This window comes from Aulonocara stuartgranti, assembly GCF_965226115.1.
Source record: "Aulonocara stuartgranti genome assembly, chromosome: 15".
Classification (NCBI taxonomy): Eukaryota; Metazoa; Chordata; class Actinopteri; order Cichliformes; family Cichlidae; genus Aulonocara; species Aulonocara stuartgranti.
In genome coordinates, this window is record NC_138951.1 from 5,889,695 (window position 1) to 5,961,783 (window position 72,089).

Sequence of the window (72,089 nt, forward strand, 5' to 3'; positions counted from 1 at the left end):
TCAGCGCATTGCTTCGCTTATTTGGATTTCTTTCACTTCAGCAGCCGGTGCACAAACGCAGAAATGTTTCTTTTGTGTTTTGTTCAGTTCTGTTGTGCTTTGTGTGCTGTTGCTGCATTTTTCTATTTGCTGGCATTTTCTTGAGTTGCAGTCTGTTCGATCTCTCAGGTCCACCATAGTCTGAGAACATTTTTCCACATATTTCACTGGGCTCATTAGTCTTTTTGCAGTTTCGGGTATCGTCCCCTGGTGGTGTTTAAAAAGAATGCAGGTTAGAGGAACCTCCATGTCGACTTCACTTTTCAGACCCAGAAGCTACATCCATCTTTTATTCCGTCTATGCTCTTGATCTAGCTTGCAGTGGCAATCTGCTTTTTACTCCCATGATTCTTAGCTGTCATTTTATTTTATCTTCTGATCACCTCAACCACCCAGTTGCTGCCTTTGACCAACTTTGAATAACTGTGCACAAATTCCTCCTCTAATCTCACACTTCCTTCTTGACTTCGTTTCCTCTTTGCTTGCTTTTGAATTGATAGATAAATCTTTACAGATGTATCTGGGTCTTTCCCGGGGGATTGAAAATCCATAAAATTAGCTCTCTCTCGCCTCTGTTCTTTCCCATGCTTACAGACAAACCGACGAGTGCAGCAGCAAGATAAAAGCCAGTGTTATGTGAAAACACGAAATCACTCACTTTCATTTCATTTGAAAGGATCTTCCTAAAAAACCACTCCCTTTAGTCAAGGAGAGGTGTAGAGTCATGGATAGAGCTCAGCAGCACAGCAGTAGTATGGTTTCAGGCTTTACTAAAAACAGAGATTTTTGTCTGTATGAGATGTTCTCAGGCAGCTCTGGGTTATTCACCTGCTCTGTAGCCTTACTATCCACATGCTTTACTGAGAAACTGACTGAATATGTGTTAATGCACATCCTCCTCATGCCAGCTCGACTCAAAGCGCCATAGCTTTCTGCAGGCATGTAAAAATAAATGTATTTCACAATAAGCTCCTCAGTCTTACGAGTGCACGGAGTCATACACATTCAACAGTTTTGACAATATTCATTTAACTGAAGCCAATTAAAACTCAGGTAACAAAATGAATGGCTCTCTGGCCCTCACTCTAAAGACATTTTTAACTATTTCTCATGAATAACTGACAAATTCAGTTATTCAGCGGGGACATAATTTTATTCTCTCTGCTGAGGTTTCTTTATTGAAAGAGATAAGTGAAAGCAAATATACCCACAAAGAATATCCAGTCTAAATATATTGGCAGGAAAAGGAAAGATAGATAAAGCTCAGTTCAGTTTGAAAATGCAAATACTTCTGTGGGTTTTTTGAGGGTGTGTGTGGGTGATGTGATGTAAACTGTATCCTTGGGGTCTGCTCTGGAAATAAAGCTGAAGTAGCCCCCAGCTTGACTAATACTGTCATCTGAGATGGGAACATTTAGAAAACATAACATCTGTGAGGCGTTTTTGTTTTTTTCTTAAACTGTTTTGGAGATCTCAGTAGAAAGAAAGGCAGCACACACTCCTCTAAGCTCTTTCCCCTGAATAATCTAGCATTACAAATTCACAAGGTATGCTCAAAACCAGCACCTGCTCTTCGTGCTATTTTTATAGACAGCGCCTGAGTCACATAAGCTAAATGAGCCTCTTTTTAGAGTTTGCAGTCTGTCCAAAGCCCTCCTTAATACCCCAAGCAATTTCATTAGAATCCAAAATTAGCATGTTGTTATTGTTTTTAAAACGAGACAACACAATAACAATCCAGCCCAAATCAATTATGTTAAACGTACTTCTTATTTTACAGCTGTAGGGAAATATCATATAGTGTGACCTAAGTGGGAGGAGACGAGGGGGTGCTTGCTCTTCAATTTTCATTTCCATCAGTCTCCTCTACCGATATGGAATTCTCATGGGTGTCTTGGAGCAAGTTATCTCCTCAAAAAGAAAAAGAAAAAGACAATTGTTGATGGGGTGGGGGTGCTGGAAATATCTGGGTTGCGATGCATTACATCCCTAAATCTATGTGCAGAACATTTCTGCAAAAAGTTTATTTTTCCGACCAGCTTCATTTTCATCTTTGTCTCCTTCTGTTGCAGGAAAATGGAAAAAATGAGAAATGGTAACTGCAGTGCACGGCAGCTGAGAAGGAAATCACACTTAAAACCATGAGGGACATGTAGTGTTGACACTGTAATTAATACCCAAATTGTTTCTGTAGTTTGGAAGCTGCTCCACGTCTTTTTTTTGGCTTAATCCACCGCTAAACATGATTACTGGAACAACTCCACTTGCTCACAGATTTTGTTATGCATAAGGGTTCATAAAGTGGGGTTTCCAAAGAACCGCACCATCCTTGAGTGAAACACAAAAATGCATCTGAGAAATCCACATGTAGACTGCAGTCCAGTGCTGTAGCTTCCAGTCAGAAACATGAGGTGAGCAAATACAGCCAGCCTGTTTCTCTCCTGCAGGAATCTTTGGCATTGCCAAGAAACGCTCATTGAAATGATGAAAAGTGACTCATCCACAGATGAGAGCAACCGAGGAAGTTGCTTTGCTTTTTCTTCTTTGTAAACTCTCAATAATTGACAGTCTGTGAAGATTTTATTAGTGACTTCATAACAACAGGCCCCCTTTCCTGCACCTTCACAAATGATTTAATTTAATTTAAATGTACACAAGAAATCCCTCGTGCACAAATCAGACACAAAATATTTTCCCACTCACTGTCTTGTTTTCTCAGGCAAAAGCACGGAGCATTGGCAAACACAACAGCCTTCTTTTGATCTATACTGCTTATTAATTCAATCTGCTTGTTTGTCTGCCTGTTCAGCATATCCTGGTGGAAAAAAAGTGAAGCAAGCTCTTTGTTTTGTTTTATATGAGCACTTTTCACCCTGGATGACTAGGCAAGCATCTCATCATTGGTTATTGTGCTGCAGCATGTTCACTGACAAAGACATCAGCATGTGACTCACTCCTCACTCTCCTACTGTAATGAGAGCTCTTCCCTAGCTGGTGCTGCAGTCGCTGCTGTTGCATGTATGCTGGCACGGCAGAGCCGCGTTTAACCCTCTCACAGAGGGGATTCGGCTATGCAAATTTAGTTTCTTCATTCTTAAGGAGGAAGGCGTACTTCAGTTTTTGTCAGCATAACTAAAAAAAAAAAGCACATTCATCAACCTGATTCAGCTGCAGCATAGTGACACCAACAATGCTTACAAACTGGAACATGCACAGAACCGGCTGGCTACAAGTAACAAATTAGCAGCTTTAAGAAATAAGTAATTCAAATAGCTGGGTGAAATGTTTGACATTTTAAATAAAACAAGCTGTTGAAGCCAGCTAAAATGATTGTAATTAATGTGCATGTTAGCTAATGTAATAGCTAACATATGGTGTATTGTACGGCTATTAAGGCCCCAGTTTGAATTCACCCCAGGTTTACTGGCTGTCATTCCCCTGCTGTTTCTCAGCTTCCTTATCTTCTGTCTACTGTCCTATTCAATAAAGAAAAAAAAATGAAATGATAGAGATTAAGCTACATACTAACCTTTATTATAGCGGTTAATAGACAACAGAATTAACTGTTAGCTAGTGTAAAAATTGAAAGGCAGTGGCTTGAAACTGTAAATACTAAAGGGGAATTAATCAGTTACTAAGAGTAGGAAAAAGTTGCAGCTGATGGTGACTTTGAAAGAAAATGCAAGTAAAATATCAAAAATGTAATGAATAACTGAAATAGCTGAGCTTAATTCAGGGAATAATCCTTTTACAAAAGTCATGTGATACAGCACAGGAAAAGCCGGCCAAAGATTGAGCTTGAGAATCTTGGTAAATACAGCCAAGCAATGATGCGATGCAGAGTTCTAATATTTTGATTTCACCATTTGCAAACATTTTCAAAACTATGTGTGATAAATGTAGTCTGCGGAGCAGTTTGTGATGCATAAATTGCAGATAATGCAGCACTTCCCAAAATCCTCACCCTGTAAACCTATTGACTATAATAGGAAAACTCATACTTGATGAGGCCACACTCAGCCGAAGGTATGATCTGGCCAGTCAGACTTTCAAATTTTCCTCCCTATTGATGCTGGTGACCTTTTCTTCTTTGTGACAATACCAAAGAAGAAAAGTGCAGACAATCGCTTTTTGCCTTTTTACTAAATCACCATAAATTAAAGAAGGGACACAGTTTGACAAGTTAAAAGTCATGGAGATAGATTAAAAAAATCTGCTTTTTTAAGCCAGCAGTATTAATATTTTAGGAAACAAACAAGTAAAGTGGTGTTTGCGGGCTGCACCACACCCGTTGTGCTCATCTGATACACTGTGGGGGTATGTACAACAACAACAACAGAAAAAAAAGTTGAGAGCCATTGATAATGTGCACCACAACCAACAATCACAACAGAATATAACATCATTGCTCTTCTTTGTCAAAGTGACTGCCGCAATAATAGGACACCGTGTGGGAAATGTTAGCTTGTTCTGTTGGCATTTTGTTCACTGTGTGAAATTTTGAGCTGGGTAGGCTACAGCTCTGCTGTTCAATAATCATAATGGTTGACAACACAAAGGGAAATGTACTTTCCTGCATGCAGCAAAGAGAATGGTGCAGTTATACAGATTTCAAAGCTGCTCCTCTGTCTCTTTCTGGCAAAACCACCTACACCCCATGACTCAGTCTGTGTTTGCTTTTGCTTTAAGAACAACTCAAGCATCTCAATTACTCAACCAGTTCCTTCAGATTGTGAAGGGCTTTTCAGATATGAATCCAACTATAGAACTTCACATTACAAAAATCAGAGAAATAATTTTTGTTTCCAAGAAAGGCCATCCTTCCTGATTTATTTGTCATTACATTTGAACATGTCTTTATTTGCAATATGTACATGTTGCCGTCACACAAGATAGGAAAGAAATCCCAAAGATAATGTAACAACATTGTTTTTCTTTAACGCGGCTTAAAGCACGACACGAAGAGATCACTATCAACCTGGCATTCAGCAAACTTCTTTGTTGCATGGATGTGTAGCTCATCACAATGAGGAAAAAAAAGAATAACAGCATTAAAACTTACGTATTGTTGTAACACTTTGCACAATACCATGTTGCCAAAGAAGCCAGCTAAAAACACATCATTTGAATGACACGCTACAAAACACAAAGTATCTTCATCGCTATCAGCAATAAAACTTTCTCCGTGAGATGAAAACAAACTTTCGCTATAGGTACAGTGATGGTGATGTGTGCATACACTGCAATCAGTAGCTTGTGAGTTAAGTTTGGGACAAGTGGTCAAAAAGGTGTCAAAGGTTATCAGACTAAACATATACAGATACATTATCCTGTCTTCAGAACCCCTTAAGAGTGCACTGTGGTCCATTTCTGACTTATTTTAGTCAGAAGATGATTGTTTACCCATAAAGGCAGTCAAAGACAACATTCAAAAGAAACTTTGGGGTTTTTGAATTAAACTGCAGCTCGGACCCCAAACTTCAAGCTTCCTCTTGTAGAGAATATGTAAAGATATTCACTCGTCATTAGCACATGAGAACAGAGTTACATTTTAGCCCAAAAATTTCACAGAACCAAGGATGTGTGTAAATGGATTGCTTACTTGCCTGGTTTGACAGCAAGCAGTGACATCAAAAGTGGCTTATTAGTGAAATTAATGTGGTTGTGCTATTTTAGGGCTATGCTCCAGAGAATATGCATTCCTTCAGAAAAAGCCATTAATGGGAGCTAATTGTGCACCATAACTGTCAGGTATGACTAATGCAGGACCTGTGCAGGGTAGCAAAGTGTATATCATCCCCTCTTGAGGCTTCACTGCTTGAAATAGTATCTGCCAGACTTGTGTAAAAACACAAGCTAAAATATCAGTAATTAATAAGCCCTTCTTGCAGACAATCTGTGAACTTGTCTGTTGAACGTCTTCACCTTCAAAGTGTGAAGGAACAAAGCGAAATCTCCCCTGTTTTATTAGCTGGAATAAGGGAAAGTGGGAAAAGGCATTGTGCAAAATATGAGCCTTTTGGTTTGTTTTTTAATTTAACTCAGTTGAATTTATGATTAAGGAAAGCTCTAAATCAAATAAATGATCAGAGCTAAAATCAGGACTACCACACTTGGAAAAGTCTACATATATATATACATATATTAGGAGTGCAACAATACTCGTATCGATATTGAACCGTTCGATACAGTGCTTTCGGTTTGAACAATACCAAATTTTTTATTTATTTTATCAACTTTTCTTCTGACGATGCTGTCTGTGTTAAGAGCTCAGTGGATCTGCGTTCGACTACTCCGCCTAGGCTGCACTGTCGAGTGCAGATCCACTGAGCGCAGCACAAGCTAGCAAGACAGAAGCTAAGCTCGTTGCAACATGGCAACTGCCTCAACGCTACCCGAAATTGAACCTCCCCCACCCTCATTCTCTGTATTGAACTCTCTTTTCCAAAGATGAGTGATTCCTCGATCAGATAGATTTATTTGTTTTATTATTTTGCTTTTGTTGTTTCAGCAACATTAAATTTAAAACTGTACTTTTGAGTTAAAATATATATTCATAATTTTAATAAATGACATATTAAAAAGGCATGAACATTTTTTTGTATCGAAAAAATATCGACCCGTGACACCAAAGTGTCGAACCGAACCGTGAATTTTGTGTATCGTTGCACCCCTAATATATATATATATATATATATATATATATATATATATATATACACAGTTAGAAGTCTGGAATCTATATACGTCACCAAATGTTGCATTTCCTTGCTTCAGATTCACTGCTAGGCCTTTACTGTGGTCACATTTAATTGCTTATTATTGGGTTTGTATTTAACGACATGCTCGGTTCAGACAGATACGCACGAATTACTTCACCATTGAAGGATATGTAACTGTTTTGCCTTGGGTTGCTTTTGCAGTATGCTTTCCATTTCCACTGTGAAGTTCAGTGTGATCAGTTTTACAGCTACAGCTGAATCTGAGCAGAGTGTAGTCGTGTCATTATCATCAATAAACACCAGTGACTCAGTTCCACTACCAAATGCCACATTTGACCATTTGAATCTACTCCAGATCTTTTATTTGCTTAATTTATAATACAACGGTGCAGAAAACCAGGCCTCACCTGGCTGTGTAACTGCTTGTTAGTCCATTGTCCAATTATAAGTATTTTTTGAGCCTCTTGAAATTAAATACTAATTAAATACTTCTGTTAAACCACTTGAATGAAATCGGAAAGTCTGCACATCTTGATCGTTTGATTTCCAACAAACCAGAATTTACACAATTAAGTCTTTGTCCAAAAACCAAGAACCTAACTGTATGTAAGTCCTGCTTTGAACTGACATTATGTACTTTATGTATATGGCATCCTTAAATGGCTCATGCTTCATTTCATATTTCATGCTGTGTTATCAGATGTGTCACTTGTAGAAACACTGGACACCATTTGCCCTGAATATCTGGCCATCTCACATCTGTGCTTTACTTCAAAGGCCATAAATGAAAATTAGTTTAAGCAGTATTAATGAAGACACTTTTTAAACAGTAGAGAACACAAAAGGACAAACATTAAAAAAACAAACAAAATAAAGCAAATTTGTATGTATGTAGGCAAACATATCTGCATGAGCAGATTTTAGGAGTACTAGGGATTTGACAGATGGCTAGCTTTACTGAGGAAAAATGCAGGCCTGTGGCTCCATTGAGATTTTTCTGATTCATGCCAGTGCATTTGTTTTAATGAGAAGGGAACCGTGTTCCCTATTATAATTATTATTATTTTGATTTTCAAGAGTTTGATCCTTTATTGATGAACGCTCTATATTTTTTTTCTTATGTCCCTCTGGAAATAAGTCCTTTGTCATGGTTTAAGAAAGTGTAAATATTCTCACATCTTTTTTTATTTTATTTAAATCTTGCGGTATGAGGCAGTCAGCCCAGAGACAAATGCATTTTTGAGCTGATGGGGGCAGATTATAGTATATTAAAGACAATCCTAGGTGGCAAACTGAGATGATACAGGGCAAGACTCCACAGGGCAGCTCCAATTTTAACAGCAGCTCAAACAACAACAGTATAGTATTGGTTTAGGTGAATAAGTTACACTGTGTTGATCTGAACCTTCCTAAACCTCTGCTTGTTAATAATTGGTTAAGTTCAATAGGTTACTGTATGAGCTTCTCTCTTCAAAGTTTCTTTAGGGCTTGTGGAACCTAAAAATCCGTCAGGAGAGGATGAAGAAAACATGGATTTAAGCCATTGCAATGCAAACTGGGCTCCAACATGGAATGCTTCCTTTACTCAAACCCTCTGTCTCAGCAGTCTCTCTCAATCCACAGGCCTCCCTCTTCTTGCCCTCTTGCTTGACCTCTCTCCAGTCACTGTGGCAAATCTTGGCTGACAGAGGGCCTGCAGGGAGAGAAGTCTGGAACAAAAGGAAGGTGGAGGGGGGAAAAATTGTACATCCTGGAAAAACTTTCCTCAAAGTCTGCAGGCGCAGTGACATTCCCCAGAGGACGGTGTTCTCTTCCTGGGCTCCCTGGAGGTGTTTGGAAAGAAGGTGTGACTGCTATATGTGCCCTGGTTTAGAAAGGTAGGCAATGAGCGCTACCACTACCCCTACATACACACCGGTGCCTATAGTGATGGAGAGGGCAGCTAAGAACAAAGCCCTTCGGGAGGCGATGTTGGCCAGCGGGAAGTCACCTTTGTTCACTGCCTTAGTGGTCTGTAAAAGAGAAAACAAAGAAGAAGAAGAAGAAAGTCAGAGGCTGATATCATTTGCAACGACTTCAAGAGAAATGGTGAGCCACTGAAAAATATGTTGTTTATCGTTTCTATTGCAATGTAAAACCTAAAGTCATGGAAATGGAGAGACCAACTGACTGACCTGTGCAAATAAATACATGAACTGAATAAAAAATGCATTGCAGGACTAAGAAATCGCAATCAGTGTGAAAATGTGAAGGACAGGAGGTTATGGTCACCTCAGCTGCTATCACTGAATGACAAAAATCGTATGGGGGAAACAAGATAGATAATTTATCATTGAACTAAAAAAATAATAATTATTTTCATATTTATATATCACACAGTTAATCCATGCTTTCAAGTCACAGAGTGTAAAGCTGGTTCTTTGTGTGCCCACACTGCTTTTTTCCCCCTCCAAAGAGTGACTCCCACTGACATGACCCATTTACAACAGGCACATATAGATCCTCTTCACGAGCCCCTGTTAGTGTAGCTAGAAAAAGCAGCCGTTAAACCGCAGTAAATACTAGTTTTTGTTTTCAATCAAATAAGAATCCTAAAATTGGTGTTATATTTTGTCCTCTGGCATACATTTATTTTTCAAGCAATCTGCTTTTATAACAAAAACCACTCTGAGAGCACAAACCTCTGCCAAGGCTTCTCGTTGTCTGGGCAGTATTTGGTTTCAAGGAAATGGGAAATGGCATTGAGATCTTTATGCATTCATTTTGCTTTCTTTGTTCTTTTTATTCATTCTTTAAGAAGCGTGTTGTACAATAAAAAGTAATTTCAGGCTTTTCTTTTTTCTCTGTTGAAACCCATTTTAATATACTTGACATGTTTTTCAGTACAATTATGTTTTACTTTACTTACTAAACTTAATTTTAAATGTTTAGTGATAAATGTCAAGCGAAAACGTTTCTATTGATTTTTTGTTTGATAGTTTTGTTTTCCAAGTAAAATCATACTTGTTCATGAGCATGTATTCAAATTGTTATGTATTTAAACACTTAGCCTTTTACTGTAATGTATATAACAACATCAAAATAAAATATTAATAATATTATAATAAATATAATATTTATTCACTGTTTTCCCATTCATTGTCAATACAAACAATGGCAGTGATAAACATATTTTTAAATACCTACAGCTTTACTATCACTTTGACTTTCAGATCAACCTATTAACATTAAAGGAAAGGTCAAAGGTCAAATGGGGAATGATATTTTATATCGTTATACTGTACTGTACTTTCAATACTAAGAATCATAGTTTATAGGTGAAGTTATAAGGCTTTTGTCAGTTTTTAAATCCATTAATCATTAAGCTGACCTTTAAGACCTTGTAGGATGAAAGCCAAGTTTTAATGAATTGTTAACATTACCCAACTCTACACACATACAAAGTTTTATCAGAAGTGATTCAAAACTCTTTGAGCTTTTCTGTGTTTACAGACATGAATGATGACACGCATGCAGGTACTGCAGCCTTTTTTTCTAAGTACATATGCCAACTGGAAAACCAATTGACAAAAAGAAAAATATATATATGTATGTATACATTTACAATATAATCACGTATATATGATTTGCCATTTGACTAAATTTGATTTGTATATTTAATCTGTCTGATTTGCGTTTCCAGGAAACTACTGACTTTGTGTTTTACAGTGCAAACACTGAAGCGATTATGTTGCATGATTCAGCGTAATGAATATAAGCTTGAGCATTAATATAGTGTATTTTTAGAATAGAATAGAATAGAATAGAATACTTTTATTTGTCAATTTCTTCAAATGTACTTGCCATACAAAGGAATTGAAATTACGTTTCACACTGTCCCATGCGTAGACATTGACAACAATAAGGTGCAGATGCACAACAAAAACAGCCCTAACAATAAAGTAATAAATAGTAATATAATAATATAAATAGTGCTAAAAGAAATACTAAAAATATATATATAGTTGCAGGTGTGTGCAATTGCAATGCAAGTCAGGAATGTTTTCAGTTCTTGGTTCAGAGAGTGTTTCTTTGTTGGAGAGTGTGCGTGGGTGAGGGGGAGTAGAGTCCAATCTGTCTTCCTATACTTCTGCCAATCTGGTGATTATGCTGGCTGGGAGTCGGGAGGGAAGAGAGTTCAGCAGTCTCACAGCCTGGTGGATGAAGCTGTTGGTGAGCCTGGTAGTGCGGGAGTGGAGACTTCTGTATCTCTTTCCAGAGGGCAGGAGGCTGAACAGACAGTGCGCGGGGTGGGTTGCATCGTTGACAATTGTGATGGCTTTGCGGGTGAGGCGAGTGGTGTAAAGAAGAAGTGTATTAGAAGAGTCTATGGTAAAAGAAGAAACTAAATGAACACTGTGAGATTAACAATGGGCAGTACTTACATTCTCAGAAATAACAATTATTTGATACGTAATAACTTCAGAAATAAACGGACTGAAACTTGGTTATGTTTTGAAGTGGTCCGTTTCCTGCCTCATTAGTCACTGTAGATGTATATTAAACATGTTGGTTGTATTTAAACACATCTAAATGTAATCATGTAGGCGAAAAATTCATCCTAATTTTGTGGTGATTGTAATGTGAAGTCTGGGCTCCAAAACACTGAGCTGAAAATGATTATAAAGCAGGGAGCTGCAGAGTTGTGCAGTGTTTGGATGTAGTATTTGGAATCTACATCAAAACATACATTTTTTTAGCATTTATCATCACACTATAATTATTGTAATATATGCATGCATGTATGTTTCCTATCTCCCACACATAGGGCGGGGGATTTGCTAGTTAATAATGGTAAATAGAGAATCTCCTCTCTAAAGCAGGAGCAGGTATAAAGACTTGTGGTTGCTGTGCTATGTAACCTTTAGCTATCTTCTTGTTCAAATGGATTTCCTCGCCAGAAGGGAAAGGAAGGGAAAATAGACTATTTTGATTTCTCTTTTTCATTTAGTTCACTGAGTGGAGGTTATCCCTGAAGCAGAAATTACAGAGCATAAACTGTTATATTGGCGTTTTTTGGCCTTTGTATTGGCTTTTTAAGTTTCTTGTTTCATTTTTCTTCCACTAAATTAAAATAAATTCAGTTTTTTTATTACAATGCCTTACTGTATTTACTACTTTTTTTTTTCTTCACAGCAGTCAAAGATTCAGCAGTCTCCAGTGTTCAACATGTTTATAAATTACAACCATAATTCAATGTGCCAACAACACAACACAGTCAGATGGGTGTGAACCTGTGCTAACAGAATTTTGAAATGCACTGTGTGGATGCATGAAATGGCCTTCATTATTCTTGTATCCAATTTAATAATGATGTGTGGCATGTGAGTATGATGAAGTTGGCCTTAGGGTCACACTAGCTCACTCTGCCACTTTCATTTTGGAGGTGAGCCACAGCACCAAGTACATGAGGTAACATTTCTTACTAAAATCTCAATACTTGAAATGTGCAATTCACTTGTATTTTTATTTTTTATTCCTATTTATTCTATTTATCCCCTTTGTATATTTTATTTATATTTGTCTCTGTATTTATATATGTGTGTGTGTGTGTGTGTATATATATATATATATAACAGTTCTGTAACTGTAACTTCGGTCGTTGCTGTGCTTTTTTTGGAAGTCGAATTTCCCAGAGGAACCCACCCGAGGGATTAATAAAGTTCTATCTTATCTTATCTTATCTTATCTTATCTTATCTTATCTTATCTTAAAAATCAAGGTTAACAAGGATTGCACTGCTACTCAGGTGCAGCTCTCTCAGTAGTCAGAGAGTTTGCATCTGGCAGAGGCAGGGAGTGGAACCCTAAACACAAAGTCTCCATTAAAAAAAAAAAAGAGCTATACTTGGTTTGACCTTTGACTTTGAAAGTCTTGCATATGAGTTGCTTTTGTAGAATTGCTTTGCTCAACATAAGGGAAAACTGAGAAGAATTCTGAAATCTTCTTCTCATTGAGAAGAGCGAGCTGGTTCAGGTATGTAGTCTAATAGCATCTTTCTTTATTTAAGTGTGGTCTTGTTGGATATCTGAGGGGAGAGAAGAAATACTGACTGGAGTAAGGATTACTTGAAGTTTACTTTTTTAACATAGTATAATCTGAGATAGTTCTCGAGGCTTTCTGAAGGCCTTTCAAAGTTGCTTTTCCTTGAAGATTGGCTGTTTGGTTTTTTCTTGTGCTAGTCATATAAATAGTAAAACAAAATCTGTCTTTGTAACATTAAGCCAGTATAATGTTTAAGTATTGCACTTAAAATTTAATATTTTATACAGTACTGTATAATGCTAATACTGTTTTTAGCCGCCTGTAACAAAAACACATAATTTATTCTAATTTCTTTAGTTGAATCTACAAAAAAAAAAGCCAAAGATGACATAACACAGTATTTTTGTAGCAATAAGGTGATTCCCAAATAGCTGTTAGCTGAAAACGTATCTTGGCATCGAGTGCAACATGTCCTTAAACAAAATGAGGACATTTTCCTTCAGGAAAATGAGGATAGTAGAGAAAATAGAGAGTGGAAGATGCAATAAAAAGTGGCAAGACTATTTCCTAAACTATATTTGAAGGTGATGCTGACATTTTTTACTATTTACAAAGAAGAAAATCCAGCAATGACGTTTGACAGGACCCGAGAGATGCATCTGGCTCTTCAGTTGATCCATCTACTTGCGTCATTAGAAATGGTCTTACTGGGAGACCATGTGAAACATACAGTGGAACAGTATCAGCCATAGATTGGCCTCCCCAGAGTTCGGACCGCAACATTTTTGAAGCAGTGTGGGAACATCTTGACAGAACAGAACAAAAGGCAGCACACATCTAAAAAGAGCTTTAAATGTCCTTCAAGAAGCCTGGAGAACTATTCATCAATCAGACTCAGAATACTTTATTAATCCCTAAGAAAATTATTTGGTCACAGTTGCTCCAAGACAATAAGAACAGTAACAGACTGAACTAAATTAAATAATACAATATATTACAAAGTGACAAATTTAAGAAATTGGCTCTAATACATGCAAACAGCTTAGTTCAGTCTTTCTTCAATAATGAAGGTGCTCATACCAATTATTGACATTCAAACTTATTAGAATTGTGCAAACTCTGTGTTTGCCTTAGAAACTGTATTATGTTTGCACGTTTTAATAAATCGCCGCACCTACTTCCTGTTCTACCAGCAAAATATAAGGAAATATCGGAAGGCTCAACTCTTTCGCACATTACAGTACAGTTTACAGAAATACAGTGATAACAAAGAATGAGTGCAGTGTGCGATAAATCTAATGTAAAATATATATTGAAATTTCTATTAGGAAGATTGTCTTGATGCTAGCTCTGTTTAGATTACTGCACATCCCTCTCTCCCGTTTCCCCACTTCAAACTCATCACTTTTTCCTGAGGTCATTTATTCTCTGCCAAACCAATCAGATTGTGCTTTCTCTCCCACTGCCAGGTGTTATTTTAGTGTGGAATTAATGCAATTCTCTTCAACCTTACTGGTGGGTTCTTCACATCCCTCCAGTTCTCATGTCATCACTCCTCATCCACCACCAGGGTCTAGACTCCATAAAATGACTAACCCGTTAAAATAATGACATCACAATGGGGTCTACTCACAAAAGGCTAATGGCATATTTCTTTTCCCTTTTGTGCATATTAAGTCGAATACATTATTTTAATTACTCTTTAAGTGTCTTGCTTTATCGCTCTCTCCTGACAAAAATATTGTATTATTCATAGTCTCTGCCAATTTGCACTACAGTCATGCAAACAGCGACAAAGCAGCTGTACCAGAATATGACCTCTAGTTACTCATGCCTTCCTCCATTTAGCTCGAAATTCTGGATCTCATTCTCTGCAGTTTCTCACCAGGGTAAAATAACTCCAGTGAAGCAGATATAAATGAATTTTGCATATTTAGTCCGGCTTTAGCCAATTATATTAGAACAGAACAACAGGCATTGTTTATGTAGTCATTTCAATATATTGTTAAGAACATAAATGCAGACAGGATTAATAATCAGTTGTTTTCTGCTTTTAAGGAAGCATTGTTAATTGCCATGAGCTCAGAGCTCAAGAGGATTTTTTGATGCTTACTGGACGGAAAACTTTGTGTTGGGGTTGTTTTTTAGGGTACGGAGACAATTACGAAGCATTTAAACAAAATCAGATGCCTAAAACTTTCTGTATGTTTCTGCGAGTGCCCACAGCAAGTGAAGAAGATGTTTCACTGCAGATTACTGAAAAACCAATCACTAGTTTGAATTCCTGACTTTTGTGGATGTAGCCCTGGCTCAGACACAACGCATCTGTCAGAACCTTCTGTAGTTTTGCAGAATGCACGCAGAGTGGCCATTAGGAAGGGTCTTGTATCACTTTGATTGTTTGAACTTAATAAAAAAAACAGCACAAGGTATTGCCACTTTGCTCTGTTTCTCTAAGGCTGAGCAGATTTTTGAAGACAAAGTTAATAGTCCAAGACAAAGACAGCTAGATTAGAGCCAACGAGAGAGGCTCTTTAGAAAAATGCCTCGAAAGGTCAGGAAGAAAATCCAGACGAAATATGTGCATTCGAGGCAGCCTTCAGCTTCCACATCAATACAGTAATCACTGGAACAGAAGCACCATTATGAGGGGTTTATGGGAAATTAGGCTTTAATTTGCTTTCAAAATGACACAAAGCACATTCTCCCTCTGACAATATATTAGCACAACCCCACAGAGGTCTTTGGGGACACTAAAATAGTTCTGACTTGTTTTGAGATTCAGACTGAAGAGGGGTTTTTTTCTACAGAGGCTATTCAAAGGGCACTCACTCGAGGGTCAGTTTCTCTGGTGCATTTGTCAAATATGATACGCAATGTTTGTCAGTTAAAATGAAATCAAGGCATTTTGTGACAAACTGAAATAATGCTGTAATGTGGACTGAGAGTGATGAAAATATCGCAGCTTAACTTTTAACACTGTCAATCATTGTATTTTTCCTTGAATACCCTTGAGAGCAAAATGGTTAGAAGCATTTAAGGCTTTATCTCCACCACCTTGACAAAATGATTGAAATGTGGTGTCATAGAAAAAAGATAACATCTGAGACTCGGCTGCATGGAGACTCGGCACCCTTAACAGGTTTTTCTTCCAAACAAACAACACTCGACGCCCCCTGCTCTGTGTCTGTGTCTCCGCCTCCCTCGCACAGACAGGCACAAATAGAGAAACAGTTTCACTATAACGAGCTCATTCATTTTCATTCTTTATTATGGCTCGTACGCCATACGATAACTTCAGGGGAGTCTTATTTGCAAGATCGTGAAATAGATTGTTGCTGCTCCTCAGCCCTGCACTTTCCAGTGCAGATGTCTCAGAGCTAAGTGACGAATTTATCAGCATCTCCAAAACAAAACACTCACCCAATTAGCGGCAATAATTGAAACTCAATTCCGCTTCCCAATCAAATGCTCAAAGCTAATTTCCCTCAGATATTTATGGTATTCCAGTTATTATCAGCTGATGCGTGCGTTTGTGGGGGGAGGTTAACACTGAATCTCAAAATTGTGCACCACAAGTTACCATAAAGACATTATGCACAATAAAAGCCGTTGTCTTTGGCGAACAGCGTTACAGCAGCATATGAATGCATGTCTGTTTTTGTGTTAAGGTGTTTGCTGACGCCTTCACTCACTCGTCTCCTTGGCAAAGCAGCGGCGCTGTATTTGACTAGGCCTGACCTTCCAGTGGAACAAAAACACTATTGATCTGCCATCCACAGAGTCTATTACAGTCGCTAACGTGTTTGTTTTTAAATGTCCTTAGAGTAAGTGGTGAAGCTGATGTGCTATCATTTCTAAAATATAAATAAATAAATTTCTTTGCCCTTGTCACATCTACAGTGTTCTACAAAGACAGAAAGCTCTGCCAAAGCAATGAAATGAGCAGGGTGTGTATATGTGAAAGGAACCTGCGACAGAGGTAAATCCCTATCTTAGAAAACTGATTTCCATCCCAGTTTGCATGTTAGGTGTGTTTTAACAGTCAGGTACAGGAGTGGATAATTCATTTTCCCAGAGGGCCACATGAGAACCTGGGACTGTTGTGGAAGGTACAGCCTTCTACAACAGTCCCAGTTTCTCAAGCGGCCCCTTGAGACAATTAATTGCCCAGCCTCGGTCAGGTAGCTTGTTGTAGGTAGGCAATATTTATAAGCATGGCTTAGGGTTGCTTAAGCATTCTCTCTCAGTAGATCTATTGAAGCTTTCTGATTGAAGTAAAGGGTAAATCAATATAGTTTTCATATACGGAATTTTCTTGATGCACTGATTGGAAATTTCAAAAACGTAACTGATTTTGCTATGTGGTCCACAGCTCTTCCAAAACAGTGCCCTCAACCCAGCAGCGAGCGAAACGCATGCTTTGTTGTATCTGAAAGCTCCATTTGTCTGATTTTTACCCCCAAACATCATTGTGACAGACAGATTACCTTAGGCAACAATGCAACATCTGTTTATTGTTTTCTCTCATCAGTTCTGGACAGCACATTCTCATCCCAGGGCATCACTTACTGCTGTTCCGGCAAATGACGCAGGCAGAGATGCACACAGGGTGCGTGCCATGGAAATATTAGATTTGGAAAAATAGCTGTCTTATTTTTGAGATCTACAAAGTACTCATTTGGAGTGGCAGTGGAATAATCAGCCAGAAGAACATGGCTTTGAATTTAGGGACTTTGTTTTGCTCTTTGCTTCGCTTGCACTGCTATTTGGTTAGGTTTGGAAATTGAAACAGGGTTCGCTTGAATGCTCGCAGGATTGGGATGTTGGTATCACTAAGGATAGGATTCTAAGATTAACAAAGTCAGAATGATACTATTGATTGTGTGATGATTGCACAGTTTAGGAGGACCAGTTGCTAATCTTGCTATTTGAACCCATGTCTAAAACAAAAACACAGAAAATCAAAATTATCCTTTAATTATAATAATAATAATAATAATAATAATAATAATAATAATAATAATAATAATGGATACTTTATTGATCCCCATGGGGAAATTACTTGTTTTTCTCTGCATTTGACCCATTCACTCAGTGAAGCAGTGGGCAGCCCACTAAGCAGGCGCCCGGGGAACAGTGTGTAGGGACGGTACCTTGCTCAGGGGTACCTCAGGGTAGCCGTTAAGTGGATTCGAACCGCCGACCTTCCGATCATGGGGCGACCACTTTACCTACTGAGCTATCCCTGCCTAGATAACATCCAATCCAAAAAGGAAATCTGACTCAGCTACAACTAGTTATGGTTTGTGTTGGCTTCTTTTAATGAGTCATATATTCCTCAGCCATTATATTTTTATGAAGTAAAAGCTGATAAAGATTCTGATTTTACCTACATGTTGAGTTGATATTGCCATTATTGGCCACCAGTGCAGTGCAAATGCACCGGTAAGCATACTCAGACATGTGCTCTGCTAGCTCCTATAGAATCACCACTTTCAGGTTGGTCCTTCTGAATAACGGCATGAAACGAAGACCAGTGAAGTGGGTTATTGAACTATAAAATTAAGCGATCCCAAACTTCCTCCATATCTTTGAAATCCTGACAGCTCTTCAGGAAAGCACCTTCTAAAGGGGGGAGATTGGCAGAAAAATCATCCATCCCTAAACACAGCCATCACTTCCCCATAATTACCCAGGAAGAATCAAATTAGCTCCTGACAAGATAATTCACTGACGGGCTTAGACTACTTGCGCCCAAGATAAGGCAGCTAAATGCTTGAGCTTTTGATAAGAATTTGTGGTCAGACGCAGGGCAATTTAATGAAAAGCTTGTCTGTCTCTAGCACGTTTGTGTGTTTGTATGTGCAGTGCGTGTGTTTACATGCATTTTCGGACATACTGTGTGTTTACGCTTGTGCTGTTAGCCTTTTAATGTGTTGTCTTTATTATGCTGATGATTCACAGGACAGACTTGATTAGCGGCAAGACAAGAGGCACTCCCTGTGCTCTTTGGTTGACATAACATCATCAGAGTCATTTCAAAGAGAACTGAAAAGAGGGAGGAAGTCTGGCTGGAATCTATTAGATACCTATTATGTTGTGATTGCAGACGTTACTGAAAAGAAAATATTGGTAAAGCTTCTCGCTTCAGATTACGTTGTTTAGGGTCATTTTTAGTATTTTTTTATGCTGGACTGCAATAAAACATTCGTTTTTAGTGCATCAGTCAAAAGAATGCCAGTGTGTCTGCAAAATAATTACGGCTCATCTTTCCCAAGGGCTCACCATCTTTAATACATCAGCCCGCCTTTAATTGGGTTCATCTTCAGTCCTCTTGAAAAGTCTACACGTTCAGAGATCCTCTCTCATCTTATTATTTTGAATACAACCTTTCTTGGCATTTACAGATAGAACCTTGAAAGTGATTTATAGACTCTTCCTAAAGGAGGCTCTCAGCCTGTTTACAGAGCATCAAGCAGCCATTTCAGATTGGCCTTGAGTTATTGATGCATAGCTCAGTAAAAATTGGCCTTGCAGTAAGCGAGTCAGCTGTCAGTCCTTTTTTAAGAGTGAAGGCTCTTAATCTTTTGGTAATGAGTCATACATAAAGACGGATAGATGTGTGTGTTTACATGTTTGTGTGTTCCCATCTCTACGAATTTATAGAAGCATGTGTATGGGTGATTGGGGGGGAGGGGGTGGGGGCATGCTAGACCTTGACAACCAGATGCTGCATCATTCATGTGTGACAGACCACAACTTTGAAAGAGTATGCATTGCATGCCTGTGTTAATATGTGCATGTGTGGCCTCACCCCTTGTGAGAAGTAAAATGCTGCAATCCCCAAAGGCCAGAAACAGCAGAGCATGGAGAATATGGCCAGGCCGAGATGATCTCGTGGAGGGACAACTATGAAGTTGTCTTCACTCTCGCTGTCGGTAGAACAGTCTGTCTGCACAGAAAACAGCAGTTAATGTTAAAACATATAGCCATTTAAAATTTCATGATGTATATGGGCAGACTGTGTAGTTTCAGTGGCGATGTAGCAGTAAACAGGTGGTTTGAGAAAACACTGGAATTGATTCCTTTTGATTTTTGATGCAGACAGCTGCATCAAAATGCAGACAAAGACTGATGCCACTCTTATGCTTTGCAAAATTTAAGGCTATTGACAACAATCAGTTAGTATACAGCCTGGAGAATTGTAGAGACTAACAGCTAATCTACCCCTGCACAAAAGGCCACAAGCACTTCATTAACTGAAAAGCTATATTTTTGTCACAACTCATAGCCAATGACAAGATGGGTTGTTATGCCAATTGTGACTTTGTTTACAATAGTAAAAACAAAAGTAAAAATAATAAACATGAAGTATGTGGGGTCAGAGGTATCAGTTGTGGCATGGATGATTGAGATAAGCATTTTTCTGTTGTTGAAAGTGGAGTGGATCTTTTTGTTACTTAATTTTCTTAGGTCATTTTTTTCAACCCACAAGACAAAACTTTTTGTTGCTAAAAGTTTTTGCTGCATCTGAAATTTTTGAGTTAAGATCTCAAAATTTTGAAATGCAAAGAAAAAATTTAAAAAGCTAAAAACAAAAAAACCCACTACAAATGGAGAAAATAACCTGAAATTTCAAGCTACCAAGTTGGAATTTGTGTTGACTTGTGAATGAGAAAAAAATGTTTGTTTGCTTTTTTAGTGCCAGAATAAAGCTTCCATGGTAAGTAGGCAAACTTTGATTCTATTTGACAGAACTCTGTTTTATGTGCTAACCAGTTTTTGGTTGAAGACTAAAGTTAAAACCTGACCAACTTAGGTTAGATATTAGCCATTCGTCTTTTGGTATCGGCATATATAATAGCCCAAAAATGAACATTTAAAAAGATAGCAACCAGCTGATCCAAACCAAAATAAATAACCAAACAAAACAGATATTAGCAATATCTGTTTATATTAGGTTTGTGAGAAAGAAAAAAATAATCAGCCATTATATTGAAATATCTCAGTTTTAGATATTGGTATCACTCTTAAAACAGATTCAATATCCTCTAATCCTCAGTGAAAGCACAAGCATTATTAACCGTTGAACAGTTTCTAACTACTGAGATAGAAATTTCTCATTGCAAACTCATAGCAATACAGGTAATACAAGTAATATCACCAAGACACCTCATCCTGTATATTTTTGGGCGCCTAAGTCCAACCATGTGGAACTTCTGTAAATTTTCTGTCACTGGATGATGAAATTTGCCAACAAACATGCAGATAAAAACAGGATTTACTTTAAAATACATATGAGTAAGACTTCATTTATATGGTACAGCAGTCTTTGTACAGGTAGAGTTGGTTTTCAAGTTGAGTGGGTGGGAAAAGAATCTCCACTTATTGAGAAAGAAAAAGGCATTTGTGTAATGGGAAACAAAACATACCAGCGTATGCAGGATCATTTGCTTCCACATAATGTCACAGCTCACATTTATAGACTTTTGGTGATGGCCCATTAGTTTCTCATTAGTTCTGAGATATGCAGATTCCTACATTTTGGCATCTAAACAACAGATGGCATGAAAAAAATAGCTACGGTTGAAAGTACACCCCATTTCAGATGTGAAATAGTTATGAATCAAACACACCTCCTCCCTAAAGCTTTATGAAACTATTTCACGCTCCATGCAACATTTCTCACAAGAAACTGCAGCAAAAGAGAATAGATGCTCATACATCTGCATACAGTTTAGGATGATGCAAATTCAGAGTCCTGATCCAGAGCTGAAAAGATCAGTATGTGTTACAATTCACAAGTCGGTACAGGACGTTCTGACTACGTCATTCTCTAGCATGCACGTATACAAACACGTTCCTCTTGCGGCTTTGTTGTTGGATTCTTCGACGAAGCCGAGACCAAGTACAGAGATTTATTTTCCAGGGATGAAAAGAAGTCTCAGATTGAGGCCACAGTTTCTATATGAGACATTAAGCTGCATCCTTCCCACATTATCCTGTTTGAAGGATGATCCAGCATGAGGGTGGAACATGGAAAATAAATGAAAAATACAATCAAGGCTAACAAATTGTGGGTGACTATTGTGTCAAATAAATAGACGTCAATTTTGCTCAACATTTCAATAAGAGAGATGATGTCTGCACAGATGTTGGATGTCAGGCAAAAGGTCAGGGAAGGAAGGCAGAGTACGTGAGAATCGTTATGATATATGATCTGACCAGATAATAATAATTATTATTTTTTAAGATAGCTATAGTGACAATTTTATTCTTTTTTATACAAGTTCTGGTTAAGGCAGGGGTGTCAAACTCCAGTCCCGGAGGGCCAGTGTCCTGAAACTTTGCTGCAGCACACCTGAATAAAATTAGTAGGTCATTAAGAAGACTACAGAACTTGACTGTATGCTGAGGTGGCAGTTCAGCCATTTGATTCATGTTACAGAAGCTCATGAGTGAATGAACATGGTGCAATAAAAGTACTTTTAGAAGTTACCACCTTTCCTATCGCTCACACGTTGATTCCAGATATTGTATCAAGAACCAATCCTAGACCATGGCTGGCTTGATAGAAGAGTGTACAGTTTTTACTTAAAAATGCATTTCTGATGTTTATTTTTGTGTTTCATATCGGTGAACAAGAGTGCAGAACAGTGACATTAGCATTATATTGAAAGTTACGCTTCTGTAAACATGTTAGAGTATTGGAAATACATTTGGTTTGAGGGCAAAACAGTTTTTAATTAATTTCAATAACACACCCTCCTTGTAACAATGTTGCCTGATTGATGATGAGTATTAGCGGGTGGGTGGCTGAGATGTATGGGGGCCCTGCCCACCGATGGAGGGGGAAATACTGGTTTAATCGTCTCCAAAAATAGACCCTTTGAATGCAACCGTATTAGAGAAAGTAATTGAGCCGCAGAAGAACATTTATAATTTCTCTGTGCACTCAGACAATGCCACGCTGTGTGAAAAGCTTTGCCTACAAAGCCGTTAAAAGCTGCAAAAACGGGCCCCTGTCTAGGTGGTCAATATATTTTCATGCTCTTTATAATGACATGTGGACACCAGAAGGTTGCAACACATGAACATAATGCAGCTTAAAGAGTGCATAATGTCAGTCTGCTGTTGTGGCCTTAAGCAAGCACTATGGTGCAATCTCTGCAGAGCCAGCCCTGCTGTGTGCTGTGCCTTAGAGCTCCCTGACAATATCTGCACAGCCTTCTGGCTGTTTGGAGAATCAAAACACACATCATCCAGGGATTCTATTGGCTTAGATTACTGTGGGGAGAAAAGTTCAGGAAGCAGGGGAGGCAGGCAGGTGAAGATTTAGGTTGTCTGAAATCAGTGCAGACCTGCAGATAAGTCTGTGTTTAAGGAAGGAAGGTCATTAATCACAAACCTTCAACGTAAAACAGGCCACTAACCCGTCTGGAAGACTGTCTCAGTTGTCAGTGAAATTACTTTATCTTTTACAGCATTTTTCTCAAAATTAATGATGGGTATGAAATCAAATCAAGAGCTGAATGACGTTACGGGTCGCAAACTTCTTTACCGGGTTTACAGAAAAACCCATCAACAAAAACTGTTGGATACTGTTTGTGACCACAATATTTAAACTTAGCCCTGCTTCCTGGCCCAACAAAAGCTTATTATTGTTATTAGAATATAATGGTTATTAGAACTGGAAAGTGAATGATGACAAAGGACCGCGTTACCTAGAACAACACAGTGAATCACAGAATAGAATAGCCCTTTATTGTTATTGTACATGTACAATGAAATCATGGTTGATCCACTTCAACTGTGTAGGAATAAAATGTAAATAGCAAGGCAGTAGCAATAAATAAAAAACTGGAGAAATATATAGAAATAGAAACATTTCATTATTTATCATCATTTATTTCACAAAGCTTGAGGGGATAGGTTAATTGGAAAATCCAAATTGCCATTGTGTGAATGGTGTGAATGTGCGAGTGAATGTGAGTGCGAATGGTTGTCTGTCCCTGTGTGTTGGCCCTGCGACAGACTGGCGACCTGTCCAGGGTGTACCCCGCCTCTCGCCCTATGACAGCTGGAATAGGCTCCAGCGCCCCCCGCGACCCTGAAAAGGATAAGCGGAAGCGAATGGATGGATGGATGGATATTTCACAATGATTGCTTCTAAAAACACACCCTGCAAACCGTGCTGCTTTAACCTCTGCTCTGTGTCTCTGTTAAGCTCAGCTAAGTTAAATAGATACCCAGACCACAAGAGTTCCAGATAAATACACCACCACACATTTTTAGTTTGTAATAGGAGATGCTTAAGTAAGAAAACCTTTATATTATTTATTACAGACATATTTATCTGGAAGATGCTGTAGATTATACCTTCAGTTTAAACAGCTTTGTAGTTTTTTGCCAAACTTTAAATGAGCAAATGCGCATGTGGGTTTGTTATGAAATGTTTATCTCTCCAGTAGCAGAAAGGACTAATGACTTGTGTATGCAGATGATGCTATCTGTGCTCAGATATCTCCTACGAGGTGTAAATCCTGTCAACATGCGGTAACTGGCTGACAGTTAATGAACAGCTAACTGATGATTTCACCATTCTGCTGTGACAGCTTAAACAAAAGCTTGTGTAATTTGCACTACAGGAAATGTGCCCCCCAACCTGTAGAATTTAATTAAATGTTTTATTTATTGATTTATTTTCATCAGATCTGATGTCATCTAAATGTCACAATTCCTGATGACAACAGCAAGATCATTTTTAATCTTTGCAAAAATCATAGGGAGGATTTTCACAAATTTGGGTACCGAAGCATTTTATTTTATTACACATTACATGTATTATTTCATAAAATAACCCATTGTGTGTGTGTCTACCCGATAGTTTAGTATGCACTTCTGCCATTATTTTGTGAACAAAATTAAATACATCATTTTCCACTAATATCCAAAACAGTGCAATAAAAGAAAATGAAAGTTATATCTTCAACTACTTTAAAAGCAAAAGCCAGCAGTTTAAATAACAGAAATTAATTGTGTGAGGCTACGCAAAGGTAAAGTACTACAGGATGGTCTCTAGAAAGAAACTACTTAACAGCCACAGGGCACTGAATTATTTACCTGCTTAAAAAAATAGATTACATTCAGAATATTTATATTTCGGGTGGTGAATATGAATTCAGGTGAAATGAAAAGAAATCGTGCAAGAAAACAAAGAACGTTAAAGCAACAAGCAGAAGTCTGTAGCCACTAGCGATTCAGTACTAATCGACACAAAAAAGCACTATTGTATTATATTAACAACCGTAATGACCTTTTTCCATTAGTACCTACTCCGGTCACCTCGGCACAGCTCGAAATGGTTTTTAGGGATTTCCATTAGGTCATAGTACCTGGTACCAGGTTTTTTTTTTTAATACCTACTCGACCGGGGTTTCAAGCTATCTGAGGCGATCCAAAAATGTGACATCAGCAGACTGCATGCCACGGATTGGCTAGTCAGTGGCATCACTCAATGATTTATGAAAGCATCTTCTTCACAGAAATCAAAACAACCATTTATGAAACTATGAGGGGAGTGGCTGCACAGAAACAATACTCTGGTCTTGGAGTTTGACAAAAGAGCCACAGACTGAGTAGCAGGTATCACATAGAAATGATATTATGGGGTATTGCCATAACAACCACATGCACATTTGGTGGTACTCTGTTGTGTCTTCACCTCTAGCTGACACTCAACTTTACAGTCAGGTAGGCACACAGCCCCTCACCTCGCTAGCAGCTGAACACAAACAGCAACAATAGAACAATGAACTTCAAGGTCAGTTAAGCACTCATTTCAGCAGCATTGGCATATTAAATATTTAATGTAACTATTAACCTGGCCAGTGTACCCATTACCATTAACCATTTAACTATCAGAAATTCCCAGATGGATAACAAACCCAGCCTCAGCGCATCATAAGCTAGCATACAGCTAATGCTGGTATCAAGATAAATGCAATGCGTTAGGAAGGGCATCAGACATAAAATCTGTGCCAGTTCAACCATGCAGGTCCATCCACAGAGTTAATTTAACAGGATAACACCAAAAACAGTTATGTTTCTCTTAACGTCCCAGCAACTAGACAGAAAGAATGCTAGCCTACATTACCAACTACTTATCAAATCAAATATCTGGCATACAAACACCATACAGTTTCGCAACTGTATTTTTCTTTATTTTTCACCACATCAGACAACCTAAAAAAATAGTGTTGTCATTGGGGTTATTGTTTGCACTGTTCTAATCACAATCATTTTTTCACTCCTATGCTTCTGAAAATGGCATAAAGTATCAAATTTAATTTAATGTAATGTCTAAATTTGCATTTTCTTCTAACTAACAGAGCAACACTGCTCTGGTTATTTAAAAAAAAAAAAGCCTCATCACATTCGATATATGACCTCAGTAAAATTTTTCCTAATAACCATATTTTCTCAGATGTTAGTTTATAGTCTATCAATACAGCACAATGTTTATTCTGTAACTTGTGGTTCCATTTAGAGTGAAAAAAAGTATGATTTAGGGTGCAGATACAATTTGCTACCATGAGTGCTCACCATCCCTTGTTCTCACAGTCAGATCCCCATTTAGCTAGTAAAAAAAGATGCCCTAGATGTGTGGTTTTAGGGGTTTCAGAGGAATAACAGAAGAAACACCAAGTAAAAAATAATATAATCTTTACCATATGATTAGTAAGATTTACACAGTACCTGAGTGCACAAACTCTGGGTCGACGACACTCCTGTATGTGAGAGGCATATTCAGTATTAAGAGCTTTTCATGATGTCGTTCTCCCAAACATGTATTGCAGTTATAAGGGGATGTACTTGCAGTGTTGGATTAATGAACAAAATATTTGTTATTTTTCCTTTTCGTTGCCCCGTTGCTTCTTGTTGACAGGTGTGCAATTTAGGATCGTGTAATGAGGCTGCAAGAGGGAAACACTACACATCATGCTTAGCATTCACATCAGGTTGTGTAAACAGGTTGAAATGCATAAGCAAAACTGTGCTGTTGAGCACAGAAATTGGTGATTAAATCTGACAAAAATAACAAATTCTTGTTTTGTGGGACCCCAGTACAAGTTGGATTTTATCTTTTTTGAAACACTTTTTAAAGGTGCAGTTGTAGGGTTTCATGAATCATGAATCTGACTGGTCAATCCAAGGACTTTTGCTGTGTGTTGCTCCCCATATAGTACTACCATTCATTCCCATCACTTCTCCACTATGAAAAAAAAAAGGCATACATAGCATAAAGAAAAATGAAAAAACTCTATGACAAGGTAAAATGATCAAAATAAAAAACAAACAAATTAAAAAAAACATACAGAATCATGGATCATGAACTTTGTATAAATCATATAAGTTGCAATACTAATGCAACTTATATGGTTTATACAAAGTTGCAACTAATAATATTTCAGCAAACAGGAGCACACTGTGTTCCTACATTATGCAAATGAAAGAAACTCCTGAAAAAACTCAAAGGATAGGGCTGTCTTAACTAATCTAAGTAGCTTCAGAATATAGAACATCCAAAACACATTCCTGCAAGTTGGGATGAGAGCACCGTCACCCCAACTGAGACGGTAGCTGCATTAACAGTAAAAAAGCTTGCATCTATAATTTAGCAGGTAATTGATTCGCTGGTGCCTTTAGCTGTGTAATACGTGATTTGGCATGACTGTATTACATATTCACATCCATTGAAAAGGTGTCAAGTCAGACCTGCCACAGTAATGGAGAGGGACAGATGGGATATAAATCAGAACACCCTCTTGGTATTATAACTAGCCACAAATTCTACATATTGCTCATTTTGTGAGGAAGAAAAACCCCTAAATCTAACAGACTAATCATTACATGTCTGCCCATAAAAATAAATAAATAAATAAATAAATAAATGAAAGAAAGAAAGAAAGAAAGAAAGAAAGAAAGAAAGAAAGAAAGAAAGAAAGAAAGAAAGAGGGAAAAAACTGCTCAGGGATTGCAACATGTAATCACTCCCGAAGGGCTGATATTACTCGAAACTCATTGCAAAAGCATCTTTCTCATTATTCACGTTGCTATTCAGGCAAGGATTAAAGTTACAACAGTGACGTCTGGCAGAGAGAAAATCTGTGCTACTTCGTTTCTCTTTCAGGAATCTTATTCAGAACCAAAAATAAGGAGAGTCTTTTACTCCTTATTCTGTAATTAACAGTGAAAGCCACATATCATATTATCCTCATTTAGGATGACCAATTATGCCTGCTGCTGCTTACTGACTCCCACTCCTGTTCTGGGTAGAGACTGTGCAAACATGCACTTGAATCACTATGATGACCATCATTAATGCTTTTTCCTCTGCCTATTCTTAGAACCCAAATTGGTGTGCTCCTTTGTCTAAACAGTGGCTATGGGTAAATAAAAAAGAAAAATGATCTTTAAGATTAAATAAACAACTAAAAAGGCTGTTTGTGTCTCTACAACAACCTCATTTGACGTATTTATGATTAGGTTCGAGGCAGACTCAGGGTTTTGGTAAAACACTGTCATATTAGGAGATAATTCAGGTGGAGGAGGCACAAACAAACCTGTAGTCACACAGTTCATTAAAGTTGGTTTCTAAGTTGTATTAGCTCAAAGTGCAGTGGAAATGTTTTCCATAATCATCAGGTAGGAAAATACTAATAGAAAAACAAAGGTTTATGTAACTAAAAGATCTATAAAAAATAATTCCTTATATAAAATTCTGCAACTTTAAAAATATGTCATTATTCACACTCCCTCAAGGCCAAGTTTGCTTAATTTTATAATTCCTGTGGAACTAACCCTGTGGCTTTCCAAGTGATCATTTGTATAATATATAGGGCCATGTATTAATGCATGCTGAGTGGAAGAGAGCAAGGCCATGCCAAACAATTAATGAAATGCAGTGACTCAAACTGATATCCCATTTTAATACCACACGATCCCAGGAAGCAAAGATTGTCAGAATGCAAACAGAGTTTGGTTGGCATGTTTTGTTTGTGTGTGACTTAGTATTGCATTAGACAGAACATCACTGCCATACTTTTCCGTTTAATAATCACCCAAGGACTTATGATGTTGCTATTAATACTCCTCCAACAAAATGTGTCCATGTGGTTGGAGGAGGACTTTAGTGTCCTATTAAATAGAATGGAAAAATCCGCTGCCTTTGCAGTGGTGCCTTTCATACCTATCTGGACTCTTTACAACTTCAAATATACTAATCATGCATGTTATCACACACAAAGTGGCAATCTGTCAGAACTCTTTTGCAATTTTAAGGAGAAATTCTGAGCTACTATTTCAAAAGTAGTTTTGGCACGAGATTTGATTCATTCTTTAAATGATGTAAAAAGGCAGCCAAGAGCAGAGCGACTTAATAAATACACATAAATGAGCATTCCTAAATCTTTTTATAAATTAACATTGAAGAAAAACTTAATATGGAATTAGTGTAAATTACTGACATTCCAAATGAATATAACATCAAAGGAGAAAAAAAACAATCTTTAATGAAGGATAAGGTTTCTGCTTATCATGACCACATTTTTGAGTTATTCTCGGCCAATGGAAGCAGTGACTCACAGACTCTGGAAAGTTACAATGTTCAATCAAGTTTTTGGAACCAGAAGATTTCGATAGATCAGAAAGATTTTCCAAGCTGAGAAATAAATATCTTTAGTTTGAAAAGAGAACACTTTCATTTTGCTGAATTGGGAATGACTCAAGAGATTGGTCTGTCATTTTCTGCCACAAAGAAATGTCTGAAAGATTTCACTAGAATACATGAAACATTGTCATAATGGTTAGACCTTTCAGAGGAAGAACAATGTGCGTGCAGTGAACTGAAGAATGACTACATTTTGGATTTAATTAAGCCATAGGCACTAATATTCCCACAGATTTAGACAGAATTGATAACCTTTTGAATCAAACTGGTCTGATTTAAAATTCAGAAAGGCAACAGAGGTCAATTATTGTATTTCTTTCTCTGGATTTCTCTTCAAGGCTTAGGGTTTTAAAATTACAATATCTCAATTGGAAAAGCTGAAGAAAGACAGGATTTAATGATTTAATGAAATGTTGCCACTGAATATGATATGCACTGATGAATGCAAATTCTGTACGCTGAAGAACATGCAACAGATGGTGCAGCCATTTTCAAACTCAAGTTTTGGTAGTATTCATTGCTGTCATTTATTCTCCTCTTCCATTAACACTGTGCTGGTGAAGTCCTCCCATTCTAGGAAAGCCCACCAGGCGTTTTTCTTTTCCTGTTATATTTCTGAGTATGTAGCTTCTCAAAGCACATTCCATGCTTTAAGGGAGTCATAAATATAGCACTTATAATGGAACTGTTCATATCATTAACACCATGTAAGTATGTTTACCAGCGAGGGTCAGAGGTTTTTCTCAAATTAACAATATGTGATATAACTACAAACAACATACACTAGCATAATGCTGCTGCTGTGACAGAGACGCATTTACTCAAATGATTTAAAGAACACCCATATTCCAGTATGTCAACGCCAGTAACACGTTAAGCCTGTTCATCCCTGATTCTATATATGTATAGTACACACATAATCGTTACACTAGTATCAGGGTTTTAGCGTGAAATTTAGGACCTTGGGGGGAGGGGTATTAACAGGACAGTTGAACATTGACATTGCAGCTCTCTGTACTTCTGTGCAGAGCTGCTGATGCTTTGTGGACAGTGAAAGAGAGACGATGGGATATGGGAGGATGACAGCTGAAGAAACAAAACGGTAATAAGACAACATATTTTAATTCTTCTCTTTTAATTTTAAACTTCTTTAGTTTTAACTCAGCCAACAGTATAAACTGACTTGTACAAAGCTAAATTAGTGTTTGCAGCTTAAGTATAAGAACAGTTTTAATGTATAAGTTAAAAACTGCCCCAATTATTTGGCCTATAAGTAGTCAGTTGGACACTTACAGACCTCTGGGGCCCAGTCAAAAATGAAATTAAACCACAGCCATAATACCTACTAAATCACCCTACTACAATGTTTAGCAATCATGTTATGATTAAGTGTCATTTCATTATACTGAAGTATTTGCCATCTAAAAACCCAGATACTGATGTGTGAAATGGTAAGTAATGGGAACGGGTTATGATCAAGGCAAATCAGTTTCTGCTGGTTCATTAACTCCACCCGTCTTCTCAATTTGATACCACCACCACTATCACGGGATGAGTGATTTCAGGTAGTACCGTGGCCTTGGTGTATTTTGTCCTGCCACATCATGCTTCCTGCAAGCACTTATTTGATTGATGCACTCTCTTCAAGACCTATCCACCAGGTCTCTACCTGCCCCTGTGTAGAGCTTACCTGAAAAAACATCTTTCACCACCAAATTCAAAGGTTGCACCTCCCACTCAAATGTATTTATTTATTTTTTGCAGAGGATTCTCTCTCAACCCTGACTTGCAGTGAAAAAAATGCTCTAAATGCATTTTCTTCCCTCTTTTTTTTGGTTTCAGTTAGAAAAACATCAGTTACACTGTCCCCCTACTCAGACTCTGCACACCAAAACCGTCACCTTTAACTTGATTATATTGTCACACAACTAAATAATAAAGCAGAGCAGTAACTTGCCAACTGTTGTAATATGAGCACTGGCATCTTGACGGCCTGTATCAGTCACCGTGACATGATAATGACATCGTCTAACAGCATAAATTAAAAAAGAATAAACAAATAGATAAATAGTTTACCTCTCGTGTGACATACTTTATTGGCATTCAAGATTAGTGACTACAGCTGGGATCTGAGCAGGCATGCCTTTTGCATAATTTTGGAAAAATCAGTGCCTAAAACACAGGAGCTCTTTCAAATCAAGCTGACTGTATGTTCCCACCTCACAAAAGTGAGACCAGGAGCAAGGCAGAGAAAGAGGGCTTCATTTGGTAGCCCTCCTGTGGTTGATGCTGAAAAGAGAAGGCAGGTGAGGTTGCCTCAGTTGTCTGGAACAGACACCTCGAACACGTAAAGTGTTTTCTGAAGGCAAAACTCTCACCTTTCATGTTCTACATGGAGGTCACAATGCAGAACTGTGACCTTGCAGCTGGGACCGATTCAATAATTCTGGTGCATGCCATTATGCTGCTTCTATTCAGCAAATGTTCTGCTTACAAACTGCTCTGCTTTTTAATATTGCACTCAAAATAAAATAAAACTAATAAAGGGGAAAAACTAATAAAGTACTCTAATGGGAGATGTAAGACTTAAAAGGGGCTTTTGGACAGAGGATGCGTTTTGTAAAAAGGAATGTAAGTGTTAGTAAACAAAAGTTAATCATTTGATGTTTTAGTGTTTTGAATAAATTATTGGGGTTTTTTTTACACTTGAGATGTTACTGAGCTCTAAAAGTGTTTAAAAAAGACAAATGGTACTTTGAATCATACTGAGATTTCAGTTTCTCCAGTAATATCATTAAGAGCTGCTTTACTTCTAATTGCTATTCTACTTTACTGATTCTCCTCAGAGGCTATCTGCAATTTACTCATGCACTTTGATCATTGGAGAGTTTGTGCTTTATATAATAACTCTTTTCAGGCCCACCCTTTTAAAAATAAAATACTTCTTTCCACTGCAGTAGTTCTCTCTTTTTATCTATCTTTTTTGTAATTTAAACACACACACATATACACACATAATCAGCAAAATAAAGGAAAAGTAACATGAGCATACTGTACTGGCTAAGCTGTTCATTCATTAAGTAAAAAAAAAAAAAAAAGGGGGGGGGGGGGGGGGGGGGGGGTAAACCTGATTAAAACCTGAAACCTGATTAAAAGATTTTCTCAGTAATGTGATCTTGAAATGTCCAAGAAAGGAATCCAACCAACTTGAGTGGAGCCACCCTATGCATATTATAATTTATGAAAATATATATGTGTTTGCATAGCCCTGAGAGATTTCATGATATATAGTATATTGGGAATTAAAAATTAAAGGAAGATATGTCGGGGCGACCGTGACTCAGGGGGTTGCATCTGTAATCGGAAGGTCGCCGGTTCAATCCCCGGGCTCTCTGTCCTGGTCGTTGTGTCCTTGGGCACTGGTGATGGCCAGAGGGGCCGATGGCGCGATATGGCAGCCTCGCTTCTGTCAGTCTGCCCCAGGGCAGCTGTGGCTACAACCGTAGCTTGCCTCCACCAGTGTGTGAATGTGAGAGTGAATGAATAGTGGCATTGTAAAGCGCTTTGGGTGCCTTGAAAAGCGCTATATAAATCCAATCCATTATTATGTCCTGGAGAAAATTCTGACACAGATGAAGGCCCTAGCATGAGTAGTGGTCAGAAGAAAGCAAAAAATGTATACTACGGACAAACCGAGCCAATCCCGCTATACCTGGGGCACGGGGAAAAATGATCAATATGCTTTTTGTGACATTTTTGTTTGGTGGTGCGCCGCATGATTTTTCTGATGTGAAATATATGCCGTGGCTCCAAAGGTTTGGGAAAACACTAATTTAGACTTTTAATTATTCATCAACTCAAAGCTCACTTAATTCTGCTTTTAATGAGCGATGAACTTCTTCCGATTTAAACCCTAATATTATTTATTTGTATTTTATTCATTTTAATGCACTATATTCTGTGGAATTTGTTACAATATGAGAGGTATAAAAAACTATTTCATTACCCTTCTGTGTTTCATAATCAAGATTCAAATACTGCTGGAGTAATGTGATACATTTGTGGTAGAAGCCTTATAAGTAACCACATCTGTGTAGCTGTAGTGTATAAAGACAGCCGTTCTGCTGTTGTAGACGCTCAGCAATGACATACAATTAGTTAAACTGTACTTCTTCTCATTGACAGGTTTAATGAGAGGTGAAGCAGGCACAAGTATTAATTGAATGTTTTAGGGCGTTTCTATATCCAGTGGATAACTGATGGAGTGGAAATGAAGCTCTGGCATGTGCACTCAGTTCGACAAGGACTGAGAAGTCAGGCAGGAGACAGATTTACTACAGCACACATTTGAATTTGGCTATGACTTGGAGTTTTTCTCTGGAACAATCTGAGTAGGCATGGCACGCACTGTCCCTGGGACCATAAGAGACTTATACAGTTAAATGTATATATTATGAACAAAGAAACTTTTGTTATTGCAAGAAAAGACTAAGGAATTCGGGAACTTACAGATCTGAAGTGGGACAATATAAGAACAATTTGGTGAGCACAGCTCAGGCAGTATGAATGCCACCTCAGGTATAAAGTGTGTTAATTGGGTGAGACAGCTTCGAGCCTTAAATGGTTGGATAGAAAGGAGCTTGTGACTAACATCTTGTGACTGAACTACCATTTAACCCTTGTATGGTGTTCGGGTCTGTGAGACCCGTGTTCAGTTTTTTTCAAAAGAAAAATTAAACAATTAATTATTTTTTCACGTGTAAATGTGTTGTGTCTTTCCACTCACTCCACTTGATTATAACTGATTTATTTATAACATTTTATATAAAAGAAAAACGAGAAGCACATTAATTCATAAATGTGATCTAACAAAGGTAAAGGGAAAAAATTAACCATGTTTGCTGTTCATATGTCTTGTAATTGGGATGAAGTAAACATCTGTTGAGTAATTTAACATAAAATTGTTTGATAGTGTTAATTTGGAAAGCCAAAACTCTAGCGGGTCCACCAGACCCATGAACACTGGCTGAGTAACAAAAATACGAACACCACACAAGGGTTAAGGTAGGCAATATATCAGATCTAACATGACTACACACTGACAGAGGGAATATGAGAGTTAAGTTATCTGTAGTGGAAAGTGCACTGTTTGAATTCATGCAAGCATCCATCAGCAGCAATATTCACTTAAGTGTACAAAAGCTGAACTGAAGATATTTAAACAACCTGAGGTTCAGTTCGTCATGACTTGTGTGACTTCACAACACAAGTCATCCTTAACCACTCAACACTCACATAGAAGAGAGAACTAAATTGAGGGAGTGTGGGATGGAGGGCTATATACATTTTGGAAAAGACCAAATTTAATACAGATATATAGTTGTTATGAAAAATCCCATTCTACGCCAAATCCAGTTCAGGTGATTGTGGTAATGGACCATGAAATTGTTTGCAACCATCAAAAACAGCAATATCCACGCTGAAAAAAGAATGCTCCCTGTCTGCATTACTGTGCGTCACAACAACACGAGGTCAGGAACACAAAGTGAATTAACCAAAGCTGCCAAACTGCTACCAATGTAGGGGCAATGTGGTAAGCAGAGAACAAGCAGAATAAAACTACAGTACTAATGCCACCTGCCATTTTAAATTCCATTGTAATTGGTGCCAGGCGTTTAATACTATAAGCAGCGCCAGACGTTTAAAACATGTGATGGCACCAGGCTTTTAATAAGGGCGATGCGGGCAAGGACAGCTGGCTGTGTAGTGTAATGGGTAAGGCAAATACCTTTCATGACAATCTGGGGTTTACTATAGGGAACGTAAGAGAACCCTATAAATGAGTTTTTCACTCAATTAAGGGATAAATCTATTTAGCATGAGTGATGTATCGATTCACAATGCAGATACGGATTATATGATTAAAAAATTATATATCAAAATTTAGACTTTTAAATGTATTTTGTGATTCTACATACTATAAACACTGTGTATTAAGAAAAGGATATAGCCAAGGTAACATCACATCATCACATTTCTTGAAATTGCACATCATGAGTGAGTTATGGTTCCAAGGTAGAACCTTAGCAGACAGTGAACATACACACGGTAGTCTGCTGTCTATTTTAAAAATGGAAACAGTTTACAAAATAAATATCATACACAATTGAAAATGACCATTAACTCACATGGTTACTTTTTTGTAGTCTGTTACAATAGGAATCAAAAAGCTGGTTTATTACACTTTCACATCAGCTTCAATTTTGAGATCAGGAACTTTGAGTTTCTTTATATATTTTTTAAACCCATTATGATTATTAGATGACAGTGAACAAGTAAGTTTCTAATTGTTAAGAATAACCCATAGCTGGACTGCCAAATTGGATCATTTTACATTGGTTAATAAAAAAAGTCCAACAAGAGCAAATCTCAACTCATTTGATTGAAATGGGAAGTGAAGGAAATGACTAGCAGTCCAGATAAAGTTCATACTAATTTAAATGATGCCAAAAAGGTGAGAAGATCTATGAGGATATCAGCTGCTATACTAGTTCTTTTGGGATTGGGTGGATCAGGTTAACAGCCTTTTCAAAATGGCATCCAATTAAGAGAAATGAAGAGAAACGGCAGGTGGTGATATTAAAATGGCAGCAGAGAGAATGACACAAATTATGACCCCAACAGCTTTCTGTGTAAATGAAGACTGCCTGATTTATAAAGCATGTTTTTGGATGGGCCCAACTGGCCAGGAATGGGGTTTGTGACTAATGCTAACACTGTGCCTGCCTGAAACGCTGCAAAGGTCTGTTTATAAGTGATTCTAAGCGAATGGGCTTTATATATTTGATCTAAAGAATTTGCATTCATATTTCTGTCTTTATATAAAACCGGCACATACAGTAGTATTAAGGTCCAGCGCACCAGTAAAAAGGCTTTTGTCCAAATCTTAACCAAGCTGACAAAAATACCATAACTCTAATCACCAGAATCATGCTTCAAGCAGACATAGATCACATTATGTAGTCGGAAGCACTGCACTTCAATGTTTGCTGTTCTATAAGCCTGCAAATTTTTTTGTTGCTGAGTTTGGTTGATTAGCTTTCTAGTTATTAGTTTTAGTAATTCAGAAACTTTATAGATAATATGCTTTTTACACTGGTGGTATCATTCCTGGTTACAGGAATAATGATGATTATGGATTAGACATCGCAAAAGAAGTAGTTTTGGTTAAGCAATACCAATGGTTCTAAAAGAAAGAAAGAAACCATAGAGAAAAACTCTTTTCTCATTGCTCTATTCAGCTGAGTCAGGCAAAAACCATTACACCTTACTGATCCCTTTATTAAATCAATACAACTCACTAAGGAGGAGCTGCAAATAAAGAGAAGCAGACTAGATAAAAGGATTAAAAACTTCAAAAAGTCAATGTGGAGTAAACAAAAAAAAAAGGAAAAGGAAAACTTCTTCTTCTTTGTAATTACATTGTGAAAGGAAACGAGGCTGGATTTTGGATCAGTTGAGCATTGGTCATGTAAGACCTAGTGCCTAAAACAAAGGATGGTAATATATGGCAGCGCTTGCAGAGTGTCACACAAATTGGCACCCATGTTATGCTTTAAACAAATAAAATTGTGTTACATTAGGCAAACTGTATTTTTCATATTTCACAATATGCCTTAAAAGTCCACATGTGCTACACAAAATAATCTAGTACCTCTTCACATTTAGGATTTAGGATTTTCAGTTTCAGGTGGGTCATTAAAGGCACCCTGTTGAGTTTCTGCTACGATCTCTAAAGAACAAACTTTTATATGGGATTTATATGGGCTGTTATATGGGAGTCAAAATCATAGACTGTATAAAAGGTGGGTATAGGTGCTGTGATATTACCCATCGGTTTTGGAGCCTCAATATGGGAGTTTCTGCCATCATCATCTTGGTTGGAAACAATGAAAAGAAATTACATGACGAGGAGGCCCTAGTCTGACTGAAAACTGCATGCTCACGAGCTAACAACTTGATACTGGCAAGTTGTTAGCCAATAAGCATACAATTTCCTACCACAGATAGTCGTTCATTTTGAAACACACTAAGACCGAGACTTGCAAAATAGGCTCAATTTGTTTTAATTCAGTGTGACCCAAATTTGACTAAGCCAATAAAGTAAGTAAGAAATTTAGAGAGAGGGTGTTTATATAAAGGTCAAGTCAAAAAGCGGTTTTCCTATATACGTTCCATAGACCCATTCCCATTTTAAGGCCTTTAGACAGAATTAAGTTATAAGGCACTTTGATATTGGATCTATTTTTACAACCTATAAGCTAAATCCATGTGTTTTTTATTGTCCATAGCCACAGTCCTGCTGTGACTTTCAGGTTACTGTTTGGAATAAAAGTACATAAAAACTATAGCAGAGTGCTAGCAAAGGCAGTGAAGAATACAAAAACTAGTAACTTGCATTCTGTGCAAGTTACTGATGTGTATTTTTTTTTGCATGAGAGAACAAATCAATATGCTATTGATTGGTAGCTGTTTGCTAGTTACATTGCAAATACATCCTGTATGGCAGTGTTTCGAATGGTAGACACAGACGAGTTTTTGCATGTCAGTGTAGGGGCTTTCTAGTCTTCCTTCTGCACATTGTGTCAGACTGTGGGCCTGGTGGTAGAGACACCACACACTTTGTGGTGTCAATGATCTCCTGTTGGGAGGCTACATAATGAGTCCCACTGTGTATTTGCCTCTTTTACATCTCAAATCTGGCTGTGGGGCCTGATGATGCTTTTTTAAGCACTTGTTCATTTTTAAACAGGAAGTGTGTGGAAAAATATGAACTATATGGTAATGTGTTCGCTTAACCTTTGAGTGGGTTAAAAGGAACCTCTAGAAGTCTATGAATAGAGACTTTGTGTGAATTCAGTAAGAATTGTAACTCATGTATTCGCTCTTATTTTGTGTGCAAATCTACAACTACAATGGAATAAACCTTCACATCAGAAAATCTGGATTTTATTTGCTCTTGACATTTGCACATCAAATTTTTTCCTCAGCTCATCTTGCCAGGATGAGCTCAGTTAATCATTTACATTCCTCCCTTCCCCAGCTTCTATTTCTATGAGCTATATATACCCATTTCATGCAGCATTTCTGCAGCTGCATGTTTATCACTGCAGTCCAGGTTCATTCTAGTGGACTCAGGTGTGTGGCAGCCAGTCCATTAAGCGTTGCAGGACACTGGTCGACTCTTAACACCCTATTCCACCAGTCCAATCCCCTAAATCCTTTGGAGTGCTTTGTGCTATTGGTCATGTCGGTTGAGAGTGAAAATACTGTGGCTAAAGCTGTGGTACCTAATATTCCTGTGTGAGGCAGACATGGGTGATTTATTATTATCTAACGATGAATTTTACAAGAGTTGGGAATTGAGGCCAAGGTCAGTGGATCAAATGGATTTGTGTTTAGCAAAAATGGCAGACTGATCCAGGAGCTAAGCTCAATCCTTTGGTGTGATGATATAAATGCAGATCTACCACAGGAATACAAGCAAGCTTGCTGTCAATTAACAGAAACACATGCACACCCACATTAGCTGCCTGCTTTGGGTTTTTCCTACGAAACTGCACATGCGTCTATGAATGACTGAACTGAAATTTATATGTATATTAAAATATTATATATATGGTACTATTCGGTACAATTCACTTACAAATCCCTCAACATTCTGGTCCTTCGGTACCTATCTGACCTGCTGCACCCATACAAACAGTCTCTAATGCAATGGGCCTGCTTTTGTCCCACGCACCACCCTCCACACCTCTGGGGACAGAGCCTTCAGTGTGGCAGGCCCCACCCTCTGGAACTCTCTGTAATCTGAACTTTGAAACACCCCACACTGAACTCTTAAGGAACCTCTCAAAAATAATCTCTTCAACAAAGCTTTCACCCTCCAGCCTTTTTGTTTACTTATATACTTTTGTAAAGCATGTAAAGCACCCTTGGGTTTCTTGAAAGGCGCTAAACAAGTTCATTTTTTTATTACTTTTGGATTCTTCTATTTTAATTTTAGTTCTACGTGCTTTTTGTTAAGAACAGAGCAAATTTTAAAAAGTATCTAAAATAATGCAAGCTTTCTATCATGCATTGTCTTTCCATGCTGAATGCATTTTTTGCCCTTACCTCATATTCCACATACTCCTCCTCCTCCACCTCATAGGAAACCGTTTGGATCTTGATGTGTTCGCCGTCCTCCAGCAGCTTCGTCTGGGGTTCTTCCGTGCTGGGCGTGTCTGCCCCTGTTGTGTTGGACACCTCCTTTGCCTTTTTCTCAGTGAAGGTGGTCTCACAGCACTCATTTCTGTATTCCTTAGCCTTAATGCTGCCACTGTCCTCCTTGTATAGGATGAAATTGGGTCTGTAGAAGGCTTCTACTGCCAGATGTAGCGAGGTGGCATCCAAAAACTGCTGGGATTTCACCTTCCCGTTGGTATTGTAACTTCCGCTCACTGCATTGCCATTACTCACTTTTCCTCCTCCTCCACCTTCACCTCCTCCACCTCCTCCTCCTCCAGCAAAGTAGTTTATAATGTTTTCCTGATAATGATTGTTGGGGAATTCTCCTCCGTAACCATTGATCATGTGTTTACTGTTTTTGTCCAGCAAAGGATTTTGGAGTTCACTGAGATTCTCCATAATCAGCAGGGGTAAAAAAGTGGAAGGAGCTTCTCGGTGACAGCAGGGAGATGAAAGAGTGATGTGAAAGAGGCTCCTCGGTGACTGGTTTATGTCAGTGAAGGAGTTAATGGCATTAAGCACTCTGAGACCTAGAGGAAAAAGAAACAGCAATAGAGACGGGGAGCGTTTTTAGAGTCAGTGGAAAACTTGGAAGGAGAATTTTATTTGTCATGTACCAGCAGGTAGCAGTTACTCAAATCTCGCTCGCATCAGATCAAAGTTTAGCTGTCGTTTCCTCAGCAGAAACAAATTTTACAACATTCTGCTTGTCGAGAGGTGCACCCTGCAGACGACTCAATTAAGTTTAATTTGCTTCCTTGCTCTAGACACATAAAGTAACATGAACACACACACACACACTGGAGTATTAACAGCAGTACATCATAGAAATTTCCATCTACTAAAAATATCAACCTCCACCATCAGTGTCCATGTGTTCTCTGTCCACCTAATTTGATTTTTATCACTACATTGTTTATAGAGATCATTGGGGTGTCATTACTGTCACAGTCTGATCCTGATAAGCTGAGGCCTCCTACCCATATAAAGCTCAGAAGGCTCCCATGTATGTATAAATTTATGACTCATTATACTAAAATCAGTTACACATCGGCTATGAAATGTACGATAAATAAAATCGGTTGACGATGGACATAACACAGCGGGTAGAGCATTAAAAATGACTTGCTAGTATTCTGTAACTGTATTGTGATGATTCATAATAGTGGTTCACACATTCATCTTACACTCGAACACACGAATTACTGCTTCTGGGGGTCACAACCCCCCCTGAAAAAATATGGTATAAAATCTGTGCCAAATCAAACATGTGGATACATTCACTGTAGAGACCCTTTGAGAAATAAGGGAACATGCAGAATGTTCCCAAAGACTTAAATGGCCTCATTAGTTAGGGAGCAAATAATGATCCCGTGTTAACAGGAGTTACCTGGTGTTTGAGTAGACTCCAAGTTGGATACATGTAAATGCAGATTTTAAAATAATTCTTATTTTGATTGTGTATAAACCTGCAGTTTAGAAGTGGGTTTTGAATTTAACATTCTTAAATATTATACTTTAATAAACAGTTTCTCATAAGTTTATATCCAGACATAAATTACATTTGTAATTGGCTTCCATATATCTATATTTTAGGAGCGGGAACTATGTATATAAATATAGTTGTTATATCTGTTTAAAAATCTGGGATTCTGCCATGAATGTATACTGCAGATGTGCAGCCTTAAATAGCTACAGGCTTGTAATACTGAAGCCAACATTGATTATTAGCATTATAAACATGTAGGTATAATATTGATGCCAATCATGCAGTGCAAAGCTAAGAAAAGTGTGAGCTTCAGAGGATGGACCAAATACTTAACACCAGACTTATAGGCTTCAGTCAGTCCTAAAAAGCAATCCAAACCAAATTACAAACTTCCCCCCTTCCCAGCTATTTCCATACTGCAAAAATAGTCCAGAGTTTTCTGCCTCCCAGTCGGCACCCTGAACTCTTGTCTGATTAATCTGCGTTTAAAATAGAAATGCCAAGAGCAGATTATTTCTGGGGGGTCCTGACCCCAATCATGTATATCTGGCTTGCTGGCGTATTTCTAAATGCTTGAAGGTAATGTATTTCCAATTGAAGACAACAAGATTACACAAAATGCAAACTGGCATTATGGTGATGGGATAAGGATAATAGTCTGTCAGTTCATAGGTTAATAATGTCACGGAAGATTCGTGTACTTTCTTTGTAGATTGATTGTGGTTGTAAAGCACTGGTGATCATATTAGAATAACGTTTAATTCTTCATACTGTGTAGGCTTTTGTGTTCTGTGCCATACATTTATTCCTCCCTTAGAGGAAGATGAGAGATGATCAGGAGAAGTTGTGAAAATATTTAGGCTTTGTTTTTGTTTTTTCTGACAAATAATTCATCTCAAAACAGGCAGTTGTTTTTGGAATAAACTCTAGAACAAAAGAACAAAAGCCCCTATAAAAGTCCAACATACTCAGGTTCCTGGAGGGGAAACTGATTTAGAATCACCTAAAGACTCTTTCTATTAACATTTCTTCTCTTTATTCCTCCATCCATGCTTTGTATGTAACAGCTCCCTCATTATACTCTGTATACTCTTTAATTTGCTGCGTATTCATCACTTCCTTCTCAGATTCCCCGACTCCCCTTCCCTTATTTACTTTATATGTTGCAGTTTTCTTTCTTTCGCTTCCTCAAATTACCTCGATGTAGGATTTTTGTTAGCTATCCTTTTTATGTTTTCTGCGCCATGAATAAAACACAAGCCCCATGCTCCCAGATTTCCTGAAGCTCTGTAAGCACTGGACAGCCAGCAAAGTTTTCATGGTTCCTCCCTGTTGGACCTCCTGCGTCTGAATATGCTGACATTGTTGTTCCATGCCAGTGCTCCTTTTGGTCCGCGCATAGCCCTGGGGATCACATACTTCTTCAGTTCGTCAGATAGTGTGAGTACCTTGTAAAAAAAGATGAGCCGGCCCTGGGATTGCCAAATACTTTAGATGCTGATGTTGTGTGTGTTACGTGCTGTTGTTTAAGCAGCAGGATGCTCTCTGACCCATGTGTGCTTAAGTGTCAAAAATCCACAGCTAGCAGCCCTGACAGCTACAAGCATTGCTGAAAATCAGCTGTAATCTCCCTGGTGGGGTTAATGAATAATCCATGCAGATTTTGTGGACACAAAGTTAATTTATATTTTAGTATTTCTACTGCTTTATATTAATTGGTTCCAACAGGGAGTGAGTGATAAACGTTACATAACACACCCCATGTCCAAGTGTTTTCAAAATGTCAAAGGACATCAAAGGATCAAGACTTAAAGGGGCCACAAATAGCATTTTAACATCAATAAATCACGACTGCATTAATACTAAAGTACAGCTGCGATTACCATAATCATGTGGGACAGCCACCAAGCCTGAGAGCTTCAATGGGATAGTAGTGAGTAGGCTCTGTTGAAGGCAAAGTTGAATGAAACCTCAGCTGAGTGAAATTGTATGTACCCTTCAACCAGTGACTGGTTGGGTATACAACTTATGGTGGTGGTGGGAGGTAGTTATTGGGGTTATGTCATCGCTACATTTACTAAATCTGCCAGATGAATTGGAGTGCACTCTACCTCATAGAACACATTACCCCAACAGAACACTTCACTTTCAGACTGCTGGCTTATTTGTGGTTTCTAGGATATTTAAAAGTAGAGTATGAGGCAGAGCCTTCAGCTTTCAGGCTCCTCTTCTGTCGAACAGGCTCCCAGTTTGGGATTCAGGAGACAAACACCCTCTTTACTTTTAGGGTTAGGCTTCCCACGATGCACTGTGTATTTCTTCTTCATTCCCCTTTCATTACTCACTATGTGTTTATACACCACTCTGCATTTAATCATTATGTGGGAGTGGGAGGCAAGTTAGGGAGGTTGCCCCTTCCTTCCTATATGTCCTGGAGGAAGCAGCTTGAGGTGACTGTTGTTGTGATTTGACGCTCTATAAATGAAATAGAATTGAACAGAGTCCATTAAAAGCTAGAGTAACATAAAAAAGTCAATTGAATTTGCTGTTAATTCATTTGGAACCAACTAACTAAAATTTTAGCAAATGTAAATTTAATCAGACCAGCAATCACAGCGGCAGACGGGATCATTTTTCCCCGTTAAAAGTAACATTACCAAAAATCAGTTTGGACAGACAAAAATCTGTCGTATTTACCAAAAACAATTAGCAGCTAACTTCAAAACTACAGCTATTCTTTTGTTAAAAACACAAAGTTTGCGTCACTAAGTGAATTTGCTCCGATAACGGCTAAATGGGATTTTCATCTTCCAAAAAGGTACACAAGATTTTGTGACAGATGGTGGAGTCTAATACACAAATTAACATTTTGCTTTCTTTTGTGTCCAAACACACCAGTGCATCAGCTAATGCAAAAATAAATGCTAAATAATTCACTCTGACGTGGGCTGAGGAACGAGATACGATGGGCTGTGATGCACACAGCCCAAAAAAACATTTCCTCTAAACTTCCCAGCTTTTGCTTCTGTAAAAACTCCCACTCTGCACAAAGCTACGAGCTGACAGCGGATTACTTTTCGTGTCATTACTTAGGGATGCTCTGAGTAATCTTTTTGGTGCTGTCATCCTTGCAAATACATTGCTGCCACAATGCTGGTGCAGAGCAAGGGTTATTTGGCTGCAAACAGGAATTAAAGTGTGAATACAGTATTTTTGTCACGGCTGGCGGAGGGAGCCGTGTGGTGTGGAGGAAAAGGAGGACCCAAGATGCAGCAAACTGATGATACGAGTGATGTTTTATTTACAAAGGTGGTGGTGACAAAAAACAGGCAACGAGGTATGAGTACTTTACAAACGGAAACCTAAACTGGGAGAAACTAAATAGCAAACCTGAGACCGTACAAAGGGGGTGCGGGGCAGAGGGACGCAGAGACAGGACACCATGGAACGCAGATGAATGCAGAGATACGCAGAAATACACGGATGAGTGCAGACGAGCCGACGAGGAGCACAGGCAGACACCAACTATAAATACACACACCAGGTAATGAGGAAATGGCACACAGGAGGGGACACAGCTGGAACTTAATGGGCATAACGAGACACAGACCTACAAAGTAAAACAGGAAATCTAGAACCCGAACCGGACACAAGGGGGGAGGACACAGAATAACTAGAACAGAGGGAAATAGTCACAAAACACAAAACGCTGGGTCAACGACCCAGGACCATGACAGTACCCCCCCTCCAAGGGCTGGCTCCAGACAGCCCAAAACAAAAACAGACGACCAACCCAGGGCGGGCGGCGGGGGCCCAGGACGGAGGGACCAACACCGAACAAAACAAGCTCCAGCGGACCGAGGGAATTGTCCAAAACAAAAACACACATGCTGGAGTACCAGGACAAAACACAGTTCAGGAGGCCGGCCCAGAGGCTCACAGCTCAGAAGTCCAGGACAGTTTATCTTCTGAGGCCGGCCACGTCGGCGACACAGCTCCGAAAGCCGACCGAGTGGAAGGCAGCGGTGGCGGAGCGGAGGCAGTTCAGGGGGCCGACCGTGCACACGGCAGCGGCGGCGACGAGGAAACCGTTCAGGCGGCCGACCGTGCGGACAGCAACGGCGGTGACGAGGAAACAGTTCAGGCGGCCGACCGTGCGGACAGCAACGGCGGCGTCTAGGAGGTCGTCCATAGTGACGATGACGCTCCACCAGCGGCCTGGCAGATGACCGCCGATGTCGAGGCGGCAGTTTGGGACCCGAAGGTGGCGTGGCCGTCGCAGCACCAGACGAGACCGAAGCAGAGGCTGGACCAGACGAGGCAGCTGATGAGGATGCTGAAGCAGAGGCCGGACCAGGCGATGCTGACGAGGATGCTGGAGCCGGGCCAGGCGATGCTGAAGACACGAAGGCTGGAGCCGGACCAGACGAGACTGAAGCAGAAGCAGAGGCTGGACCAGACGAGACTGAAGCAGAAGCAGAGGCTGAAGCCGGGCCAGGCGTGGGTGAAGCAGTGGCTGGACCAGGCGACGGCGTGGGTGAAGACACAGAGGCCGCAGCTGGCGAGGATGGAGACACAGAGGCTGCAGCTGGTGGCGATGATGGGTCTTGGGGCTGGACGGGCTCCTTGGGCCCCCCAGCTGACGAGACAGGAGGCTGGCTAGGTTCTCCTGAACCTCCAGCTGATGAGTCTTGAGGCTGGACGGGCTCCTCGGGCCCCCCAGCAGGCGAGACAGGAGGCTGGACGGGCTCCTCGGGCCCCCCAGCAGGCGAGACAGGAGGCTGGACGGGCTCCTCGGGCCCCCCAGCGAAAACAGTCTCTGGACCAGTGGGCACCGGGGCCCCTGGAACACACAGAACAGAGCCAGTAGGCGCACGGGCCTCTGGCAGGAACAGATCAGAACCAGCAGGCGCACGGGCCTCTGGCAAACACAAAGCAGACTGCAGCTGCACAGAGCATCGACTCAGCTCAGGCAGCGACAGCCGGATGCAGTCCTCAGCTGGCTTCTTAACCTCCAGGGGTCCAGAGTCAGCCGGGGGCTGGGACCCAGCCTCTGGGGAGGCCCTGGAGTGCGTCACAGTCTCTGGGCTGGCCAGCTGTTGCGGACTGACTACTGCGTTATGTGGTGTGTCTCTCTGCTTGACATGAACAGGTGAAAAACAGTGCTTTTCCGGTTGGATGGACTGGACTTGTAGTACAGGCGGAGCTGGTGAAGATGGTGGCTGAGCTGGTAATAACGCTGATGAGTCTCTTGCCAACTGAGCTATTGACTGAGCCACGGATTGTAACAAGGTGTCTAATAGGTCTGGCTGTGACTCCCCCGCGCCCCATTCGGCCAATCAGATCACTGCTCCATCCTGCTCCTGCCCGCCTACAGGCAGAAGCTGAAACAGGAAGCTCCAACCCGGAGGGCGGTGCACTGTTGGATGGACCAATCGGAGTCTGCGCTGCGGGACTGTTTTGATCACGCGGACTGGGAAATGTTTCACGTGGCCGCCAGAGACATTGATGAATACACAGACTCAGTCTGTGGATTTATCAGGAAATGCGTGGAAGATGTCGTCCCATCCAGAACAGTCAAATCCTTCCCAAATCAAAAACCCTGGATTAACGGAGATGTTCGCGCGGCACGGAACACCGCCTTTGCCTCCGCGAACACATCGGACTACAAACACGCACATTACCAACTCCGGAAGACGATCAAAGCAGCCAAACGTGAGTACAGGGACAGGGTGGAACAACAGTTTGACAACCCTCGGAGTATGTGGCAGGGACTAAACACGATCACAGACTTTAGAGGGAAAATCAGCACACCGCAGACCACGGCCTCTCTGTGTGAGGATCTAAACGTATTCTACGCTAGATTCGACACAGCGAACACCATGAGACCGGACAGTGTGCGCACCGCGGATGACGTCAGTGCGCACACTGTGTCTGAGGAGGATGTGCGGAAGTGCTTCAGGAAGGTGAACGCACGCAAAGCTACTGGTCCGGACGGGATTCCCGGCCGCGTCCTCAGGTCATGCACGGCTCAGCTGGCTGGAGTGTTCACGCACATCTTCAACCTTTCCCTCTCTCTGTCTGTAGTCCCAGCCTGCTTCAAAATGGCCACCATCGTCCCTGTACCCAAATCCTCCACCATCTCCTCATTGAACGACTGGCGACCTGTAGCCCTGACCCCCATCGTAAGCAAATGCTTCGAGAAGCTGGTCAGGGACTTCATCTGCTCTGCACTACCCGACTCACTGGACCCTCTACAGTTTGCATACCGCCACAACAGGTCCACTGATGATGCCATAGCCCTGACACTACACACTGCCCTGTCACACCTGGAGAAGAGAGACACGTATGTGAGGATGCTGTTTGTAGATTACAGCTCAGCATTCAATACCATCGTTCCCTCGAAGCTGGACAGGAAACTGCAGGGTCTAGGACTGAGCAGCTCCCTCTGCAGCTGGATCCTTAGCTTCCTGTCTGACAGACGCCAGGTGGTCAGACTGGGCAGCATCACCTCATCCCCCATCACACTGAACACTGGTGCTCCACAGGGGTGTGTACTGAGCCCTCTCCTGTACTCACTCTACACCTACGACTGCACAGCCACTAACAGCTCCAACATCATTGTGAAGTTTGCGGACGACACTACAGTGGTGGGTCTTATCACCAACGGTGATGAGACGGCTTACAGGGAGGAGGTCAGCGCCCTGACCCACTGGTGTCAAGACAACCATCTCACCCTCAACGTCGCAAAGACAAAGGAGTTGATAGTGGACTTCCGGAGGTGCAGAGAAGTACACACCCCCATCACCATCAACGGCGCTGCTGTGGAGAGAGTGAGCAGCTTCCGGTTCCTTGGCGTACACCTGGCTGAGGATCTTACGTGGTCAGTACACACAAACAAAACAGTGAAGAAGGCGCAGCAGCGCCTCTTCTTTCTCAGGAGACTGAAAAGATTCGGCATGAGCCCCCGCATCCTCAGGACCTTCTATCACTGTGCCATTGAGAGCATCCTCACTGGATGCATCACCACCTGGTATGGCAACAGCACCGCCTACAACTGCAAAGCTCTCCAGCGAGTAGTGCGGTGCTCTGAACGGATAATTGGAGGTGAGCTTCCCTCCCTCCAAGACATCTACAGGAAGCGCTGCCTGAGGAAAGCGGGGAGGATCATCAAGGACTCCAGTCACCCCAGCCATAAACTGTTCAGACTGCTTCCATCAGGAAGGAGGTTCTGCAGCATCAGGTCCCGTACCAGCAGACTGAGAGACAGCTTTTTCCATCAGGCCATCAGACTGCTGAACACTTCATAGACACCTCAGCTTCACTACTGGAACTTCAACATTATGCACTCCACACTGTATATAAATGCCACTTGTTTTGCACATACTCAAACTCAAAACCTCCGGCGGGCCGGGCAAAATCTTCACCGCCGGGCTGGGTTGGGAAGCGGTAGCGGCTGGAGGGTGGAGGTGAAGTTCGTTAAGGATGAAGTCCTGTGCGAGCGGGTGAAGAGAGTCGAGTAGCCAGCAGTGAGCAGACATCAGCTGCTGTAGCCTAGCTTCTACAGCGTGGTGAAGCTCTTCCTCCTCATGCTCCAGCCACAGGTTGACCAACCTGGAGACGCTGTCGATCACTTCCTCCCGAAACTCCTGGGACGGTGCGGATGCTGCTGGGTCCATGTTTGGTCGGGTCGTACTGTCACGGCTGGCGGAGGGAGCCGTGTGGTGTGGAGGAAAAGGAGGACCCAAGATGCAGCAAACTGATGATACGAGTGATGTTTTATTTACAAAGGTGGTGGTGACAAAAAACAGGCAACGAGGTATGAGTACTTTACAAACGGAAACCTAAACTGGGAGAAACTAAATAGCAAACCTGAGACCGTACAAAGGGGGTGCGGGGCAGAGGGACGCAGAGACAGGACACCATGGAACGCAGATGAATGCAGAGATACGCAGAAATACACGGATGAGTGCAGACGAGCCGACGAGGAGCACAGGCAGACACCAACTATAAATACACACACCAGGTAATGAGGAAATGGCACACAGGAGGGGACACAGCTGGAACTTAATGGGCATAACGAGACACAGACCTACAAAGTAAAACAGGAAATCTAGAACCCGAACCGGACACAAGGGGGGAGGACACAGAATAACTAGAACAGAGGGAAATAGTCACAAAACACAAAACGCTGGGTCAACGACCCAGGACCATGACAATTTTAGTGCAAGCCGAAGACAACTCAGTATGGGTGATGATAAATGCTGAAGAAATAACCACAGATTTGTGTGTTTATTAATGTGCGCGCATTTGTTTGTTGGAGGATGTGTATTGTGCGTGTGCGGCTGTGAGTAAATAAACGTGTGTATGAGTGGGTGGAGGTGTTTGGAAAGGAAGGGAGAGTAGCAAAGAGACAGAGAGAGAAGATGGGTGGGAGAAAGCGAGAGAGAGAGAGAGATCACACTTTTGTGCTATTCTCTGGTCGAGTGCATTTGGGCATGTTGGCGGGCAGCAGAGGTTATGGAGTCATAAGGAGCTGGGAGGTATAGCTGAAAGCGAATGAGGCAGAGCAATCATTGTTGCAAGGGAAACAGTTCAGCATGAGAGCGACAGCACAAGAGGGGGCCTGTGTGCTGCCGTGTAAGACATCTCAGAGGTGTCTGACAAGGGGTTAAAAGATTAGAGAACAACCTGTAAGAATACAGGTGCGTGAGGGTAAGAATGAGGCTGTGGCACTGCTAACATGTCAGACGCGCTGATACGTCTGTGCGCTCCAACCCCATTAGACTCCAGTCAGCACAATCAATTTTCCCATGTCAGCCCATTGCCAATCAACCTTGGACCTCTGACCCTGAAGCCAAGCGTGGGCATTTTCAGCCGGCGGCGAAGAGCAGCTGAATACCAATGTGTCTCATCCGTCGGCCACGTTTACCAATCCGTTCCATCCAGACTGCGTCTCTCACAGCTTTTCCTGTGCACCGCATGTAGAGATCTGCTCGCTGCACCCGACAACAACAACTTCATCTTCCTGTAATTTAATTTAGAGGCAGCGGCTGGCATATAATATGCATAATAAGGTAGCGCCCGGCAGTTATTGATGATCACAAATCGGGATAATGCACGAGATCTTATTGCTGAAAATGCAAATACCAACATAGGCTACATTTGTCAGTGAATCTTACTCCCGGCCTCAGCACGTGAAGGTCCACTGACAGATTAGGAGACAGAAAATGACAAAGTGAAGTAACTGACTTAACACCATGTTGACTGATCCTTTTATGAACTATTATCTTCAAAGGAGACTGTGTAAAATGCCATAATCCACTTGAAATTAATCTGAAGCCTATTCCTCTTACAGCAGCCACTGCTGTCCCTTCTGTCTACATGTCTATCTGTGAGCTGATAAAGCATTAAACCCTTAGCAAGTTCCCTTTAACATAGAAGTCGGGGCTCCTCTGAAGCCAATGAGCTCATCATCTGGCTTACTGTCTTCCACACCTTTGTTGGTTGATTTAAAGTGTTCTTCAGTATGTTAATCCACCATCTCTGTTACGTGTTTGAATAATTCACTGGTTGGGCGTTGCAAAAAGCAGCCGTGTATGCCTCTGCTGGAGTGTTTTGTTGTTTATGAGATGCAGGCTCTGGCTAAGTTGCCTTTGTTGTTGCCTATTGATCACAATCTCCATTAGCAGATGATAGCAACATTTAGGTTGTTTCTAGTCTGTAGCACTCATTTCTAAACGTGCTCGTTATTCTGAAGATAGTCAGATGAATGAATGTACAGTAACAGAATGAGAATCATCTCCTTAATAACAAACAATAAAAACAGGACAAGGTGGAAGCTGAAACGTACCACTTTTCCCAGTTCCATCTATTAAAGCAGTTAAAGCAGAGATCAGGCCTGACTTTGCTTGTGCTACCCCAATTATTAAAGGCACCAGGGGTAGATCAGAGGGAGGGGGCAGTCTCTCTATCTGTGTGTGTGTGTGTGTGTGTGTGTGTGTGTGTGTGTGTGTGTGTGTGTGTGTGTTACTCATAGAGGGGCCATAAATCTGTTTGCACAGGCACATTTTGGGGACCTGCCGCAAAAAGCAAAACCACACATATAATGACTTGATTTAATGTTGGTGTGTGTTAGGCTTAAGTCATCTGAAGTAATGTTAGTTTTTGTGTGCGGGTGTGTTGAGTGTGCAAGTGTGTAAGTGTGTGGGTTAGAGAGCATGGTCTTGCACTCCTGTTGTATGCCCCCTTATTTTGCCCTCACTACTAAATCTCTGATATAACTATAACTGTGTAAGAGCTGCTAGAGTACCTCAAACCATAACTAACTACATGCATGACAACAACAATAATAACAACAACAACAAAATATATCCTGAATGCACACAGAATCATCACTTTGGTTCCCTTTGTTTATGTTTATGAGGTAAAAATGACCCTGGTGCATTCTTTGGCCAAGTGTTCTAGTCTATTTGCAGAGGGACAAAAGAACCAAAAGGCGCTGTTACAGTAGGAGGTCACAGAATGACTTGATGACTTCATGCCAAAAGCACTTCTCACTTAAAAACACACAAAGAAAAGGAAGGGATTTTTTTTTTTTTTTTGGTCCAGCAATCGCAGGTGGAAACTGTGTGGAGAGTTCTTCATCAGCATCATCCTCCATCCTCCATCACAGAATACATTGCAGTGCGACATATTCATTACTTATTTCTATTTATAACTTAAACATGAACATGTGTATTCACGTAAAAGCACCGTCTGGGTGCACAGAGTTTACTGTAGACAATTAAATAAAAATAAAACCCTTAAAAACAGATCAAAACGCACACTATTAAAAGGCAGTTTTTAACAAATAACCGAAGAATGTTCTTTACGCTTTAAGGATTTATACATATTTTTTCCTTACCTCTGAGTTCTCGTCAATCCAGATATTGTTTGAAGGACGCAAAGACTGGCTTGTTTTCGCCTGTACATTATGGCTCGGATGCTGATGGTGTCGCCCACAGAAAAAGACATTTCTCAGACTTTCTCATTTGAAGAAATGGCCAATCGCTCAGGAAAAAAAAGGGGGAAAAAAAAGAAACCCACTGCCGCCTGCCACAGTATCGTAATTTCTCTCCTCTATAAATTTGAAGGTCGCTTTGTTCAATAAGCCATTTGGCCACTGAAATTCTGTCGTCTTTGCAAAGTTAAAATAGCTTCTGTGAGCGAGAAAGAGAGAGAGAGCGGGAGAGTGTGTAGGGAGGTTTAGAGACGCGGATGATGAGATGAGGTGAGGAGTGTACACGCTTCGCAGTGCGCGCAAAGCGAGAGCCCCCAGAGCAGCGTCCGCCCGTCTGCATGCATCTTACTTTCACAGTACTGAAAACGGTAGCGAGGTTAATCTTGTCTTACAGATGATGATGATGATGTGTGTGTGTGTGTGTTTTTTCTTCCTCTTGCAAATCATTAAGAGGTAGAGGCAGGCTTTAAAAGCTCCACCTCTGAGAAGTGTGGGCAATTGCCCATCATTTAGACGCTCCATGATTTCAATCAGTTATTTCAGACAGCAGCCGCTTATGTCACGGAAGAGCAAATAACTACAACACATGTTCTGCTAGAGATTAAAAAAAGTAAGAAAAGTAATTCTGTAATTGTTGTGATTATTCGTGAAAAAATAGTTGCGGTGGACTGTCGTATCTCGAAGTGTTTCACGGCAGACAGCAAAACCTTTCACAAGCTGCCTCCACAATTAGAGCGATTGGACTACAGCTGATGTCTATTGTGACTCTGCTGATTTGATTAGCTAAAATGGACTCGGTGATCTCAGTAAAGGCACTGTGACATCTGTGCGACTTGAATCTTTCATTTCAAAGTACACGGGGAGCCACAACTTTCCTATGATAGACATTGAAAGACCTGAAAGCAGAATTGAATGAACTTTTCAGTGATTCCATCTAATATGATTGTCAAAGTCACAGCAGTAGGCTGTAGATTATTTTGTACTGCGAGATTTTGTGTTTTTCGTGTAAACTTGAAGGTTTATTTTTATGTGGGCGTGGCTTAATTGAGTACAGGTGATGTCACACACCTTTAATGGCGTGCAATACTAAAAATGTTGGTATTGATCAGATACTGATTTTATAAAGGCAGCTTATGTAGAAAAGAGCAGTGTGACATGACTTATGTAACAAACCATCAACAATTTGCTAGTTCTGACCACATTTAATGACCAATTCACTGTATTCATTTTTACTTTCCACAACAATCAATTCATAATGTTGTACTAGTACGAATTGAATCCCAATACCAATGCTGTTATCCATACTATTGATATTGGGATCAGTCTGTGTAGGAGCCATAATTAAATGTATTGAATTTTGATGATCACTGGGTTTTCATTTGTTTGGTTGCTATGGTGATGTTTAATGAGAGTCACGTGGGTGCTAGCGGTGACATCAAGAGGGCGTTGTCAGTCTGTCATTCACTGGTTTGATTCTGACAGAGAGGAGGGCTGGGTAGCCGTAGTTTTTGTTGACCGCTGCGCAACGAGTTTCCCCTTGTTGCGTTAGAGTCTGTGATGTTTTAAAAGTCCGAATCGCGAGCCAATCACATTACTCTGTAAACTCTCAAAGCACTTTAATAATGAAGACTATCAGTATGAAAAAGAATACAAACATGCCAGTGGTGCTATTTTAATTTGAAATATCATGTGACGAGGCATAGAAGACATGGGAAGGTTTAAAAAGAGAATATTAACTTATAAACACAGCAAACTGTCAAATAAAATAAAGGAAATCAATGGGCTGTAATAGTCACAATGGCTTTCAAGTTATTAATTACAGCATCTTCAGTTTTATTTAATAATGGGGAGAATTGTCATTAAGTGGAGAAAAATACACTTTGAGGTTCTGTGGACAATAGTATTCACTTAGCTTTTACAGAAATATGATCATATTTAGAACTGAAAATGTCGACTGTGTCTAGGAAACTCAGTCCTGCACTATTATTCTGTATGCATTGCATATAAAAACCAGCAGTGGAGTGAAATTGCCATTTGACCTCCAATTTAATACTTCTAAGCAACTGGCTTTTAAACCCATCAAATACCTTGCTGAATAAAAATGCTGTCTGCTAATGAAAGTTCTAGTCTAAAGTTTAGTCTTATTGTATCTATCCTCTGATCCTCAGAGAATTTAAACGTCAGCTGGTTTTTGTGAACTCCATTTTCTCCTCTAAAAGGACCAGCTCAGACCTCCTTCATTCCCTGAGGCATCAGCTTAAATTTGCACAGTGAGACAGCACAGAGAGGAAACAAATAATAGGGCTGACGAGGCTTCATCTAAACTGAGGAAGCAGTGAGACAGAAACGTGTTGACAGAAATCTGAACATTTTAAGTTTCTTGAAAAGATATATAAAGATACATCAGCATAGTTTGACAATTACAGTTATTATGTGACTGTTTTAATACTTAATTGATAGTAGGAAAGATGTAGCAACCCCACATTTTGTGAGGCTTTCTTTTCCAACTTAATTTAAAAAAAGAAAGATTGTGCAAAAGTCTTCAACTAACCCTGATTTCTTTATATTTTGCTTGGAAAATGGAAAAATATATTTGGTGTATATAAGACAAGAACAGAGTTTGTACAATTCTAACAAGCTTGAGAGTCAATATTTGGTATGGCCACCTTTATTCAACACATCTGTCATCATACACTTATTCTTCTTCTTTTTTATACTAAGTTAATATACTGTGTTGTGTTGTTTGTTACGTTGTGATGTGTCATATCGTGTCGTGTTGTGTTATATGTAGTGCCGACGTAGGACAGTTTTTCCAATTTCATTGTACTACTGTACTATGTATGACTGTGCAATGACAATAAAGAGTTATCTTATCTTATCTTATCTTATCTTATCTTATCTTATGATCTCACACTGTTTAAGTTGAGGTCTGGGCTATGGGGAGGCCAATCTATGATTGATAGCGCTCTATTGTGTGTGTCTTTCTATCCAGATATCCGTTTATGGTGTCATGCTAAATTAAGTGGTGGATCAAAATCTGATCCACCACTTTTCTGCATTCATAAGTCCATCAATATTTGAGAAAATACCAAATACTACTGTCTGAAATCCAACCTGAAACCATGACTCCTCTGCTGTGTTTTACAGATGACTGCTGACACTCACTGTTGTAACTCTGATCTCCTCATAACAACCTTTACATACTAAACATACTTACATACTATGTCAAATTTTGATTTATCACTCCATAAGATCTACTAGCACTGATTTTGAGGGCAGTTCTTGTGCAATTTGGCATATGTCATCCCTTTTTTCCTGTTTCCCTTCATTAAGAATTGGATTTCTTTACAGCCACCCTTCTTCCTCTGAGACCATTTCTGATGAGGCTTCAATGAACAGTAGATGAATCAGCCAGATGCATTTCTCAGGTCCTGTGTCAGGCATTTGCTGGATTTTTTTTTTTTTTTTTAAGGACAGGACTTTCTGATACTCTTCATCGGCTGTAGATGGCTTTTTATGCCTGCTACTTCTTTTGTACTCCACTTTTCCAATTCCATTTGATTTTTTTAAAGAGAGACTGCAGACCATGCTGAGAAATGACAGGTTTATGGCTAATAGCTCTTTGGTAATTGCCTTGTTGATACAAAAACACTGTTTTATGTCTTTCAAGTTATGTTATCTTTGGCATTTTTCATAGATTTAACTTAAGAAATGGGAGCAAAGTATGTGTTGCTGTGACAGGCTGCTAGTAACAAAGTGACTAATGATACGGTTCAAGATTGGTTCTTTCTTAAATTGCTAAGTTGTAGGCAAAACACTGGTTCATCCCTGGAGTAACGTGTCTTTTTTATGCTTGAATGATTAATAGGTCAGAGTTAGGTGATTTAAAAGAAAAATAGCAATAGCAATTTTTTAAAAACCTTTGCACATTACTGTATGTAGTTTGAGAAATTCAAAGGCACAGCGTGTTCATCAAGGTACGAGGTGATGAATAAAGCTCAAAACCGAGGCCACTGAAATCATTCAAATCGGTCTTTATAGTGCAGTAATAAAGACAGTTAAAAGCAGAAAATGCATGTCCTTCATCAGAGCTACTGGTCTTTAAAATACAAACCAGGCTCTGTGTCTCTAATGAAGCTCAGCAAGCCCACAAAGAAAGCACAGACTATCAGCAGAAGACAAAAGACAGAGAGATCAGCTTTCTTTACTCTGCATCAGCTCTTCTTTTTTTGCCCATGGGAGCAGATGATTTGGTGGCAGGGAGCTTTGGAGATGTTCTCTTGGTCTCTCTGTACCAAGAAGTGAAAGGAGCTTTTAAAGACAGTGCGGTAGATGAGACGTCAGGATATTTAAGTGCTGGCTCTCAAGGGAACGTTGAAAATAAAAATAAACATAATTTCTTAATTGCATCTTAATTTCTTAATTGAGCAGCACTGGTCACTGTGAAGTGGCTATTATTAATTTAAAATACATCAACACCCTTCTGCTGCATACTGTTGATTTGTTTTCTTTGACTTTCACAAATTTTAGTTTTTAACTTGCAGCTTGTTTGACTTAATCGGTCTATAATTTTCAGACTGATTTGAAGTTTGGTTCTTTGTTTTGGATTTTAATCTTGTGTTTACCTTGATTAGGACATTAAAAACAGCAGATGCATTTGATATTTTACTGAATGTGTACAGCATAGAAATAGTCATCAAAAGATTGAACTTTTCTTCATTCATGGGTACATGATAATTAATGAACGTTTGTTCACTGCACAGACACTGTTGTCAAATTTGGCGTAATGTTTTCCTACTTTTCAATTATATTTCTTGCACAGTGTCATGTTTGCTCTTTATAAGATAATAACCACATTAATAGCTTATATTCACAGTTTTAATTGCAGAGGTTTTGTCACTGTTTTAAACTCTTCATGCATTTATCTTTCAAGGTTATTGAAACACGCTGAAAAGCAACTGGATGCCACTTACAACATCAGCCAGATAAAAGTAAAGAGCCCCAGTGGCTCAATTTAGAGGCGCCTGTGAAAAGGAAAAAGTCCAAGTCAAAGGGAAAGAAAAACTTTTGATTTGCTGAGTGTTGCTTTGTATATCTTGATTCAAAATGTCACACTGCCCCTGGGTGCCGACATCATATTTCCCTCTCTGCACTGCATGTGGTCGCCAGAGAGGCTTTAGGACAACAATACAGCTACAATAGTGTGGATGTTTTTCAGGTCAGTCAAAGAACTAATAAATTGTGTTATACATTCATCAGTAGTGATGCTTTTTAGCCTCTGTTAGGATTTTCCGAGGTAAATAGAACCAGCCAGAAATCCAGCTCTGAATGATGGTTATAGCTTCTTCCAGCTCTTAAAAGGGGATAATGACATTAGAGGGGGCTATTATTGTGCAATTACATTTACAATGCTTTCCTTACTTATTTTTGTGATGTCTTGACAAAAAAGTTTTAATTGTATCTCGACCGAGAAGGAAATCTTTTCAGTTCTTTTTTTTTTTCTGTTTGCTGAAGTTGTCATATGGACACAGCTATGGTGGAAAGTTAGACTTTTAATTCATTTTAAGACTGCATATATAAAAAATAGCAGAGTCTTTCCACTGAGACTATTAAACACCTATGGCTTCATATATGGGCTACCTATATCAGCACGAATCCATATGGGCACCACCCAAAGTGAGAGTGTTGCGCACATTTAGGCTAATTGATATTTAATTATGATGACTGGGTATACATTTTAAATTGCAGACTGCACACGATGAGCTGTCACACAGAGTTGGTGTTTTACAGTTTTACACAGCAGCTGTCCTCAAACTGAGTTTGTGTTTTACTGTTGGTAAAAATCTGATCTGTTCTTACTAGAACTGCATAAATCAGTTTAATACCACTCCATCTCCTGAAAATCTGATTTATTTATTTTTTTGTGCATGTTATATTTCTATATTTCTTTTTCTTCTTTTTGTTGTTGGGTCCTGCTGGCAAAGTTGATGCCTAAATGTTTTCTTGATTGAATTATTTAATTTTAGGTAACAGGCTTTGCTATAAAAGTCTTTCCTATGGCCTTTTTTACAGTTTTCAGCATGCAAATGAATAATAAAGAAGTTTCAGATATGATATAAAATGGCTGTGTCTAAAATATGTCCCTATACACTGCCTGAACATTAAATTGACTTCCAACTTTTCCAGAGACATATAATTCTGTTATAAGTATAAAGAAATAGAGCATTCTCAAGACATTGTGTCACTGAGCTGTGAGGACTATTCATCAAAATAAGAAAAATTTCTCACAAAAAAGGGCCAAGAAAAACAAAGCACATAAATAGCTGCTCTGATAAAGATAAGAATTTGTTTTAGTGTAATGGTCTAATAAATCAAAAAAGGAATGCACACCAGCTTTGTCAGTTGTCGCTGCTCTGTCTTAAAACCATCATTTCATAACATACAAAGGGAAGTAACTAAGTCTGAGGGACAAAGGACCCCCTGATGATCAGTGTTGGGGAGTAACGGAATACGTGTACCGCCATTACGCATTTAAAATACAAAATATGAGTAACTGTATTCCGTAACAGTTACCGTTTAAAAAGGTGGTATTTAGAATACAGTTACACGGCTGTATTTTCCTGTTTCATGTTGTCGCGGGTCAGGATTGTTTGGGTTTTGTTTGACAGCTATGTTATGTTTTTTTGAGGATAGTCCTCCCCCAGCTGCTATCAGGGCAGAAGATGTTCACACCTATGTCCGAACTGCAAATGAATCGCGCATGAACGAAGCCGCTGCTCCCGCACTGTAACACAGTCAATTCTTATTTCACTGTTATGCTGTTTTGTAGATCACGAGGTTTAAAACTACTTATAAACACACACACACACACACACACACACACACACACACACACACACACAAAATAAGTCCACCAGAGTGCCTATTTCGGGTCACTTTTGCCGGTCCAAGCCCGGATAAAGGATCAAGGTTGGAATTGTGACATTAAGAAAAAACAATAATTGCTAAAAGAAATTTAATTTGTAGTTCTAAATAAACTCTAAATGCATTTAGGACGTTTTTTACTCACTTTATGTCTCTTCCACGATGTTATTTCTCTCTCCAACAACATAGGTTACAATTAGATTAGCATGACCAATTGTGCAAATTAGGCGATGACATCATTTAGCGACTTCTAGCGACTTTTAGGACAGCCATTAGCGATTTTCCTTACTGAGGAGTTGGCAACACTCGGGGAGAAAAAGGAGAGTGGAAAACTACGAGTTGTCATCGAGCAGAAACGGGAGCTGGAAGCATGTAAATATAATAATAACCACTGCAGCCAAGAAGAGTGCCTGACGAGTAAGTAAGCTATTAAAACTCGACTGTACACAGTGTTCGTGTTTTCCTCCGAAACAATAAGTTCCGTTGGAGCAGCCTTTCAACGCCTCTCTCTCGCTAGCAAACTTGACCCAGACAACAAAGTAAAGCTATTTTTCGGCTACCAGCCCGACACGGAACCCGACGTATTAGCCAAAGGTCCTCCCTTTACTACGGTTCGGAGCCGCGGACCTTCAGTAATAGTAATAAATCACATTCATGTAGTTGTAAACAGCATGATAATATATTAACAGGGTTCATACGCCTTTTTCAGGGTCAAATTCAAGCACCTTTTAAGCACTTTCAAGGTCCCTTTTCAAGCTTCTCCAGCACATCTATTTAATTTATCATCTGTGATATTATTATGTACAATTCCAATGTATTTTGTTCATCTCCCTTAAATAAACAGGAAGCCTTAAAGTATGAAATATTCATATACAAATACACATATAAATGTGTGTACTGTCTGAGCGGCTGATTGTGCCCCACAGGTCTCAGTGTGAGCTTGAAGACATTTATGAGTTTTAAGTAGTTTAATGTGCAGGTACTGAAGATAAACACATTTTGAATGAAAGCCGGGGAACTTTGGTAGCACAGAAACAAGTGGCTATTCTTTGTGACCATATGGATCACTCATATTACCATTATTTCAAATACTCCAAAAAGCTGGGGTCCAGGGTATAATTGGCCGTTTTTGACTACTTTTGATTTGGCCTCTATATTTCACCTTTAAAAACTGTTTATCTGTTATTTACTCATTTTGACATACCGTATCAGCACAATTGATCTAAATTCAGACAAAATTTAAAATATGAGTAGAAAGTGATATTTTTGACTGTAAAAACCACAGGCATTTTCATAACTTGAAATGCAAAAAGAAATTGTACATTTTTTAAAAATATGCACAAGTTTTGCAAAGCTGTCAGACCTGCAAATCCTGCAGGTCTGACAGCAGCTGTGTCACTCAGCGTTTACACTGCAATCTGCCTTAGGTGGCTTTTTTGCAGCAACTGTCACATTCACTAGTAGAACTGACACACAAAACAAAACAACGACTACACTAACTACAAAATGGTAAATGGCCTGTATTTATATAGCGCTTTACTAGTCCCTAAGGACCCCAAAGCGCTTTACATATCCAGTCATCCACCCATTCACACACACATTCACACACTGGTGATGGCAAGCTACATTGTAGCCACAGCCACCCTGGGGCGCACTGACAGAGGCGAGGCTGCCGGACACTGGCGCCACCGGGCCCTCTGACCACCACCAGTAGGCAACGGGTGAAGTGTCTTGCCCGAGGACACAACGACCAAGACTGTCCAAGCCGGGGCTCGAACCGGCAACCTTCCGATTACAAGGCGAACGCCCAACTCTTGAGCCACGATCGCCCGTCAAAAGACAACACACTAACTTGAGACTCCAAACACGGTAAACGTCACAAATTTCTCATGTATCAAAACCGTCTCTCTCTCTCTTTCGCTCACTCCTAAAACTCCCCTCTCTTCCCAAACAACCAAATGCCACATGTTGCCATATCATTTTTTTGATTGGTACATTTTTCCACCAATAGGGAAGGAGAGTTTTTCTTTTTTCACCAATGACTGTTGTTTTTCACTCACAAGCAAAGCGTATTTGCTAGCGCTCTCCTTAGAAAACGCCATTTTTACCGTTTCTTCCCGGAGTAAACGCCACTGTTTTATTAAAAACAAAAAACATCGGTTTTACGTGGCCTATCAACACAATTTAAACACTGGTATATAGTTTGAAGTCCGCACGTTCGACCCAAGTTGAAATGGAGACTCTAGGACGTCGACCCCAGAGGGTTAACCAGAAAGACTTGAGTTAGCTAGTTATGTATCAGGCTAATGTTTAAAGCTTTCACTTGAGCAAAGTAACTCATATCACTGCTAAGTAATGTTAGCCAAGTTCACAGCATATTCCATTATAGCGCTGCCATACTGCATCACACTCAGTGCATTTCAATCATTTCTCCAGCGAGTTTGATAGCTAGCAAAATAATAATCATAATTTTTTAAAAATAGCATGTGTAACGTACACGTACTAGAAAATTATTTACTAGGACTCACCTATCATGCGACTGGAGACTGGAGAGCTTCTTTCCAAGCTCCTTGGACTACGATGACCTGGATGACTGAGAACCTTCAAGGCTTCTGTATATTTGTAATTGTCTTTTCCAACTGTTGCTGAAGAAGTTTGAGAAAGAATCCCACAACAATGGGTAAGCATTGTGTCCTTGGGCAAGACACTTCACCCGTTGCCTACTGGTGGTGGTCAGAGGGCCCGGTGGCGCCAGTGTCCGGCAGCCTCGCCTCTGTCAGTGCGCCCCAGGGTGGCTGTGGCTACAATGTAGCTTGCCATCACCAGTGTGTGAATGTGTGCGTGAATGGGTGGATGACTGGATATGTAAAGCGCTTTGGGGTCCTTAGGGACTAGTAAAAGCGCTATATAAATACAGGCCATTTACCATTGTCTTTTGGTCTACAGGGTCATCTTTGTAAAAAGGGAAAATCCCCCCCCCCCCCCAAAAAAAACCCCCAAAACAAAACAAAAAAACCCCACAAAACAATCAATAATCCTAACTGCACCTTCAACCTCCTAATATGGACTTTCACAGTCTTTAAAAGAAGACCCTGAGCTCACGTCAAACAACTTTTCCACTGCTACTTCATCAAGGCACGGACACCAAAAGAAACAGTCTTCTGTACTGTTGTGCCACTGTGACCTACCTCTTACAAGGAAGAAGTGCAAAGTGAACAACTCTTTTTTAAAATCAAACTTTTCTATCTTGCCATTTCCTGGATCTTAGCATCACCATCCATAGGGCAAACAGACTCACTGAATGGTTCAGCTAGGAAAAATTGAATCATGTACTAAAGCCCCACAGTCACCAAGATCTCAACTAAATTTTACCCTTGTGAGAGATTTTGGACCAGCATGTCAGACAACACTTTCCACCACTGCTTTCCAGAGACCTTCGAAGTGGACATCCAGCATTCATGCAACTTTAAAAAAGATTTCAGTGAGGCTGCATTTGTTTGGCTGAGATAGTGGTATGGTGGGTGTCACAGCTGTGAGCTCTGACTGCATGCTCTACCGTGGAGGTCAGACAGCAGCCGTAGAGTCCATTAGCACATTACACAGTCCTCTCAGCCAGGAGACAAGAAAAAGCCATTGAACATCCCATTCCACCCCGCCACCACACAGATTAGAGTGGTCCTAATGCAGCTACGATAGGTATGTTACTCATGAGAGAGGAGGAGAGGGAGCTGTGAACCAGAGGCTGAGGGTAACAGCAAACGAGCAAGTGAGGGGGAGAGGAAGACAAAGAGAATATTAGAAAGAGAAACGAGGAAGTAAATGAAGTGTGCGCCACTGATGATCATTCTCTTTGATGGCGTATTGGCATAGCGTCCAATAGACCACACACTCATTAGAGACAGAGAACAGAGTGCAACTTTCCTCCATATGCTTGGTTAAAGCAGGCCAGAAATTAAGAACAAAACTTAATAAAACACACTTCACTAATTATCCTGCTGTATCAGCATAAATGTTGACACGTTTATTTATTTATAGTTCCTCTGAGCACAAACCTGTATGTATAAAAAAGTGTGCTACAGCACACCCCTTGGGAAAACGTGCACTGAGCATGTCTGGGTAATGTGTGAGTTGAATGGAAGGACATATGTTTTATCTGTCTAATACTTTCTGATGCTGTTTTAGGGTTTCTGTGGAAGTGCACTGTGTCAGTGTTTTTTTTTCTTTTGATGAATTACGCAGCTCTTTCCGGTTCTACAAATTGATGGTGAAGATTTAAACAAAAAGCACATTTTCCATGAACAACATGGAAGTTTAACATGACTTGAAAGCCTTTTATTCTCTTGGGGAAAACCACATATCTACACTAGCATCACCGAGTTATTTTCCTTGCTCTCTTTTGGTTGCCGGATTTCATTTGTCTCTTGATTTGTTTTCCTTTCACCACTTGTAATAAACATATGTTAGAGTACATGAAAGGGTATTTGAATTTCCTTTATCTCAAAAGCAGCGAGTGTCAAGGGTAGTGTCGTGGATGAGAGGAGGAGGACCCAAACGCTGGACTCACAGGCAGGTAGGTGAAGGTGGATGTTTATTGCCGAAGGAGTGAGCAAACAGTACAGAGGGAGGAAATGGCTGGCTGACTGAATGAATGAACTAAGGACTGACTGACTGACTGGACATACAGACGACATCGGACATACATCATTAACATCAATGACACGACAGAGAACTGGTGAAACCGAGGAACTTAAATACACAGGTGGATGATGACAATGATTGGAAACAGGTGAGTACAGGGCTGAACATAATCTGACTAATGACACGGGAGACAAGCTGACACGGGAAAAGACAGGAAGTGAGAACATTAATGTGGCGAACCGAACTGAACATGAACAAACTGAAATCACTGGGTCAACGACCCAGGAACCCTGACAGTACCCCCCCCTCCAAAGGCCGGCACCCGACGGCAAAAAGAGAAAGAAAAAAAAACCCAGAACAGGGCGGGCGGAGGGGGCCCAGGACGGAGGGACGGAGTCCACACCAAGACAGTTCAGGGGGCCGACCGTGCGGACGGCAACGGCGGCGACGTGGACACAGTTCAGGGGGCCGACCGTGCGGACGGCAACGGCGGCGACGAGGACACAGTTCAGGGGGCCGACCGTGCGGACGGCAACGGCGGCGACGGCGGCCACTCAGGCGATGGCGGTCCGGGGGCCGGCCGCGCGGAAGGCAGCGGCGGCCACTCAGGCGATGGCGGTGCAGTTCAGGGGGCCGGCCGCGCGGAAGGCAGCGGCGGCGGCTCCCCAGTGTCAGGTGTACTGGCCGAGGCCCGGTGGGCACAGGACCAGTCGAGGCAGGACCAGGCGAAGCACAGGCTGAGGCTGCAGCAGACGAGGGCTCTGAGGCTGCAGCAGACGAGGGCTCTGAGGCTGCAGCAGACGAGGGCTCTGAGGCTGCAGCAGACGAGGGCTCTGAGGCTGCAGCAGACGAAGGCTCTGAGGCTGCAGCAGACGAAGGCTCTGAGGCTGCAGCAGACGAAGGCTCTGAGGCTGCAGCAGACGAAGGCTCTGAGGCAGAGGCCGGGCCGGGCGTGGGTGCAGCTGAGGCAGAGGCCGGGCCGGGCGTGGGTGCAGCTGAGGCAGAGGCCTGACCAGGCGATGCAGGCGCGGAGGCCTCTGGCCGGAGACAGGCAGGGCCAGCAGGCCCGGAGGCCCCTGGCTGAGGAGCGGCCGGGCCAGCGGGTACGGAAACCCCTGGCTGAGGAGCGGCCGGGCCAGCGGGTGCGGAAACCCCTGGCTGAGGAGCGGCCGGGCCAGCGGGTGCGGAAACCCCTGGCTGAGGAGCGGCCGAGCCAGCGGGTGCGGAAACCCCTGGCTGAGGAGCGGCCGGGCCAGCGGGTGCGGAAACCCCTGGCTGAGAAGCAGGAAGGCTCACAGCTGGCTCTGGGTGCTGTGGCTGCAGGTCCGGGAACTGGACGGGATGGTGGACAGGTGACTGGGAAACAGGAGGCGACTGGACTACAGAGCACTGGGCGGCAGACTGGACTACAGAAGAGTGGAGGACAGGTGGAGACTGGACTACAGGTGACTGGAGGACAGGTGGAGACTGAGCTACAGGTGACTGGAGGACAGGTGGAGACTGAGCTACAGGTGACTGGAGGACAGGTGGAGACTGAGCTACAGGTGGCTGAACTGACTGGAGGGCAGCAGGAGACTGGACAGCAGGTGAGTGAACCGACTGGAGTGAAAGCTGAACAGCAGGTGAGGGAACTGATTGGACTAAGGAGACTGATGGATAAACAGAGGCCGGTGAGGCTAATGGCTGAGCTAAAGAGTGAGCTAGTGAAGGGGACAACAGTGCAGCCTGGGCTAATAAAGCTGGGGCCTGAGCAGGGGACAGTTCAGCTAGTCTAACCAGTGATACTGCGAGGGCGTGAAAAGCTGGATCAGGAGGTGGATGAAAGGGTGAAGTAGTAGGTGGACCGGTTAGCTCTTCCAAGCCTCCAGGGAGGTCAGGCTGGGTTCTGGCTGCCCTCAGCCTGGGCGCTGGGACAGACACAGAAGGTGGCTGGACACCAGTCACCCCCACCTGAGAAACAGGAGCGGGTGTGGAGGTAGACTGGGTCGCAGCTGCCCTCCTCCTGGGAGCTGGCACTGGAGTGGGTGTAGGCTGACTGATAGGAGTGGAAATAACGACTGGGTGAGTGACACTGACAGGTCTATCGGGTTGTATTCTGGTCTTTCTGCCACCATTATTTACAGTTTTTGACTGAACAGTCTTTGGGGAGCCAGAGCAGAAAAAATCTTCCCAGTCCACATCATCCTCAAGGAGGGAAACTCCCCATGAATCAGAAGAGAGTCTGTTGTGTGTTTTAAGTGGATAATCAGATGAGAGGTGTGGAAAACAGTCACTGGAACTCACCACCGGGAGTTGCTGAACAGAGTCCGTTTTATGGCGGCGTGTGCGCCGCTTTCCCCGGGAAGAGGAAGCGGGCCGGGTAAACGGCTGAGCCTCTGGCGCGGTAGCCTCCGCTGAGCCGAGATGGGAGGTGTAGCCGCTGTGCCGTGGCGAGGCGGAAAGGCTGGAGAGTGAAAAGGCTGGCGGGCGAGCGAGGAGCGAAGCGGCGGGAGAGCGAGCGGCCGAAGCTTGGGCTGTGACGCCCACTCTCCGCGGCGAATGCTCCGGTGCAGCTGAGGCAGCAGGTGGGGGAACGTGGCGTCTCCGAGGCCCGCCCAGAGCCAGGCGAGTCCCCTCGAAGACGCGCTCTCTCTCCGCGAAGAGCCGCTGTTTTCCCCGAAGCCCCTCCGTCCAGCGAAGGAGCGCTGCCTCCTGCCGCTCGAAAAGTTCAGGGTCCGCTGGGTCCACAACGCGTGGTCGTGTCATTCTGTCAAGGGTAGTGTCGTGGATGAGAGGAGGAGGACCCAAACGCTGGACTCACAGGCAGGTAGGTGAAGGTGGATGTTTATTGCCGAAGGAGTGAGCAAACAGTACAGAGGGAGGAAATGGCTGGCTGACTGAATGAATGAACTAAGGACTGACTGACTGACTGGACATACAGACGACATCGGACATACATCATTAACATCAATGACACGACAGAGAACTGGTGAAACCGAGGAACTTAAATACACAGGTGGATGATGACAATGATTGGAAACAGGTGAGTACAGGGCTGAACATAATCTGACTAATGACACGGGAGACAAGCTGACACGGGAAAAGACAGGAAGTGAGAACATTAATGTGGCGAACCGAACTGAACATGAACAAACTGAAATCACTGGGTCAACGACCCAGGAACCCTGACAGCGAGTGATAATGCAAACTGCCTCAGAGGCAAAAGAAACCAATCCATTTAATAAACTTTTTCTCCACAATCTGTTTATATGGGCCTGCCTGCCAATGGCACATCAAAGAATAAACTTACAAAGGTTTTAGAGTGTGTGGTGCCTTATTACAATTCGCTTGAAATCATTAAAAGAATACTGGGTGGGTGTTGTTGCTTCTGGTTCGTCTTTCATATCAGGTGGTTTTGATGAAGGAATGGTTGGTAGGGAGACTTGGAGGCAGCAGCACAAGGTGGTAAACAACTCATCTCTCTTGCATTTATTTTTTGAAAAGCATTATAAGTATAAGAGACTGAAAAAATGAAGGAGGTGGAAGGGAGGGGTGTGGGTGTACAGTGATTCATTAAAACTGATTTCCAAGCTCAGTCGATTTCCCTGCTATCGGTCTCTGCAGACATGGAATGCCTTTGGGTATGTAACAGACACAGCACAGAGTGAGATATATTGGAAGTCTTGTTCAATGGATGCATTGATGGACAAACAGATAGGCTCAGGAACACCAACCATTTATAATCACTAATGTTATGCAACCACTTTTCCATGATATGAAAGCCTGGAGTACATGAGATATGACAATGTTTATTCTGGGGAAGCTTAGAAACATTAAACCAGGGGTGTCCCAGATGATCATCATTCTAACATTTGTTCACATAAATCAATAAATTCACCAATCTATATACCCGCAGAACATATATAAATTTCTGTTCTCCCCCCCTCCCCCCTCCCATTTTCCCATGCTTTAATCAGCATGGAAAAACCTTAACTGACATCTTTTATAGTCATTTCGAGCAGTTTGCCATGTTTGTTGTTGTCAAATTGTATGCTAGGCTTGCTCATTAGCTTACTGCTCCTTGTAGTGGTGTGGAAGAGCTGGGAGAAATTTGCATAGATGCAATAACCCAAGATTAATTTTCCTTTCTTCTAACATTAAAAGCAACATTTGAATGTCTGTTACAATGAACAGAAGCATATTTGGACACTCTGGGTCAGATTTGCGCTGTTGCACAGTAGTTCTGCGGGCTATCTACTTATAGTGCAGTAATCTATCAACAAAGACACAGCCAATTTATTTGTGTATTCACAAACACATTCCACAAAGAGAAGTGCACATTAGTGAGTAACAAATGAGCAGACCTAATGAAGGGGTAGAGGTATGTACCAAAAGGTTGTGGTTCTGTTTGAAATCAACATAGCATTTGACATAGATTAGAGACAGCTGAAGGAGAATCGATATGTTTTTGTTATACAGGTGAACTCCTGTTAGAAGTCACTGTGAATTGTGTGGTCCTATAGGTTGACACAACTGTCCCCTGGATGAAAATGACAGCTCAGGTCGAGTGCTAGACTTATCCAGCATCTGACTGACAATAGCTTCATTTTTCAGCCTGGCAATGATCCCAAACACCCTGCCAATGAAGTAAAAGCATACCTGGATAGACACACAATGAAAGATCAGTTGCAGATCGGCCTCCCTGGAGCAGGGACCTTAATATTATTGAAGCAGTGTGGAATAATCTCATCAGAGAATGGAACAAAAGGCAGCCACCATCCAAAGAAGAGCTTTGAATGGCCTTTAAGAAGTATGAATAACTATTTCTGAAGACTACTTAAAGAAATTTCAAGAAATCTTACCTAAGAGAGTTCAAATTGTGTCCACACATTTCATTCGCAAAACTGAAATAACACCCCACGGCTAGGTAATGATGACAGTCTTTTTTTAAATACTAAAACAGAGTTTTGGGCTCGCACAAACTATTAATAAATCTGTCTGTTCATGTCAATATATGCTTAACATTATCTAGTGCTTACAGTAATGTACAAAGCTCAGCATAATATGTTTTTGCAGCTCCCCCCCCCCCCTTTTTTTTTTAGCAGTAACAGCATTAATTTATTGATTAGAATTATAATCTTCTAAATCCACTGCATTTCATTTGTTGTTATCTAACAAGCTGTATAGACAAATAACTTGGTTTCCACTTCATCAAAATGGCAATTACTGTAGGCCTAATTGCAATAATCTTTAAAAAAAATTTCTATGCAGATATAAAAATCCTCCAAACACTTTAGGTATTTGTTTACATTGCTTTTAAAATTATTACATTAAATTGATTTGTGGGGATAGGTTAATTGGATAATCCAAATTGTCACTAGGTGTGAATGTGTGAATGAATGTGAGTGCGAATGGTTTTCTGTCTCTGTGTGTTGGCCCTGCGACAGACTGGCGACCTGTCCAGGGTGTACCCTGCCTCTCGCCCTATGACAGCTGGGATAGGCTCCAGCGCCCCCCGCGACCCTGAAAAGGATAAGCGGAAGCGAATGGATGGATGGATGGATGGATGATTTAGAGCCTTGTGATGCACTGGCAACCTATACAGAGTGTACGTTGCCTCTCAGCCTGACAGGTGGGAAGGGCTCCCCATCAACCTAGATTGGATAGACCTCTAAGAAAATGGATGGATTAAAAGTCCAAAAATAAAAATCCAAGTAAGACTCTGTTTTTCTTTCCAAAACACTGCCAGAAGACTCAAACATTGCAAAAATGCAGTGAAAGGTCGTTATTTCTTCTTCATGCTTAACCATTACCTTCAGCCTCACCTTCACATCTTGGGTGCATTTCAAATCTAGCACACAACAGAAATTGACATTTTCGCTCCTAAATTCATCTCTCTGTACAAAGACTCTTGCCTCTTGTTTCACACAGAACTGTTGAGGCTCATTCATTTCTGCAGAACTCTGTCAGTTCACACAACATGCCCCCTATGACTTAGCTGAAATACCATGCAATGAAAAAGGCATTGCAAAAAGCCCTTCCTCTTTCAATAAAACATAATATTATCCCTTTAATCCTATGTTCAGAAGGACTGTATAGCACTTTACAGACAACACATCTTTTAGACCTCAAAATCTACCTGTTTATGTGTTCATGTATATGCAGTTTAGCAAATGAATCTGATAGAATTTCCTGTGAATGACTAAATCGTACTGAAAGTAAACATATCTCTTTTTATGGTGGAAATAAAAGTGGTGATTACAATGAATGCTGTTTCTTGTGAGATGACCGATTATATGAACTCAACAACAAATATCAGAGGAAGACATGTGACATCACTGTCAGGTGAATGACTATTTGAACACAATGCATCAGTAGCAATACCTCCGAGAAGTGTCTGCAATATAAAAAGGGGGGGGGGAGACAAGCGCTGCCAAGACAAAAAGACCCATATGGCAGGGATAGACAAGAAAACAAAACATATCAAACTCTGATGCCAAAAACGCTGCCTCTCATAACATATTTGTCTAACTAGGTTCTAACAGGCACTGTCAACCGTCGTCCCTCAGAAAAGCCAGAATTTATGTGTCTTCTCCTTGTTCTTGTGCTTATTTTGGTGAGATGAACAAACAGGGAGGAAGAGAGAGAGAGAGAGAGGTCATTTGAGGTACAGGTAAGCTGTTCTAAAATCCTGTGCATTTGCAGCACAGAAAGAGGACACAAAAAGATGATTTAAACAGGCAGTTTGATTCACACTGTTATTCTGTTTTAAAAATAGCATGTAATGCCATTTAAATGGCTTGGCTTGTTCTTGGCTTGTTCATTTAGCTTGTTTAGCTTCCTGCTGCATAATGGCATGAAAATGTTCAGGGATGAGGACTTTGGAAGGCAGGAGCAGAGTAGGGCATGTTGCCACAAACACAAACACAAACACATCATTTTAGGCATTATTTGTCTATGTAAATATATGTATTGACTTAAAACAAATTGAAAGGAAAACAACATTTGAAAACCTAATAAAAAAAATAATAATATTGTAAGCATGCAATACAATAATAACCTTGGCTGACTCTTTAACTCTTCTGTTCCATTTTCTGTCCAGTTTTGTTTGTTTCATTAAGGAAATTTGTGACAACCCCGTCCTTTAGTGTCAGTTTTCCTTTGCATGTGTGTGAGGTAGAATTTTTTTCTCCCTTCCTGGCTGCTATGAGTCTTCTCAAGACTATTTTGTGTCCACTGGCATAGATATTTGCCTGCACAGAGCCTAGACAACCTAGGCAAATGTGCCTGTGTGCAGTCTTCCAAAAAAACAGCAGGATGTAGCTCAACATGGATGATTCTATGTATAAGTTGAATCCTCATTGGTTGAAAGTGGGCTGGAACAGGAAAGGGAGCGATAGCAAAGTTCACCATGAACAAAGGAAGTGGAAAAAAACAGTGTCACAGCAAAGACAAAATCTCTATGTTACGGCTGAAGAACCAACAATAGCGTAAGAGCCCACAGAAGGGTGGTTTGGGACACTGACCCCATGGAAAGAGTGAAAAGATGCAACATGTAGAAGACGGTCTGCCAATCTGTCTGTAGGCTGCACATCGGAGTCATTATTTACATGCCTGATCAATTATAAGTTGTTTTAGATAAAACATCATATTTTCATTCAAACCAAAGGACATTTTCACCAGTGTTTTGAGTGATAGTGTATTTATAGCAGGGTGGTGCTGGAATACTGATAACCTCTGATTGTTATCAAATCAGAACAAAACAACACGGATGAATACATATCCCTTATGGCATGACTAATGGATTGGCAGCTGAATTAATTAATCTTCATCTGGGAAATAAATGGCATATTTATAATATTCATGGCCTATTTGTGTATATCTGTCTGTCTGTCGTTCGGTCTGTCTGTGTCTACTAAACCATATATATATACACATACACACACATATATATATACTATACACACACACACACACACACACACATATATATATGTATATATATATATATACACACACACACACACACACACACACACATATATATATATGTATGTATATATATATGAGGTGTGCAGGAGTCACAGAGGTGTTGGGACATGGGACGATGGATGTGGGATTAAGTCAGAGAACAGCATCTTCTTCAGGGATCGGCTGATGGACGAGGCGTTGCAGACGACATTAGGATCTGTAGTGAGAGTAGCAAGCAGGTAGAAGTAGGCCTGGAAAGGTGGAGGTACACACTGG

At 40.7% G+C, this 72,089-nt stretch overlaps 1 protein-coding gene across 1 annotated transcript; it reads right to left on the minus strand.

Moving 5' to 3' along the window:
• Nucleotides 1–6,766: 6,766 nt before the first annotated feature.
• syndig1l (synapse differentiation inducing 1-like) lies at nt 6,767–52,788 on the minus strand. Its single transcript, XM_082505772.1, has 4 exons — nt 52,206–52,788; nt 39,697–40,340; nt 19,603–19,740; nt 6,767–8,773 (listed from the first exon to the last, which is right to left on the minus strand). Exons 2-4 carry the CDS (start codon nt 40,207–40,209, stop codon nt 8,615–8,617), a joined length of 810 nt encoding a protein of 269 aa, XP_082361898.1. The 5' UTR covers nt 40,210–40,340; nt 52,206–52,788; the 3' UTR covers nt 6,767–8,614.
• Between the last annotated feature and the right edge of the window lie 19,301 nt (nt 52,789–72,089).

Excerpts from the sequence above, each read along its gene's own strand:
- syndig1l (XM_082505772.1), bottom strand. The coding sequence starts at position 40,209 with ATGGAGAATCTCAGTGAACTCCAAAATCCTTTGCTGGACAAAAACAGT. Across the intron at positions 19,741-39,696 it reads AGGAGTATGTGGAATATGAG|ACAGACTGTTCTACCGACAG; the intron begins GTAAGGGCAAAA and ends TTTTCTGTGCAG. Across the intron at positions 8,774-19,602 it reads CATTTTACTTCTCACAAGGG|ACCACTAAGGCAGTGAACAA; the intron begins GTGAGGCCACAC and ends TCTCTTTTACAG.